The 72,089-nt window shown below is 40.2% G+C and overlaps 3 protein-coding genes and 1 long non-coding RNA gene across 4 annotated transcripts; 1 reads left to right on the plus strand and 3 right to left on the minus strand.

Moving 5' to 3' along the window:
- Positions 1-2,474: 2,474 nt before the first annotated feature.
- Positions 2,475-18,098, plus strand: LOC124805320 (RNA transcription, translation and transport factor protein). The gene is made up of 5 exons (XM_047265843.1): positions 2,475-2,666; positions 9,925-10,149; positions 17,398-17,493; positions 17,573-17,733; positions 17,818-18,098. The coding sequence occupies exons 1-5, from the start codon at positions 2,606-2,608 to the stop codon at positions 18,019-18,021; spliced, it is 747 nt and encodes a 248-aa protein (XP_047121799.1). The 5' UTR covers positions 2,475-2,605; the 3' UTR covers positions 18,022-18,098.
- Positions 18,002-44,748, minus strand: LOC124805330. The gene is made up of 2 exons (XR_007017441.1): positions 44,477-44,748; positions 18,002-18,262 (listed from the first exon to the last, which is right to left on the minus strand). It is a non-coding gene; the product is annotated as an uncharacterized LOC124805330 (long non-coding RNA).
- Positions 44,749-66,420: 21,672 nt separating this feature from the next.
- LOC124786782 lies at positions 66,421-69,642 on the minus strand. The gene is given in 6 exon segments (XM_047254289.1): positions 66,421-66,858; positions 66,860-66,904; positions 66,906-67,490; positions 67,995-68,060; position 69,272; positions 69,563-69,642. Coding segments are annotated over 6 exon segments (1,215 nt in total).
- Positions 69,643-69,996: 354 nt separating this feature from the next.
- LOC124721316 (zinc finger MYM-type protein 5-like) lies at positions 69,997-70,497 on the minus strand. The gene has a single exon (XM_047246265.1). It carries the CDS (start codon positions 70,495-70,497, stop codon positions 69,997-69,999), a length of 501 nt encoding a protein of 166 aa, XP_047102221.1.
- Positions 70,498-72,089: the final 1,592 nt, after the last annotated feature.

Genomic DNA, 72,089 nt, shown 5'->3' on the forward strand with positions numbered 1-72,089 from the left:
TTCTAACCACTTCATCGTCAAAGCGGGCCTGTGTTGACGATTCAGATGAATCTGGCGCTGAAATATGGAGAGTTGAAATGGCTGCTTCTGTGCTATGGAACTGTATTACAGCTTTAGACGAATTTTCGAACCTTTGTGGCAGTTTTTTCCTTCATCTTCAGTTGAGGTGGCTTATCTGGGATGTCAAACAGTGTGGGCACTGCATTCCAAACGAGTTTGTTGTTGTCTGCAATTATGAACTGTTTTTGTTCGAAATATAGCGAACTAAACTTAACATTATTATAAAGGGAAAAAGGATCTTTTTTCATAAGATCCTCTCGTCTGGTATTCACTACCCGTATTCTGCTCCTAAAATGAAATATTAATCATTAATGCACGTGTAGTTTGTAAGCGAATCCTGATGATACAGTTTAGTAACATTATGGTCGATACCTGTCAGGGTCCTCAGGAAACATAGAAAAGAGACAGATGTGTTTCTTCTTCTTGTTGTTGCTGCATTTATTGCGTTACAGACGCTCCCGTCTGTAAAAACCATTGTACAAAGCAAAATAAAGAACTACTATTCACTTTCGCTTTCACGATCGCGCCGAACTCAACAGTTTTACCACAGTCTAACATAACAGTCGGTACACTCGCTGCCGTAAAAGTTGTAATAATTTGACAGCTGGCGCAACACTAGCGCTCCAAGCGCATGTCAGATGCATCGCAAGCATAGTGTTTGTTTTGCATCCCTCTCCTGCGTGATTTACGATTTTTTTTTCCTCCGAGAGCTTGCGTAATGTTATAAGACATAGATGTTTCTAAAATGAATCTAAAATAAGCGCAAGTTGGGATAAAACTCATGAATCCAGTGGCAAGTTACAACACATTGGTCAAGAAACACTTGTGACATTGGACAGAACTGCAGCTTACCACATTGATATCTACGGAATACAAACACATAGATTCACACATATGAAGCATAGACATGTACTACTACATGCAAAAGAGATCGACGCTCCATTTATCGTTCCATGGGCCTAGTTTGTTTTAGTCATTGTTGCTTGTTGCCACAAGTAAGATCTTCATCTTTATATTATTCTAAGTGGGACAGACAACCGTCAAATAGCGGGAGAAATATAATGTGAGTGTAAACCCCAACTCCTCAAACCCAATAACACTGTCAGAAGTGCTGTCATACGTATATTTACCATTAGAGACCTTTCATCCAATGAAATATGCACTAGTTTATCAATATCAGAGAAGTTCTGTACCTTTTGATTTAAAAGGTGGAACATATTGTCACTTATCCCACATTTTATTTGTATGCCTTCCACATCCTCCGTAATGTACACACTGATGGAAACATAAAACATTCTCACAAAATCTTTATGCCTGAGTGCTGTAATATAATAAATTTAGAGCAAACAGCTTAGTTTTGCCTCTCTGTCTTGCAGATGGCATGCTAATCTGGTTAAACAACAAGCCAAGGGCATCATTTTTTTAAATATTGGCATCCTATAGTCTTCAAAATTTGTTTGTCCTTCTTCACTTGATCCTTCTCATACAGTTTCTGTTTCTACCTGTACTTAGAATGACAGGTTACTTTACTTGTCCCATAACAGTTTTCCGCGAATCCTAGCGATTTGCACATTCTGATACTCTACACGCTTTTTCTAAACACTAATAACTGCACTTAATTTTACCACTGCATCGTCAAAGCATGGCACTGATATATGGAAAGAGGAACTGGCTGCTTTTGTGCCATAGAAGTGTTTTACAGCTTTAGACGGATTGTCGAACCTTTCTAGCTGTCTCCTCTTCATCATCAGTAGAGGTGGCGTATTTGGAATGTCAGACAATGTGGTTAACTGCACTCCACACGAGTTTATTATTGTCTGTAGTGTAGTCATGAACTGGTTTTGTTCGACATGTAGTGGATAAAACTTAACATTACTATGAAGGTTAGCAGGGTCTTTTTTCATAAGATCTTCTCCTCTGCTATTCACTAGCCATTTTCTACTCCTAAAACGAAAGAGTTATCATCAATACAAATGTAATTTGCAAGCGAATCCTATCGATTCAGTTTAGTAACATGATGGTATACACCTCTGAGAATCCCTAGGAAACCTAAAAAAAGACAGATGTGGTATCTTCTTCTTGTTGTTGCTACATTTCATTCCCCTACGCTATACTCCCGTTCGTAAAAACCATTGTACAAACCAAAATAAACAACTGCAATGTTCGCTTTCACGATCGCCCCGAACCTATCAGTTTAACTTACTGGCCGGTTGGTGCGTTGCTGGCAGCAAGATCGAGGTAAAGTGTCGCGACTGTTACGTTAGACTGTGGTTTTACTTACTGGCCCTTTGGCACGCTGCTAGCGCAAGAGGCAACAAAATCGAGGCGAAGTGTTGTTACTCTTATGTTAACTGTGGAGATCACTGGTTGTACGAATTTGCCAATGATCTTTGGTGATTGGTGTTCATTGTCATTGCTATGATCTTTGCACAGGAATTGTAAATGTTGTTGCATTGACGGCGAGTGGTGTGTGAATGTTGAATTTTGAAGTGTGTTATTATAAACTGTTTATTGATAGCCTTAGCCTTAGGAGATCACCTTCGGCATGATGTTTAAGAGAAAGCTTGCAGCTCTTGAGTATCCAGTCAAGGATTTTAACGTCAATGGTTAGTAAGTAGTGCTATAACGCATTTTTGCTGTTTTGCAAAGTGTCATCATCAGTCATGTTTCAGTTATGATTTAATATCCTGACATCTTGTAATTCGCAATAGCCGCAGCCATGGAAAGTAGCGCGAACGTATTGCAAGCGTCAACTTTAGCCGACATTGTTAAGAATTTTACACAAAACAGCTTTTCATAAGCCTGTGTTTTATGATTTGTGATAACAACATAAAAAAGTTCTTAATGTGTACAGATTTTACTTCAGTAAAAACTTTTTCCAATTTACTATCTACGTTCCTTTCGTTAATTTCCATTGTTAATTAAATGGAGTGCGTACACCAAACATTCGGGAGGGCGACGACTCAATCCCGCGTCCGGCCGTCCTGATTTAGGTTTTCCGTGATCTCCCTAAATCGCGCCAGGTAAATGCCGGGATGGTTCCTTTGAAAGGACACGGCCGACTTCCTTCCCAGTCCTTCCCTAATCCAATGAGACCGATGACCTCGCTGTCTGGTCTCCTTCCCCAAACAACCCAACCCAACCCGTACATCAAAACACAGAACATATTTGTGATTATAAAAGGTTCTTCATTTAATCGAAAGTAGGTTAGAATGCTGCCTATTTTCATGGTAGCATAAGAGACCATTTAATTTTAATGCGCAGTAGTTGTTTAAGAATTTATCATTGCAATGAATATAATAGTATGAATTGTATGTGTATGCCAAGCCTTCGTAAATGATGTCCTGCTTATGTTTCCTCACATTATATCTGCAGCTATACTTAGCAAGCTACGCGATGGTGTGTGGTGTTGTGTACTTCTGGTACCGCTATCTATTATTCCCCTCGTTCTATATTCCATTCACAAATGGGCCATGGAGATAATGATTGCTCCTATATCTCTGTAGTAACTCGAATTTTCTCATTGTGGTCATTTTGAAACATGTATATGGGAGGAGGTAATACCTTGCCTAACTCTTCCCAGAATTTCGAAAGTAACATAACTTAAATGTGGTAAGGATCCAAGACTGAAGATCCATTGAACAAGTATTTTGGAAACCACTTCCATAGATGAATTAAATTTTTTAAAGGTGCTTCTTATGAATCTGAGCCTGGCATCCTTTTCATACTATTTATTTTATGGCTAGGTCATTCCACTTCATGTCACTCCAGATCATTGTTTTCCAACCCGAGGGCAATTACCCCCTGGGGGGTAACAACCAGAAGTTGAATTGAATTTCTTGCAAGAAACTATTTTTTTTTTTAAAAAGATTGTTACTATTATCACTATTTTGTGAGACTTTAATACTGATTATAAAAATTACCAGAAACAACTAGCATTAACATGTTACACAATGTGGTGGGAATTACATTTTATGAAACAAATGTGCGAACATCTTCCTCACATAGTCCACCCTTACTCATATGTAGTACATGTTCATGGCAGTAAAATCAAGGGAGGGGGGGGTGTTATATGCTTAAATATTTAATGAAAATGACTTTGCCAAGTTCCCACAATAGACCGGAAATTGTTTCATTATTAACTTTACATCAATAAATGAACTAATTAACAGCACAACACAACAGCAACTGTGTAATGGTGACCACACTGCTGAGGGCCAACATTGTATAATTATTATTATTATTAGTGGCAGTAATGAAATGCAATGCATTGACAGCCCAAAGTCTTCCCATTTTTGTCAGTTCAGAGGTAAGAAGACTGCAGCTAAGTGATTTACAAGTAGTAAACATAAGTACTGTCACATATTTTTACTTATCTGATTTTTAAATAGGGATGCAGGGTGTGTCTAAAGAAAATGTCATGAGAGATAAGAGTGCTACAGGGGAAGCAAGCTTTTTAACAAGTATCAACCCTCAATCTGGATAGTTACCATTCTTTTCTGTGAAGGAGTTACAGGTAGCACTCATAGTGGATGGAGAATTCATAATTCTATAAAGCAAGTCATTAGATTTAAGCAGTACCAATTGTCTAATTGACTCATTAGTTTGAGATTTAACACAGCATCTATATAAACTAAATTTTGTGTCTCTTCCATCATTTTAAAAATGTACCTGGTTGAGGATTCCTCCCCCTCCTCTTCCAAAGTTTACTTTGTTGCTAATGTTGATGTTGGAGGAAAGGGGTTATAAACTAACGTCTGATTACACTCAGGAATAATGGTGTCAGTTGGGAACCACTGTTGTAGAATGGTTTCTTGTAGGCATGTTATGGTATTTACTGCTCTCAGTGATTTAACACCAATAGTGTAATTGTACAGCAGCGGACTTCTTCATCTATTTATATGCAGCATGTTACATTTATTTACATTCAGGGTCATCAGCCAATTCTTGCAGCTGTCGTCAGTCCCTTGCAGGTCTTCCTGTAGTTTGTCACAGACTTAAGCCATTGCTAACTTCTTATAGGCAATTGCATTATTTGTGAACAGTGTCATGGATCCTATGACATTATTCACTAGGCCATTATGTATATTGTAAATGGTACCAGTCCTGTCACATTGCTTTGGGTTACTCTTGAAATAATCTTTACATCTGTCAATTTCGTACCATTAAGAATATCATGTTGTTGACTTCTTTTCTGCAAGGAAATCCTGATTCCAGTCACATGTCTTCTTTATTTCCCAGCAAGAGAGAGTGCAGAGCTGTATTAAATGTCTTCCTGAAGTAAAGGCACACTTTGTCAATGAGGGTGCTGATTTCTACAGTGGTCTGGACTTCATGGATGAATGGAGCAAGCTGAGTTTTGAAAAGCTTGTGTTTGCAGAATTTATGGTGGTTTTTATAGAGGAAATTTTCATTCTACAAAGACTCAATAATACGTGAGCATAAAGCATGTTACATAATTCTACAGCAGATTGACATTAGTGATATAGGCCTATATATGCATCTGATCTACTGTCCCCCTGGGAAACTGGGATGACCTGCACTTTTTTCGTTCTCTAGGTACCTGTTGTTGCTCCAGCGACAATCAGTTAACTGCTGTTAGAGGGGGAGCAAGTTCTTTCCCGGACCAGTAGTCTCTGTGGAATCTTACACCTATCTCAACCATTCTAGATTACTTTCGCTATGAAGCAGTTGCAGTTTTTTTTTTTTTTTTTCTATTCCATGACTTATCTCAGTATCTGCTATTTTAGCATTTGTGCGTTGAATTAAAGGAGAAACCAAATTGCGACCTCCTGCAGTGAAATGGCATTGGAAGACTGAATTCCATATTTCATCCTTGTCTCTGTAATCTTCCATCTCTGCCAGTATGGTCACTGAACAGTTCGACATAGATTTCAATCTGCGTGCTGACTTTACATAACATTAAACCTTTGTAGGGTTTTTAATCAGTTCAGTTGTTATTTTCTAATTCATTCAACATAACTCTCATTGCTTTCCTTACACTCATTTTTACTTTGTTCAGCTTTTATTTACCAGCTAGATTTTTTTCACTTAAATTTGAGATGCTCTCATTGGTTTTGTATGAACTGTCTAACACAGCTATTAAACCACTGTGTGTCCTTCCCATTTGTAAAAACATTGTCTGTCACATACTTATCTTAGGTGTTTTTCAATTTTATCCATTTTTGCTCCACATCTTTATCCATACAAATTAAAATAAACTGAGTACCAGATCCAGAATGAAATTTTCACTCTGCAGCGGAGTGTGCGCTGATATGAAACTTCCTGGTGGATTAAAACTGTGTGCCGGACTGAGACTCGAACTCGGGACCTTTGCCTTTCACGGGCGGGCAAGTGCTCTACCAACTGAGCTACCCAAGCACGACTCACGCCCCATCCTCACAACTTCAATTCCGCCAGTACCTCATCTCCTACATTCCAAATACTGGATGTTGACTACACAGACACTCTGTAATTTGTAGTCTGTTTCTCTTGCTAATCAAAAATATTGTCCTATTTTTACTACATTCCTAGTAGTACCACTATCACTCACTCATCCTATTACAAATTATGATCACTGATGCACTCCTGTGTGTTAATTGATTTCAGAAGTTCAGATGTGTTTCTTGAAGTAATTCCCAGAAAAGACATTCACAATAACATCACAAAACCCCCTGTTTCCAGTACCAGTTTTGATTGTGTCTCTTTCCAATAAACAGCCAGGAAATTGAAGTCCCCATCCCCCATTACAATAAGATAATCAGGAAGCTTATTCACAATACTCTGCAAGTTCTCTCTGAAGCCCTCTGCCACTACAGCTTCCAATGCAGGTGATGTTTAATAGCTTCCAATTAACATATTTGGCCCAGCTTCCAGCTTTGATGTTTAACTTCACCCAGATTATTTTACATTAAGAATCCATAACAACCCCACAAGGTGGTAGAAAATTAATTCCTTACTTCAGTAAATACGCTGTCACCATTGGCGTCTAACCTGTCCTTGTGATATATATTTGAATTTGAATTTAGGAGTTAGTTGCTGTTAACTTCTGGGTTCAATCAACTCTCTTCTTAGGAATATCTTGGCATTGTTACTTTCAATACTTTACTGTGGGTGCACCTGCAGAATACTTATTTCGTACTAAACTTTTCCCCTAGTAGCGCTTCCTATATTGTTGCAGAATTGACTGAGCATTCGGTTTAGACCTTTGACTTGGCTTCAAACCAGAGGACCACATTCAATAGACACTAGCTGGGCATCCTCCCCATCCCGAGTGGGACCTCACAGTGTACTTATCAAGTCCACACTGGCCTTCTTTTCTGGTCTGCCTGCTATTTCCCTGAGGGGCTGCAGTACCCACCTAATGTTGGAGCTCTATTGACTGGAATATCTGGTTTTGCATTTGTCCAAACTTACCAGCAAAATCACCCACTGGCCCAACAGTTGAGGCATCTTATGGTGGGCCAGATGTGTTATCAACACTGGGTAGTGCTTTGTACCTATTGCTGACTAGTAGAGGGGCAGCTGTGTGGCCAGTTCTCACATCCACACTCCACCCAGAGATACATGAACCCACCACTGTCCACCATGCACCTTTCAGTGAAGACACCATGGTTAGATGTGCACTGGAAAATGTTGTGACAACGGGGTTTCCAGAGGATACCAACAGCACTAAACGATTATGGCTTCCTGCGTGTATATGTGCAAAGCAATAGCGTGAAGTCTGTTGACCCCAGCCAATGCAGCTTCCAGCTGTTTACAGGCAGGGACCAATTCTCCTAATGTCTGTACACAGCAAGCACAGTCCCTATCCGTTTTGTACTGTGTAAAAACAGTTTATAATAATTTAAAAATCAAAGCAGTGTGGACTAATTGAGAAAGAGCAAATAGGCCTCTACAAGAATTTTATTGCCTGACTGTGAAGTTGTGATGGGCACAAAATATAAACAAGAAAAATAAAATGAAGGTAACCTACCCATTACTTCATTAATGATTTTAAGCTTGTGTTGAGATGTATATTCCCGTAGTTGTTCTCTATATTTATGAATGATAGAGCGCGTACGAGTTAATGATTCTGTAATGTATTTCCCACAATTTCATTAAAATAAAGTCTAGTATTCTGTCATTGCCTATGGAGTATTTATTTATTTATTTATTTATTTTATTTTATGACTGTAGCCACTTTAATGCGTAAAGCTTCATGGAGAAATATTGATGCTTTTATTACTTTCATATAATACTGATAAGAACTTCTAGCTCTATTGCTCTTGTTGTTTTATTAGGTCCTCAGTTATTTTAGTGAAAAAGCCATTGTAGGATTTAATATGTTTTATGGATGTAATGTCACTTCATTTTTGTAAACAGTATATTGCTTGTTATCAATTTAAGTTCAAAATGCCTTTCACATAATTATTAGATTCCTCCATTAATTGATTATTATGTATTAGGGTGCCCTAAAAAGTAATGTCTCTGAATTTTTTATGAGAAAACTCTTTAACTTTTTTAACATTCTATATCTTTATTCTTCATGTTTATGTATTTGCAGCCCTCGCAACTAGTGGGCTCCGAATGTAGCACATAACATGGCATTGTGTAACGTAATTATATGTGTGCAACAGAAACAGCGTGCTGTAATTGAGTTTCAAATTCAAGGAGTTCATCCACACAATGAGCACCTTCTCCATTGAGAAGACAATGTCAGTCCACACACAAGTGCTGCAATATCTGAAACAATCCATCGTCTTGATTTCATTGTCCTTATCATCCTATGTACATTCCCAACTTTGCCTCATTCAATTTTCACCTGTTTCCAAAACACAAAGAACACCTTTGGGGACTTCTCTTTGTTAGTGATGAAGCAGTGCAAGCAGAAGGTTAGGTTGTGGCTCTGCCAACAGCATCAAAAATTCTGCAGTGATGACATCAACAAACTGGTCTTTCGTTGGGAGAAATGTGTACATTCCGAGGGTGACTGTGTTGAGAAATAAGTATGTAGATATGAGGAACAAAGATTTAAAATGTTAATAATAATTGTTTTATTTAAAAAGCTGTTATAGTTTTCATATAAAAAATTGGAAGCCATTATTTTCCTTCACACCCTCGTAAAATCTACTCTCATACGATCTATAATGCTTTGCTTGTTGTATTACTTTTCTATACATTGCACAGCATTACTTGTTATGTATTTTAAAATTGTCAACTTCATGATGTTTTGTGTAGTTATTTAGGTAGCACTATTTTGATTGTGTTCAACTTCAGATCAAACCCAGCAGTACTGGGTATTGATGGTATGGCGTTGTTGCACCCTAAAAGTGCTAAAAGAAAGAAAACAGAACACTGACAATGTTCTTTTTGCATCAGTGTTGTTCTACATTAGGTTGGAAGGTGACAGGTGTGTGGTGAATTGGTGAAGCAGTTTCAAACACTTCGGTTAATCTGATTTTTATCCCTTTTTCTATGTGCATCCATTTTGGCAAGTGATTAGTAGACGTAAGTAGTAGAAAGGGAGCCAAATAATTCAAGAAAACAAAATGTGGTTATAAAAAGCTTGACTACAAATTTTAGGAATATATGGTGTAAAGCACATTGTATGAAAACCCTACTGCTTTATATAGACAGATTTTCTTCTTCTAAAGGACTCTTCTGATGGCACAGTAAGATATCTTGGAGAGCGATGTGGTGATTGAGACTGGCATCCGTTTCACAGTTTAGTGTTGTATTTTGTGACCTAATATAGAAGCACTAGTGTGTCCTTTTTAATGTATTTTGTGACCCAATATAGAAGCACTAGTGTGTCTTTTTTAATGTGTGATCCATTTTAAATATTTGTTGCAAAGACCCTTAACTCTATGTTTCTCTTTTAAGATGAAAGAGAGTGTCGGAGCCTGATCCTGTGGCTGGAGGATCAGAAAATAAGACATTACAAAATAGAAGATAGAAAGGGACTGAGAGATGTGGACTCTCCAGAGTGGAACAATTCCTTCTGTCAATACTTGCATGATTTAGCATGTCCAGTTCAGAGTGAAAAAATGACAGAACAACTTGAATGGCTGCTGAGCTTCTCTGTTAGAGTTGAATATGCTGACAATGGTATGTATTAATAGCTTTACAGGTTAGGTCCATATTTGCACACAGTCTGCCGGGTTTTTCTTTTCTTTTAAGTAGAAATGTTGCCACACCTATCTATTGCCCTTTCTTGTATTATCGTGTCTTCCAAGCACATAAAATACTGCTTTAATGAAATTGAGCTTAATACCTTTCATTGAATACATATACAGTGCTAATTATTTGCATGATATTTTAAAAGACTGTTTTGCATTTTGTCAGTTTATAATGTTTATAGTTGCCAATGGTTTTCACAAACATATGTGTATTATCCTTTTAGTCACTATTGTGCAGAATGTTAGGTTGGTACATCAGAAATAAAGTGGAAAGCAGGCAGCTGTGCTTGTACAAAAAGTTCCCGAAAGGAAATGGTTGGTTGATAGACTGTGCAACAGATTAATTGCTGTACTGTTAATTGTCTTTGCTTGAACACTAAGATAATGATCGAAAGTGAATGTATTTTTTCTGAAATTTATTCACCCCACTGCATCTAAATGCTGTCACCTCATCCTGTTGTGAGGGGAAAGTTGCATTTAAATTGCATTTGCAGTAGGAGAGAGATTAACAGGTATTTCCACCAATGGTGTGGGAGCTCTGTTTATGGGTACCGAATCCTGTATTGTTTAGAGGTCATCACACTGCCTATGGCTATACCACATTGGACATCTGCTGCAATTCAGTGAACTAAATGTCTGGTTCCTGCTTGAACGTCAAGTTGAAATTTTGCGGATCAGTGGGGACTGACTGTTTACGAGATAAGGTTTGCTCATTGCCCCAAAGTAAGCTGTTCAAAATTATTTGGAAAGTTTACTGTAGTTGAGTCAGCATGAGAAGATTCCTCACAGCTAGCAGTGTTGCTGCCAGCTTTCAGCTATGTAGAATTAATGACTGCAGGGAAAAGTAGTAGTTGTCTGTGTAACTGTGACAGCACTGAGGCATTGACAGTTAGAAATGTACAAAATTGCATTATGTGATTGGTTGAGTCAGGCACACAAAGCTGTCACACCAAGGCGACATGGAGTTCCATACACCAACTCGACTACAGTACTCATCCATATTATTCTCCAGTGCAATGAGTAGCTCATGTCATTACAAACTCCTACTTAGGAATGTGGCCAAAAGCTATCAAAGCTATACAGATGTGTCAGTATAGGTGCGGATGGATGTGTGTGTGTGTGTGTGTGTGTGTGTGTGTGTGTGTGTGTGTGTGTGTGTGTGTGTGTGTGTGTGTGTGTGTGTGTGTGTACACCTGTCCCTTTTTCCCCCTAAGGTAAATCTGTCCGCTCCCGGGATTGGAATTACTCCTTACCCTCTCCCTTAAAACCCACATCCTTTCGTCTTTCCTTCTCCTTCCCTCTTTCCTGATGAAGCAACCGTGGGTTGCGAAAGCTTGACTTTTGTGTGTGTGTTTGTGTTTGTTAGTGTCGCTGTCAACATACCAATGCTTTCGTTTGGTAAGTTACATCATCTTTGTTTTTTTTTTATATATATATCATTTGCACTGTAAATACAGAATTGTTAGGCGCTTCAGCAATTCTGGGGAATTTATTTTCAAGTTGTAATCCCATGTAACACTCTCAACCTCTTCGATCTGCATGTCTTCATATGTTACAGACATGCTGGAAGGAAACCTCGTACAGGATGTGAACTGCATATAGTGGGTCTTTTCAAAGTTTAATGACAGTGAATTAGCTTAAAACTGCTTATTAATGTTTGTGAAAATTTGATTAGCAGCAATTTCCAAATCTGCACTTGACTTGCTATTTATTGCAATGTTTGTATCATCTGCAAACAAAACAAACTTGGCATGGAACGAGCATGTAGGGATGTGAAGGTGAATGGTCTACTTTGGTTTATTGGGAGAATTTTAGGGAAGTGTGGTTCATCTGTAAAGGAGACCCCATATAGAACACCAGTGCAACCCATTATTGAGTACTGCTCGATGTTTGGGATCCGCACCAGATCATATTGAAAGAAGATACTGAAGCAATTCAGTGGAGGGCCGCAAGTATTGCAGAGATGCATCAGGAGATCAAATGTGAATCCTGGAGGAAAGGCGACATTCTTTCTAAGGACTACTGTTTAGAAAATGTAGAAGCTGACTACAGAACAATTCTACTGCCACCAGCATACATTTAATGTAAGGACCCATAAGAGAAATTCGGGTTGATGTTGAGGAATATAGACAATAATTTTTCTTTCATTCTATTTGTGAGTGGAACAGGAAAGGAAATGCTAGTAGTAGTAGTAGTAGTAGTAGTAGTAGTAGTAGTACAGGTACCCTCCAACACCACCATACTGTGTCTTGTGGAGGATGTATGTGGATGTAGATGTAGAGACTGAAATGTTATTTTTGCTTTTAAAATCTCACTACCTAAGATATTGATGACACTACAGTCGCATTTCTTTTGATGTAGCCCCCATTGGTTTATTCATTGTTTGTCTGCCATTCAGTGCACTTTGCTGTGCATGAAGACTTAATAAAAACTCCTAATTTGTATTCCTGTATCAGAATTTTAATACTGTAAACCTTAATAGGTTGTGGGCCCAGTTTAATTGCAGAATTTCAGACAGAAATTTATGACAACTTTTTTTTAATTTTTTATTTTTTTTTTTTTATACGTGTTTGAGCCACCTCGTGCATCGTTTATTGTGCCATGTTGGATGAAGGTATCTCGAAGGATAGTGAAATCCAAAGGATCAAATTTGCAACTATGGAAATTTCAAATTCTGGCTTTGTTCGACAACTACATCATTTGAGATGTGGTGGATGGCCAGAGAGCAAAATCTGAGGATTTTGACAATGTCTGCTTGGAATACTGTGGCTAAAAGAGAGTGCATTTCAACCATGGTGGAGTATTTGCAACTTGAATTTTTTATAACATGCTCTACTGCTCATGAAATGTGGGAGAAATTGTTCATGATTCACCGAAAACCATTCAATGCGAACAAACTGTCTCTCATGTAAAACTTTCATGAGTACCAAATGAAGGCTAGTACTCTAGTGTCACTCACGGCATATCACACAAATCATGAACATTGACTGTCAACTCAAGGACATGGGTGTAACCGTATCAGACATAGCAATCATGGCCAAGATCCTCGTAAATGTTCTGAGACATGACCTGGGACAGTGTGTCCAGGGATCAGCAGATGATTCTGAAACTGCCTGAGTGGCTCATCTCCAAAGGAAAGCAATTGAACAACATGGTGTCAATGTTTTAGTGAAATTCACAAATGTCAGAACATTGAAATTTCACTTGGAGATTACAGTAAATGTGACAGAAGCGAATCAGATCAATTAAAAAGAAGAAGAAGTTGTACATGGGCATTGGGAATGTGGACGAATTGATGATGTGCGGTATGACACAGAAATAGGAAAAATTTTTCTGTTGATATTTGTGTGGCAAAAGGTTTTAAGGTGAGCTTTGTAGATAAGCTTGTAAACATTTATCGCAGTGAAAGTGTTGTTGTCCAAAAAAGAAAACGGGACGTGTAAAACATTGTTTGTACCAAACACACAATGTGATGTGAATTTTTGACCACAAATAACCTCAAATGTAGCATGAAATATTGGGTCATATAAATGTCACATTGATAGCAAATTCAATAAAAACAAGTCATATCAAGGGAATAAGCATGTCTGTTGTGACGTCATTCTTTGTGAAGTGCGTCAGTATGGAAGGTCTCACCGTTTATCTTTTAGCAAGAAATTCAGAAATAGGCATTTTTATACACAGTGATGTATGCGGACCAATACAGTTTGAATCACTTGTTGGTGCAAAGTATTTTGTAATGCTGATGGACAACGTATCTGGAGAATCTTGTATTTAAAGACTTTTTGGTGCACAAAACAAGAACATTGTTGCATCTTGTGGCATGAATTCACTGAAGGAATCATGACCATCCGTAAACCCATTTCAAAGCAGGATTGTGCTGATTTACATCATTTGTTCTCAATTTTGCACCCCAACACTGAGGAAACTGATGGCGAAGATGGAGAACATAATGTTGAGCCACAAGCTGAAGATGACAGAAAAGTAGGAGGAGAGTAAGATCGAGATTCCGGACACCCTCTTGAAGATCAGCAACAGTCTTATGGACTATGTGGTAGGAGCCAGAAGTGAAGTGCAAACTATTTAAATTGTCTTGAGCCAAATGCTTTTAAAGAGCCAATCTTGGATTCAGACAAAGAAAAATGGAAATGTGCAATTGAAGGGTAAATCGAAGTGCTTCAAATGAATGACACTTGGCTCACCGTGTCAAAACATACCCACAGATGATGAATCCAAAGTAGATTTCCAAAATTCAAGCACGAAAAACCAAAACTGGCTCCTGATGTATATCTCAACTCCTTGCTGGAGGCTTTACTCAATGCTCTGGACTAGACTATAACAAAACTTTATCGTCGGTAGTGACATATGACTCGCTATGCACTTTGCTCATGATTTCAACTGCATAAGATTTTGAAATGTTGCAATTTGATTTAAAGACCACTTTACTATATAGGAAACTAACCGAGGAAATTTATATGTAGGTGCCACAATATGTGATGCTGGATGAGAATGAATATCTATGCGAGCTTAAAAAAATCAATGTACAGTTTAAAGCAGACTTCTCATTGTTGGAATCAAACATTTTGTAAATTCTTGAAGATTTCAGAAAGAGTGATGCAGGTATGCATATTTTCATTGGGAAATGTGGAAATGATCTGATCATCTTGGCTTTGTATGTAGACAATGGGATGTGGATTGAAAAAGCAAAGAATCCCTAGTGGTCATTGCAGAATTACTGTCACTTTACTCGCTGAATCCTGCACTGTTACTGTTATCTTAAGCAACCCATTGAATCAAAATTTTTGATTGTAGAAAAACAGACTTAGTGAGGCAGTTACCTCATACGAAATGCAATGTATTGAGGATAACTTGTTTTTCAAGGCTCATCTTTTTTTCAGTATGTACAAAATTCAGTCTCTACCCAAGATTAATGATAACTGAAAACTACTATGTGATGTACCTAGTGATTTGGGCCAGGCAAATGCCCAGTGGGCAGGACATTTACAAATGGGAATTTGCTCAAAGCAGTTTTAAATACCCAAAATTGGCGCATTTATGTAAAAAAGTACTTTTTATAGTTTTTACTGCTAGAATGGATAATTTACCAATTAAAATAAGGGATGGGATGATACTCCTAATATTAGAAGTTAGTAAATGTTTAAATTTAAACATGAGGGTTGGAACTTTAATAGTGGCAACTGTTTATTCACAATCGATACAAAAGAGTTACATGTTTGCGCCTGTTACTGTCCTTCAAAGTAATCACCAGTATTGTGTAGAACCTGTTACCAGCGATGTGGAAGGCGTAGTATACCATTAGCAGGGCCTTTTCTGTGGATGGCGTGAATGGAGCAGTCTACTGCCTGTTGAATGTCTGGAACAGTTCTGAAGCGAATGTCACAAAGTGGTTCCTTCATCTCCAGAATAAAATCAGTCAAGGCTTAAGTCCGGGGAGTATGGTGGATGGTACAGTACAGAGCAGCCACAGATTGCGCAGAATATGCCCACGCATTGTCGTGCAAAATGATGGCTGGATTGTGCAGAAAGTGTCGCGGCTTCTTTCACAAAGCTGGTCGCAGGTGATGCTCCAAAAATGAACAGTAATACGACTTAAGTCCTTATGACTTTGATTTGATTCTGAAGATGAAGGAACCACTTAGTGGCATTCGCTTCAGAACTGTTCCAGAGATTTATAGGCATTAGACCACTCCATTCACACCATCAACAGATCAGGCTCTGCTAACTGCATACTACGTCTTCCACATCGCTGGCAATGGGTTCTACTCAACGCTGGTGACTACTTTGAAGGACAATAAGAGGTGCAAACATGTAACTCTTTTGTATCGGTTATGACTAATTAGTTGCCACTATTTAAGTTTCAACCCTCGTAGGTATGTCTTTCATTGCCTTTACTACTAAGAACAAAGGGAAAGAAGAGAGAACCATTTTTTCTTCCTAGCATTCCAACTTGCTGTAACAAGGAATAGTGTGTGTTTTTGACAGCCACTTGTCATTTATAATGTCCTTTTTATTTTTACCAGTTCTCTTCTCTCCCTCTCCCCCATGTATGTGCCTCCCACCCCCACCCACCCACCCACCCACACACACACACACACACACACACTGTTGAATGGTTGTGTAGTGATAAGCCAGTATAAAACATATTGTCTTTACATCATCGATCATCGCTTTGTAATGTAACACCCTATAATCGGTATCAAATTCCTGAATACTGCTGATGAATGATTAATGATAGCAAAATTATTACTGAATGGCATGTGTTTCTTGATAATAAATGTATTCTCAAATATTAAACTGTTTTCAATGAAAAAAATGCTTTATTGTCGGATGTAGTAACTTTTGAAATGGACTATAGTTTTCTGCGGTGCTCCTTTCTTTACCTACTTTCATATGGCTGCACTGCCATGAAGGTAAAATGAGAACACTAATGTAAAGATGATTTAATAACAAAGAATTGATGCCGAAGACACTGGAATCGTTTAATTCCAATGCTAGTCAATTACTAGAGAATTAGCGATACTTGGTCTCCTGGAATAGTAATTGAGACATGACTCATCCCTAATTAAAATCATTATGGATAGACTTTTTTTGCTCTAATAATTTTGCAGTAGTACAGCATAAGTAAAAATACAACCTACAGGCTACTTACTTAGTATAAACTATTTCAAGTATTACTTTTAAACGAGTTTTTTTGTTTTCTTTTTTTTTTATTATATGTTGCCACAAGACTTGACCTCATTAAAAATCTATACTTATGTTTTCTGTCCAATTTATAAGTGCCATTTATCAGTTAATCTTTAAAATGCATAAATGCCCAGGTGTTTATACTGCACATTTGCTCCACCTTATAAATGCCCAGGCACTAGGCGCACCAGCTAATCAGCACATTAACTTCAGTATCAAAACCTTGCTGTACTATGTTCATGATCAACTGACAGACTTCCATAACATGTTAACATCCTAGAGAAATATCAGTCAGGCCTTCAGAAACATCACAGCAAATATATTAATTGAAGTGACACTCCCTCAGACAAGATGCAAGTTGATCATTTTAACACTTCTTGGTGTCAGTAATATGTGTAACTGTTGATTTTTATGTCTTAGTTTTGCAGACCTGCCTCTACAATTTGTTACATATTTAATTTTAATATTTCAGTTGACAAGTACAAGAATCAAACTGCAGAAAAGGTTAAAAAGCCAGAACTCAGTGCTCCAAAAGTAATATCTTCAAATCCCCTGGATAACTTGGATTGTGAGTATGTGAAATAACTTGTATGTAGCCACTTACTGTAATTGAAATTTATATTTTACTGCACTAATTTGGTTCACAGTTGAAAGTCCGGACTTTAAAAAGGGTGTGAATGCCTTAGCCCAATTGCTGAATGTTACTGCTCACCCGGACCACCTTATAACACTAAAAGCTATCAGTAAAGTTGTTTGTCAGCGACTGTCTGCAGATGCATTGGAAAATCCACAGAGTGTAATAGTAAAGGTTAGTTTTACACACAGTTTCATGAATCATATGCATTCTCTTTCATAGTAAGTACTGACTGAAAGCAACTTTTGTTTCCTGCAGGGAAAGCCATTCCCATTTCAAGAAGCTGATCTTGGTTTTGACTTAGGAGATTACGTACTGAACCAGGCTGCAAAAATTTTGAGATTACTATACATACATGATGTAAGAGATCTTCAGACCAAAATTAATGAATGTATTGTTGCTGTACAGAGTATTACTGCTAATCCAAAGACTGACACCAAACTTGGAAAAGTTGGAAAATAATGTAATTAAATTCTTTTGTTTACATTGTGTTTATTCTTTGATATTAGATAAAATAAATGTTACAGCATAGTTCCGCATGTTTGTTGTTCTTCACATTGTCTCAGAAACACTTCTTTTTATGAGTGATAAATGAGACTTGTGCAGTTTTCAAGTGTCCCATGAAGACTGCACATCTATTCTGGTGATGATTTGTTGAAGGGCGGTAAATTAAAAAGTCTTGCTGTACCCAGCACTGCAGCCACTGCAAAATACACACACTTTTTAGTTTGTAAGTGGTGGTGGTGATAAATTATTACAAGCAGCAGAACAATAAATTTCCAATGTTACTGAAGCAGCTGGAAAATGGGTTAGCTTGTTTGATTCATGAATAAGCTCTTTGCAAATATATATATATATATATATATATATATATATATATATATATATAATGGAAGGAAACATTCCACGTGGGAAAAATTATGTCTGCTTGTGTCTGTATGTGTGGATGGATATGTGCGTGTGTGCGAGTGTATACCTGTCCTTTTTTCCCCCTAAGGTAAGTCTTTCCGCTCCCGGGATTGGAATGACTCCTTACCCTCTCCTTTAAAACCCACTTCCTTTCGTCTTCCCCTCTCCTTCCCTCTTTCCTGATGAGGCAACAATTTGTTGCGAAAGCTTGAATTTTGTGTGTATGTTTGTGTTTGTTTGTGTGTCTATCGACCTGCCAGCGTTTTTGTTCGGTAAGTCACCTCATTTATATATATATATATATATATATATATATATATATATATATATATAAAGCTCACACACTAATGCACCTACAAGATGCCAGGTGGATGATGTGTTGTTGGGGATAGTCTCAGATGAGATCAGGGAGAGGATTTGCTGGAAGGGGTGGCAGGTTCTTTCTTTTGTGCGTGTATCAATAAGTCAACATTTGTGCATTTTGATGAGTAGTCTCTTTAATTAAAAATTATTTGTATTCTACCAGAACTTTCTACAGAAATAGTCACACAGTAACATTATCATAATGGTTCCTGAAAATGCACTTAATGCATATATCTTTATTAGGTATCCACACACGTTAGTTCCACTGTGAGGAGCACAACAAGAACTTAAATGGAAGAACGTAATATATGAAGTGAGGTTAGAAGAAAATTATTTACAATTGTGTTTACTGCTCACTACAATGCGAACTGGACTATTGATTACTGGCTAGACTTGTGATATGAACAATAATTACAGATCCTGAAGAAACAGATTGCTAATATTCCACATTCTGGCAGAAACTGTGCCTTCTGAATGAAAAATATGGTATTGGTGCAACATGAAATCAGGGAGAAGGTGTATGACCATAAAGTAAACTTTAATATCTATTCACTGCTGAAGAGGTCACTAAAATAATTTTTCACTCTGCTGTTCTGAAGTGATTTATTGGACCAATTTTGGGCTCTGCCCATCATCAGAATATCTATCAAGCAAGAATGCAAAGTCATAACCACAAATGTAATTAACAATATCTCACTTAGAGCAAATTTTACAAAAGTTTCTACATAAAATACAGTAGTAGACAAAAAAAAGAGGTTCTTTGTAAAGAATATGGAATTGTGTGTATCACCCTTCAGAATCTGTACTGATACCAGTACAGTGTTACAAAGCTTAATTGATACCACTTGCCACAGGTGGTATGCATGTGTAGGTCCGTGGCGCCCTTTTGTACCCAGAGAAATAGTTGAACAACCTTAGATTTTTTTCTTTATTATTTATATTGTCAATACAAGTATAAAGCTAAAAATATAAGAGTACACACAACAGTGTGTACATTATACAGGATAAAATAAGCTGCTATACAAGAAAACGTTGTTCTCACACATGTCAACTGTGCCTGCAGATCCTAATACCACAACATGGGGCATAACACTGTATTTTGTGCATTCTTTCCTATTTTTATGGTTTTTTTTTTTAAATTATATGTCATAAGGCCTTAGCTATGCACTTCTGTGTCATTAGCTGATGGTTTTCCTTAAGAATGTTTTAATGATAATAGCCCTTGGTCAACTTTTTTGTCATTGCAATGATATATCACAACAATTATAAAAATGCACACATATTTCTGAGCCAATGATTACTACAAAACTGCTCATGTGCTTAATATTTAATTGAAGGGGCACCTCCCACTCAATAAAGACACCTCTCCCCATTCTAAACGTGCCTATTCGCTGCCATGCTTTGTGGTTATATGCAATGTCTCTCAGGTTAACTATTTTACCATATATTTTCATTTTTGTATGTACGAGGATTATTCGGAAAGTAAAGAATGATCGGTCAAACCACAGTGAAAATCCAATGAATTTTTGCACAGATGTGTTGGGAAGCCCATATGCACAGTTGGATATACTCTTGTCTTATTATTTTTAAGGATTGTACTTATCTTAAAAAATATAAATAATGAAAGAAGAAATCTAAAGTTGTTCAACTATTTCAATGGGCACAATACTGCATCACTGTCCTATACGCACATGCCACTTGGCGGCAAGTGGTACCAATTAAATTTTGTAAAGTTGTCGTGCTATCAGTTATGCTCCGATACTGATGGGTGGTATGTGTCACCATATTTTGTGTGAAGATCTTATTTTATTTTTGATACATCTACTCCTGTATTTTATGTAACATCTTTTGTAAAATTTACTCTAAGTGATGTATTTTAATTACATTTGTGGTTATTCCTTGAAATAAGACATTTTGGTTGCAAACTGTTTTATCTATTTATTGGCTAATGATTAGTTTCATTCTTATGGGTCATCTTCAGATTAATGTAAGAAGTAATGTTGTTAGTGACATCTGTCCTTCAATGCCAGCATATGGCGTTAGGACAATGTTTTCTTATAATTTTCATCTTACCATCAATAGGCAAATAATATGGAGCCAACCATGTATTATGTTCCTTCTACTTTTTATTTGCCTAATGACAATAGGATGATTATTTCTTATAATTTTTATCTTAATGCCATATTCTGGCATTAAAAGGACAAATGTAGACTCACCACATTACTTCTTTTGTTAATCTGAAGGTGCCCCCACAAGGACGAAACAATTTTCAACCAAGACTGTCTTACGTCAAGAAATTCCTTACTGGTTGCTGTAACAGGCACCGAGCGTGAAATGGAAACCATTTGTGGTTATAACTTTGCATTCTACATTGGCAAATATTTCAGATGATGGTCAATGACTTGCTTCTGAACAGTGAGCATGAACAGTTACTTAAAGATTCAAAAATAGTATACTTGAGTTGAATTAATTTACGCAGAACATTTCACACTAATTCTTACAGTAGTGATATAAATAAGAGCTGTTTGTTAGGTGTAAGGCATCTCAAACAACAAATCCACACTAATATACTTCACAATTGAATGCTACTTTCTTAGTTCCAAAAAGCTAATTTTTTTATACAAAACGTAAGTACAGTTGATACATGACAAAAGAACTGTGTTATGTCCTCATGCTATGAACTGTTGTTACAAAAGAACTGTGTTATGTCCTCATGCTATGAACTGTTGTTACAAGTAGTAAACTAGGACCGTATCTGGTTGGAACATCCCAAAATAGGGAAGGTGCTTGGCTTGATAACTCACATCTAAAACTGACAGCAGCTGATTTACTTTTATGAACTGATGATGATGATAATAATAATAATAATAATTATTATTATTATTATTAATAGTAGTAGTAGTAAAACTGTGGTTCCTCAGTACACCAATTTCAGAGATTTGAGAAATGTGCAAACATTAAAATAACTAATGATAAGGCAATCGGCTGTGATGAACGGTTGTATAATTCTTTTCTGTGCTTGTATAGCCACATAAATACCACTAACTGAAATGGATGTCTTCTTTATTGCTTACATTAATGATATTGCTTAACTTGTCTCATCAGAAATGATGGAAGATCTATTGATCTTCTGTCAATCAATAATCACTTTATCATAGGAGGAAACTGAAATACTATCAGAACGGATGTATTATTGGAAGGAATAATCTGTACACAAGCTTGTACCAATATAATACCAGTTAGTAGGTCAATATCCAGTTGCTACCGGATTTCCTATAAATGATGAAAATTTCATAAAATTTACTTTATTTAACTCACAAGTAAAACAACCTTGTCTTAGAATTGAAACACTATTTATTATTTCTTTTATGAAAAAAAGTAAATTAGTACCTACTCATACTGAACTACAAGGAAATTCTGGTGAATGGACACCAGTTTCTCTGCATTAAGAGAAAACAAGACCAGCTTCAAAGAAAAGTCACACTATATCTTGCAGCTGCGTATAAATTCTGGCAAACATTGTCAATTTCAGGTAGGTACTTTACTGCATTAGCTGACGGCCAAATACAAGGGTTATGGTTGTGATCGATTTGAACTTTCTTCAAATAATAAACAATCTAACTTGCAGTCACGTATGTTAGTTGACTGTCACACCAAAGTATTGTTTTCATTTTCCACCGGTTAAAGCAATCCCAAAATGTGTCATGAGCTTGACGAGTCACAGGTGATTTAGTTTTGTCTCCTGTACTTCTTTTAACAGGCATTGGAGACCAACTGCTGCCAGTAGAAAATTCTACTCAAAATTCTAACAGGATTTTCTGTCAAGCTTTTTCAGTTTCAATAACTCAATAACCGCCCCCCCCCCCCCCCCCCCCCCCCCCCCCCCTTAATCTTGGGTCAATACAGATTGCAATAAAATAATTTGGATCTTCATTTAAGCAGCTGGAATGAATAATCTAACTTTCGTGTGTGGCAACTGGGGGTACTTTGTGCTGTCTCATACTTCCATAAATACTTATTTAATGCCACAACTTGTGTATGGTATTACTTCCGATAAGCAGGAGAGACCAGAACGTATTTTTAAAAGAGGGCTTCCAAATCTTAATGTGCTGCTCCATCAAACACCAGTGATGATCCTTCAAATTACTAAGCGTATCATTATCAGCCACATACAATGGCAGAGCTAGTTTATGTTCCAGCAGGTAGAATCCCACAATATGTTGATATATTGCACCAACTGATGACCTTGTAAGTTTAGCTCCTTTGGAAGTGGCAACAGTTCTTGAGCCAAGCTCAAGTGCTGGAAGTGTGTTACAGTGCAATCATTTGAGCTACTTCTGGCTGGGTATTAGTTAAATTCCTCTAGAGTGAATGAATCGTATGCAGCCACTCAAACACCTTTTATCATGTTACTGCGGCTGTCACAAATGAGTAAATGTATTTTGCTTTGGATGATATGCCAGAGATCCTATACTACATTTTCTCCAATGTGAGAACCTAGGTAATACTTCATAGTAAGAATGTTCCAGCAAGAATTCAGGAGATCAGGGAAACTCGGAAAGCTGACATTGTTAAACAGGTCCAATGATCAGAAGTTACAGAAACCGTGAGAGTAGTTAAAATGTTTCTTCTATTTTTTTTCATAAATTCTGTCATAGCTGTAAGGAACGATTTATTGGGGAATGTTTGTATGGATTGGCATTTTACAGCAGGAATTACTTTTCTGCTGCTGTTGATGAACTTGTACCACAGATAGCTAAAGACTATGTGGACATGAAAGTGGCTGTACCTTTATTAATTGTTTGGAATTCATCTGGACGTTTTGTTTGCAGATGCATTTTCACATCCAATGCACCTGTTAGAAAATCAAAATATTTCATTGTATTTAAGGTAGGTTAGGTATTTATTATCAGTTTAAATGGTGTTTATTTAAAACTACATCTAACAAAAGCCTCTATGCATCCAAATCAAGTTTTTAAGCTGAGCATTCAGTAAATAGTTACCTACTTAATGATATTAATCATCTATGGACAAATACTTTGTTGATCAATGTAATAAAAACAAAAGAATAAAAGGCAAGCTAAGGCTTTAGTACATATCTGCTTTTCTTTTCTTCCTTCTCTGCTCTGAGAAATTTGAATTCAGCACGACAGATGTGGCAAACTTATTATCATCACTGTTTATAAGAAAATATTTCAAAATGTTATTTTTTGTAATTTATCTTGTAATTAACAAATTCTTTTCAATAGTCACCTCAAATAATAACAATTAAAAGCAATCTCAATTAGCAACATCAAATATTTGAGCCTTTCAGTCAATATGTGATTTGTTTGCTTCACTCATAACGATGATGCCCATATTTATCTGTATATCTCAAATCTCATGCATCTGATGTCTGCAGCTTTGCCCTGACCTACACTTTTGTGATGGCTGCCGGATATCCAGCTTATACTATAACTGGTATATGGCCAAACAGCTATATGTTTGACCTTTATTTATTTCTCTTTTCGAGCTCTTTAACGTCTCTGTGTACAACAGTATTATCCTCAAACAGCCACATAGGACTTAAAATGTTATTCTTCATGTCATTTTTATGTACCCTGCTGGCCCAAATATAAGCTTCATGCTTAATTTTATGGGACAGAAACAAAGAGAACCTCAGTGAAGAAAAATTCTCACATTACCCATTTACATTCATCACAGGTTTATCACCTTCACTATTGCAGCTATTTCTGAGCTCAGTGCAAGTGCAAACTTTGTGTGTTTTACAGAGAATATATGTGATGTCCAGTACCTCCTCCCAAATGTGGCACAGAAATAGGAGGCTTCACGAGTACCAGCACTTTGTGGTTTATAGCCTCCTTGTTCCAATAGGTGCAGAGATAGTCTGCTTTACTGAAAGGTTGAGATGGATAGAGAAAGGGAAGAGTGGGAGATGCATCAGGCAGGTGGAATATACATACAAGTAGTGGGCAGTTGGAAAAGGAAGAGGAGGAGGTGCAGATGGAAAGAGGGGAGGAGGTTGTGGATAGAGGGAGGAGGAGGAAGATATGGTCAAGAGAGCGAGTGAAGCTGTATGGAAAAGGCTAGTTACTCAATATCTTTGAGCAATTTGTTCGACTGAAAGTTGCTGCTCTTCTTAGATAGATAAATCAGTATGAGCTTGCAACACCTAGGTCAATATTGTTACCAGATGCCTGAAGCAGTGTTCGTCAGTTACACTTTTGCTGTCGCTTTAAAACTTTTCCACCCATGTGTAAAAAGTAACATGGTTCCTGCAAATAGTAATATATTGTTTGTTGTTCCAAGAGAATATGTTCACAAGATTGCCAACTAACACTTATAAAAGTTTCAGTTCCCTGCATTGGGCATGCCTTCTTATAGATATTCTGAATGAACTCGCATTAATGCCCAGCACACTCATGATAGGTTCAAGATGGCGGCGTGTGTAGATATCCGCGATTTTACTCCAAAAATAAGTTACAGTGAAGCCGTTAAAAATTCGTGTGTAAGTTGCAAAAGTGAATTATTAAAGTATAATGAGCGTATTGCTAGTTTACAATGTGTAATCAGCAGTCTAAGAATAGAAATCGACAGCCTGAAGTCCGAAAATATGGAACTGAAGTCGAAGCGAAACATGGATCCATTGCTTCAAGACAGACAGAAGGACAAAAACTTTCGCGAGAACATGGCTACATTGGTGCAAAATGACGCTGATAAATCATCAGAATGGAAGGTAGTACACAACAAGCGTCAAACAATCGGCACTAAAAATTCGTGTACAGCAAATGTTTCGAGGCTCGAGAATATAAACAATTTTGATGTACTTTGTTCTAGTAATAGTCTCACTGAAAGTGAAAACAATCGTAAGAAGAGTGTGCCGATAAACTATCGGAAAAAGGTTAGGTTTGATCTTCCAAAGCCACAACGTTCAGTTAACAGCAATGAAAGTGGCAGTGGTGTGATCCAGTCTGCTGTGAGTGAAACATCAACAAATCGTTTTCACATTTTCGCTGATAGTCATGGTAGAGGCATGGCTGATATAGTGAAAAGCAGTTTTAATGCTGCCGATGTTTGTGGAATTGTGAAGCCAGGTGCTAAAGTTCAAGAAGTTGTAGCGGGGTGTGATCCTGAAAAAGTAAAAAACGAGTGTGTGATCTTAATAGGTGGCTCAAACAACGTTGCCTGCAACGAAGGGAATGATGCCATACAGTCGCTCAGGAAGAAAATATCGGCGCTTCATCAGTCTAAGGTATTTGTTGTGAACATTCCAAAGAGACATGACTTAATTCCACAGTCCTGTGTAAATGAAGCTGTCTCACAAACGAACTCTAAGTTAGCAAAGTTGTGTAAGCATTTTAAAAATACTTGTGTTGTAGATGTAAGCAGTTTTGGACGAGATTTATTTACAAGACACGGTATGCACCTGAACAGATCAGGAAAAAAAGCATTAGGTACCCTCTTAAAAACAAAAATATTGGAAGAAGTCCACAAATGTACCCCAAAGTTGGAACCAATCGCACTTGAATGGCTCCAACCATCAAGTCAGACTCGGTTTCAAACTCAAATGTTTCAGGAAATTGTTAGTAATGAATGTACTGTGTCTGTAGCTACCGATAATTTTTTAGGCAAAAGTTTAGATCTGTCTCTAATTCCAAAGAAATGACGATTTTTCGCCAGAATGTGGGAGGACTTGGTAATAAAGTAAATGACATTACTGTTCTGTTAGAGGAACCACAAGGAATAAAAGATACTGATGTATTATGTTTTAGTGAACATCATGTGAAGGATATTGAAAGGTTGCAACTAAGTGGTTACTGTCAGGCAACGCATTACTCTAGAGCCATCATGGAAAAAGGTGGAGTGGTAATTTATGTAAAAAACAACATATCTTACAATGCATTAGATTTAAAGAGCCATTGTATAGAGCAACAAATTGAAGTATGTGGTGTTGAGATTACTGTAAATGACTTCACGGCTGTAGTGTTAGCACTGTATAGATCTCCCTCAGGGAATTTGAATGTATTTCTTAAGCACTTAGATTCTTTATTATCCATTCTGTACTCAAAGTCCAAGAACTTGATAATTACTGGTGACTTTAATGTTGATTTCCTAAATGAGAGCAATAGTAAAGCTGATTTAGTACATTTAATGGAGTCTTATAATCTGATGGCAATAGTAGATTTCCCAACTAGGATTACTGTTAACAGTAAAAGTCTGATAGATAATATATTTATAGATAAGTCTACATGGAATGAGATCACTGTACATCCAATCACTGGCCTTTCTGATCATGGTGGTCAATTGCTTAGGCTCAATTACATCAGTGTGTGCAACAGTTCCGAGCATTCTTGGAAATCTTTTAGAATAATAAATGAACAGGGCCTTAAAAAATTCAATGATAGCCTAAAAGAGATAGACTGGAGCCGAGTTTATAGGGAAACAGATGTAAACAAAAAGTACAATTCATTTTTAAATGAATTCATGTCTGTATTTGAGTCCATCTTTCCCAAAAAAGTAGTTAGAAATAGTCATATAGGCAATGCCAAGAAGTCTTGGATCACTACAGGGATAATAACATCTTGTAGAACAAAGAGGATGTTATACAGTTCTCTCAGGACTTGTAATGATCCAAAGAAACGACAACACTACAAACTTTACTGTAGCATTCTCAAGAAGGTTATAAATAAATCTAAAAGTATGTGCATAAAATCAGAAATTGAAAGCTCAGAAAATAAAATTAAAACTATATGGAATGTAATAAAGAGGGAAACTGGCAGGACAACAGGGAACATGTCTCAGGTAGAGATTAATACAGGGGACAGTATCATAAAGAAACCTGAGTTGGTTGCAGAAATATTTAATAACCACTTTTTGAGAGCAGCAGAGAAGACAGGCTGTAATGGTTCTATGGAAGAATCATTGTCCCTCTTACAGAAAGCTATTAGCAACAGAATCCCACAGTTATCCTTACCTCCAGTTACTGTAAGCAAAGTCATAAGAGTAATTAGATCATTAAAAAATAAAAATTCTGCTGGTGTGGACAATATTTCTAGTAAAATACTGAAACACTGTTATAAATTTGTTAGTTCCGTCTTATGCAACATATTCAATGCATCCCTACAAGATGGGATTGTCCCTGACAGACTTAAGTTGGCTGTAGTGATTCCTCTCTTTAAAAAAGGGGATAAAAGCATTGTTACAAACTATCGCCCAATATCCCTATTAACTACCTTCTCGAAAATTCTAGAAAAACTCATGCACAGGAGGATTGTAGACCATCTCAACATCCACAGTATCTTAAGCAAAAATCAGTTTGGGTTTCGTGCCGGTCTTTGTACTGAACAGGCAATATTCTCTTTCAGCAACCAAGTTTTGGAAGCCATTAACAAAAAAATGTCTCCAGTGGGTATTTTTTGTGATCTTACGAAAGCCTTTGACTGTGTAAACCACCAGATTCTTTGGAAAAAGGCAGAATACTATGGTTTAGGTGGTACTGTTGGCTTGTGGCTACAATCATATCTACAGGATCGGAAGCAGACTGTAATGCTAAATGGCTCTTCTGGAGAACCTGCCTCGTCTGAATGGGGCACGATAACGTGTGGTGTGCCTCAAGGCTCCGTTTTGGGCCCACTGCTTTTCCTCATCTTTATTAATGATCTTCCTCTTTGTTCTGAGACAAACAGCAAATTTACCCTGTTTGCCGATGATACCACAATTCTAATTGACGATTTGATTGATCATGATCTTGAAAAAACTACAAATACTGTTTTTAATGACATCTTAAATTGGTTCTCCTCAAATGGTCTCTCGCTCAATGCAGATAAAACTCATTATATGAGGTTCCATACATCACAAAGTAATCCCGATGAAATTAACATAAAATGTAGAGATCAACCAATACAGAAAGTTGAAGACACAAAATTCCTGGGTGCTTACATAGACAGTAAATGTAATTGGTCGGTTCACATTCTTCATCTATGTAAAAAACTTAGCTCGGCAACATTTGCATTACGGGTAATTTCTTCAGTGGCTGAAGTTGACACTATTAAGGTTGCCTACTTTGGCTACTTCCACTCATTGATGTCATATGCTATCATATTCTGGGGGAACCAACCACTTGCAAAAAAAGTTTTCACCATCCAAAAAAAAGCAATCAGAATAATGTGTGGGGTCCATCAAAGACACTCTTGCAGGCACTTGTTTCGGAAGATAGGTATCCTAACAACTGCCTCACAGTATATTTTTTCCTTGCTGACCTTTGTGTGCAAAAATTATTCCATCTATCAAGACAACAGTAAATTCCATGGTTATAATACCAGAAACAAAAACAATCTACATTTAGAAATGAAACGTCTCACTCTGGTACAAAAAGGAGTTTACTATGCCAGCATTAAGCTGTTCAATGCTCTACCACTACATATCAAATGTGTTCATACAGAACTGCCAAAATTTAAACAAGTTCTCAAAGATTACCTGACAGAGAAATCTTATTATACTGTGGATGAATACCTGAAAGAAAATGTATACCATCACTAAACTTATTGTGTCTAGAAGTAGTTCAATTGATTTTATTGTGCATTTGGGCATTAGCGCACTTTTTGTAACAACAGATTGGCTGTACATGTATTTACTCTTGTAGGTCTAATATCTGATTTAACTTTGTGCTCTTATCTTTAACCTTTATTTGAAACTCCTTTTTCTGTCAAATGGTAGTTATGTTATCTAGCTGACATTGTATCTGTTACTTTATTTATAGTATGTCTTACTTAAACTATGTACAATTTTCCATTGAATTGCCCTTGTATTTATTGTAAGTTTAAATTGAAACCTGTACAATTTGACACGTTCCATATCCTTGTGATTGACTCACTAACTGGATCTACGGAACAAGAAATAAAAAAATAAATAAATAAAATCTGAAAGGCGAGCTGTTTCCATGAAGACAGACCTTGCTGCTCACAAACAATAATTGTAATTATTGCTGAACGGTCGTTGATTTGGTGGGTGAGTGACAGAATGATATGCATGCATATGGGGGTATGCAAAAGAAATATTTTAGACCTCCTGGCTACAAATAAACCCAGTCTTTTTGTTAGCAAAGAGGGGATTTAGTAATGATGCTTACATGATTTATTGTCATGAAGGGCAAAATGATCATCAAAAAAGCAAAGCAAGTATTTTTGCATGGCTGATCTTGTAGACAGTCAGTAACAGCCTGCTTAAAAAGTGAACTGGGAACAAACAGTTCATATCCACAAAAACACAACAATTGTGGTCAAAACTCAAACACACTATAACCCACAGTCTAAGTAAGTACATACATGGTAAAGTAATAAAAGACAGCAAAGAACCACCTTGGTTAGCGGTACCTTTTCAAGATTGTTGCAAAAGTAGAGTGCTACACTTTCACAACAATAGATACTACAGGGAAACTTGTAGAGGAAACAATGACAACTTTTGCATCCAATAGGGACTATTTGTGAAACTACAGTCACTTCTACTGTCAGATAATCCTACAAAGTTCTAGTCCCACGTAAGTCACTGCACAAATCCGAAACTTCAATTCTGTCTCTCATGGATCAGTCTAATGTTGAAACAATTGTTCCCAGACGCTTTCTAAAAAAAATGCACATCTGTTAACTCACATCATGTCTTTGGTTCAATGTAAGTTGTAAATACATACTAGTTTCTCTGATAATCATGTGCATTATTAACAAAAATACAATCTTTTTAAATTTTTTACGGTTTTCATGAAATTTTGGTTCAGAATGTTTTATTACAATTGCTGTGGTGGCCTTGATAAGCCCAATAATGGTCTTTTTCAATTAAAAAAAGGGTGTGGTGGAGATGAGGAAGAGTATACCACTCTTGAATGTTATTAAGCCTCCCATTACCAAGTGGGGTATTCTGACTACCCCATGTTGATTTTTTCCCTATAATAATGTTATCTGAAGGGCCACATGCCTGTGGTTTGATGACTTTGTACTAAAACGATTGACGTTGAATTCACACTCACGACTGTCTAATTTTTTTGGCTTTATAATTGTTATTCAAGTCATTTATTGGTGGGATTGTGAGACTACCCCACTTGGTATGAAACGTCTTATTTGTAGAAAAAGACGATTTTGGGAAATATATCAGTCATTCATCTTCTTTGTTGAGTTTTGCCATAGATCCAATGTTTGTTATTGTTGCTGGTTACTACTGTTGAGTTGAATTTGACGTTCACTGTTGAGCTGACATTACATGAGTCAGTATTTCATCTGCAAGAGATCATGGAAATTCTATACAATTCTGATGTCAGCGACGATGAAAATGAATGGGTCACTGATAATGAACTGAATGAATATATGGCACCTCTTGACAAAGACTATATCATAGCATCAGATGAAGCTGATGATGAAATATCAGAAGACGCTACACATTCATGTGAAGAAGAAGAAGACGACACTGGAGATTGTTTGTTTCTAGAAGTGGTCTACAATTTTCTAGTGAACCACCAAAAGGTGGTGGCGTCAACGTCGCAACATTTTGAACGTAACACCTGGCCCAGTGAATGATGGAAAAACAATCAAAACAATAACAGAGTCATTTTTATTATTTATCTCACCGGAAATCGTGAGCATCATTGTAGAAGAAACGAACAGGGAAGCCAAACGAATAATTTCTTCGAACAAAACGACATGGAGAGATATAAATGCAACTGAAGTGTACGCTGTATTAGCAATTCTAATAGGAGCTGGTTGAACACATGGATGTCGCACAAGTGCTTCCGATCTGTGGGGAGGTAATGTTGCCTTTCGGCAACTATTTTTCTGCTGCCATGTCAAGAAACCGATTTTTGTCTATACTGACAACAGGGACACAAGAGCACAGAGAACTGGAGTAACCAAGGACAAGCTAGAAGCCATCAGGGCAGTGTTCGACAAATTTCAATCCAACTCGTGCAAGAACTTCTATCCTTATGCATACGTGACTATTGATGAATGATTAGCAACGTACCGAGGAAACTGCCCTTTTAGGGTTTATATGAAGAGCAAGCCTGGCAAGTATGGCATTAAAATTTGGGTTTGTGCTGATTTGAAGACATCTTACTTATTATGGATCCAAATTTACACAGGAATGGTGGACAATACTCGGGAAGTGAGTCAAGGACAGAGAGTTGTTTTGGATCTGATGGAACCATTTCTGAATAACCATCATGGTGTAACAACTGATAATTTTTTCACCTGTTTTCCACCGGCTGCTGAACTACTAAAACGAAAAACGGCATTGGTTGGTACCTTGCATTCCAATAAGAAAGAGATTCCGAAGGAATTCTTGCCAAACAGAAAGAGAAGTTCACTCTTCAATGTTTGGTTTCACAAATGACTTTACCTTAGTTTCCTATATTCCAAAGAAGGGAAAGGCAGTAATACTACTCTGTACTCAGCATAATTCAAGCGAGTGCTGAAGAAAGTGAACACAATCCCGAAATCGTACTGCACTACAACAAAACCAAAGGTACTGTAGATAATGGGGACAAAATGACAAGAGAATACAGTTGTGTTAGAGGAACGAGGCGGTGGCCACTAAAAATCTTCATGGAAATGATAGATATTGCAGCATGGAATGCATATATTCTGTACACTCCTGAATGGCAGAAGAATAACCGAAGCCGACGTAAACTCTTCACGACTGAACTGGCATTTGGACTCAGCAAAGGCAACATGGAAGAAAGAGCCAAAAATATCAACGGTCTTCATAAGGATGAACAAGATGCACTGAAAGCTTGTGGTATTGCAATTCCTACAGCAGTGATCCACACCCAGTGTTCCAAGTTACCAACGCCACAACGATGTCAAGATTGCAAGAGAAACGAAGATCGGAAAACAAGATTCTGTTGTGTAACATGCAAGAAACCTGTTTGTAATATACACAGAAGAAACTGTTACTGTGAAGTGCATGCAGTGCAAAAATGTACTTGACTGAAAAGCTGAAAAAAGTCGTGTGTTATTTTACTGCAGTGACTGTTGAGGTACTTAGATTATTAATTTTCTGTTTGTTGAGTGCTGAATTTAGTGAAAGATATAAAAATTGTTTTGTGCTTTGTATCTGTGATCTGATTAAATACTTCTAATAACCTGAAAAGCTGTTTTTCAGTACTAAATAAACCCATTCAATGGAAATAATGAAATCTGAGAACAAATATTACAATTAAACACAAAAATTTTCTGGGGTAGTCCAAATACATCGCTTGGTAAAATAAAGGTGTGAAAAAGCTTGGTAACGGGAGGGTTAATGAACGTGTGTACTACTATCCAACTTCAAGGCTTTTGGGGATCACTTAGCCATTGCCTGATTGAGCATAAATTTTAGATGGATAATACTGGTTTTGACTGGAAAAGGGTTTGGGTGGGAGTCACATGGTTACACCTTATGGAAATTTGGCTACAACTACGGTCACCCTAATGCACAATGTAGTTCAATATATCAAATCCTTTGAGAGATTCAGTTTTAAGGGTACCTACAGTTCAGTAACCACATAAGATTGTGGCTGCAAATTGAATCTTCAAAATTTTTGGGTTGTGGCTGTCATTGTATGTTCTGGAAGGTTAAAACATGACAGGAACTCAGGGTTGCCACAATTTTTCCCAAGTGAAATTCCCTCATTTCCAGACAAGTTATAGCATCTTTCTCTGACAAATTTTGAGGTCTCAAGGGTGAATAATGATTTAAGTTGACAAAAATAAATGTAGGGACTTCCGTATTTCTATATTTGTGAGCAAAAATCTTAAGTACCAACATCTTTTGTAATAAACTGTTTTTAGAAGGGGAAAGCAAGCCAAATGGTATATGTCTTTCATTAAGACCACTGGTGTTATTTTATTTCAATGAAACAAAAGACATTTGGTGACAAAAATATGCGTTTCCTTGGAATCACAAGACAGATTTAAAATACCTTCACTGGTTTCAGAAATAACCCCAGAAAAAGTAGGCCTCTTGAAAGAAGTGTACAAGGTGGGGAAGAGTTGTGTAAACTAACACTATAGATGACCACCAATAAAATGTTGGTTTTACTATGTTATTGTATGTTATTATTCACTGTGTTATGTCTATTATTTTAGAGATATTGTGTGTCCACCTGCGTAGATGAGTGGTAATGTGTTTGCCTGCCATGCAGCAGACATGGGTTCGATTCCCAGATGGGTTGGAGATTTTCTCTGCCTGTGGACTGGATGTTGCGTTGTCCTCATCATCATTTCATGATCACAGACATACAAGTTGCCCAATACGGTGTCACCTGTATGAGGACTTACAAACCGGCGACCGAACTTCCCTGGATGGGGCTTCCCAGCCATCAATGCCACATGATCATTTCATTTTACAGGTATTGTGTGATTTTTTGTTCGAGAAATATATGAGTACATAGCATACAAGCCTCCAGTGACTGCCACAATTTACTACTTCTTATTGTCCATACTTTCTAATATATTAATTACTTACAAAGTGCCAAAATGTAATAGAATAAATAAAATGTCTATAAAATGCGGTATTGTACAAAGTAATCGCAGTGAGCCAATCGTAATTCGTGAAATCCATCGCCTGTAGCCTGTGGCCTGCCAAGGAGCACCGCAGTCCTGGGTCCATGGATACACCATGAAAATCCGCTGCAGAATGCCACACAAAAACAGGCGTGGCCTGCGGGCAGGTCGGTGAGACTAGATCCAACAGGCAGGGCGTGCACATTAGTGGAAAATGATAGGCTTCAAATTTACAGGCCTGATCCGTTACAAGATACACGCAGAAATGGTCTGCAGTTTCGGCCCGTCACGAAAGTCTGCTTGTGTGGCCGGCTGTTCACGAGTCACAGACACCTTGTTGATGAAATGAGACTAAGGTTATCAATCCATGCCACAGGTGACTTGCACAAATACTCCGAGAATCAATACTAATGAGGATAGGTAACAACTCAACATGTAGATGTTCACTGAGCTGCAACACCCTCTCACAACCAAATTTTTGGCCATAGCCTTTGTCAGAAAACAAGAGCACACATACTTACATATAATTACTCAAGACACAACTCACGCATACATGACTACCATCTCCAGCTGCTATGTCAACAGTCTCTGAGAATCAGATCCAAACAAACCATTCCTCATGATTCCCTGCCTCTCACTGGCAGCTGCTAGGCTGACAACAAGAAGTGGTGGCAGCACTGATTGCAAGCTGAGGGGAATGGTAGGAAGGGGAGACACAGTAAGAATGAGAGAGTAGGGAAGCAGTGCACGTACTCAGCTGCACCCAGTCAGCGACAATGCATGACATCTCAGTAAACATACCAGACAAAAAACGAGATTTTTCCAGGTTTTTTCCCCCCTAACACGTCTGAAATTCCCTGATATTCCCTGATTTCCAGAACTTGTGGCGACCCTGGGAACTGTAGAAAAGCAGATTTTTCTCTCGAAGACTTACAACTAGCAAGAATTCACATATAAATATACAGCTCTGAATAGGTCCGTTCTGTGGACACACACATTTTAAATAGGAACTGCAAACATCATTATACTTGAAACACTACCTTGAGGGACATCATTCTGTTGTATTGGATGATCTGGTAGGATTTCTCTGACTCAGGATGTGGGGAGGAGATGGATTGTAAAATAACAGGAAGATATTCCATGAAGGCTCCATGTGTGGTGAAGCTGTCAAAAAATATGACGACTCTAAGTAGTACCACTGGCTTTCTCAAAGTCAAAGAAAATATTTATAGCTGCCCCCAATACGGTCAAGTTATCAAAGGTAGAATGATATCCCCTGAACCAACACTGAAGGTAATAAGATCGCTGTCTGGATCCTTGCCTTACACCTCAATCAGAATAACAGTGTTGACTGACAGTAGATCATGGGCGGGGGAGATGATGTCAGTTTACGTTTGCACATACAATATGGCTACACCACCAACAACTGAGCATTTTTCATCCAGATTCCCATATGCAGTATTGAATTAGCTTAGTTGGGTGTAATAGCCCTATCACTTTTATATGCACTTTCAAAACTAGTTTAGAACATTTGGTGTGTGAAATAAACAAGCCACACAGAAAAACAATACAAACAACAAAAACAAATCATGATAGGTAAGTTACTTGCTGCAAGCATGATCTGCAACTGACTGTGCCAACTGGCACCTGAGGTAGCAGAGCGATATTACTATTGAGAACAGAGTGGAAAGTGTGACTAAGTTCATTCTCTGATTGACTGTTGCAATGGTAGTAGTAACAAAAACATGGGAAGCTAATGGCAGATAAACCATCTCTTGAGAGAAGTTGTACACTTCTGGGCTTGAATGGGAGACAGATTAAAGTCATGGTAGGTCTAATGGGCGGCCACAGGAAATACCAGCACACAATGGGTACAGAGATAGAAACTCCCAAGTGTAAGCTATGCAAGATGAAATCGCACCACATTTAATTTTCCAATGTGAAGCGCCAGGACCAAAAGACATAAAATATTTCTTCTTTTTGTTGTGCTTGGGGTGTTTCATGTTAAGATCATCTACAACACTCAAAAATTTGCATACTAACATAGTTAAAATAATCAGAATTTGTGCCTTATAAATTACAAAATTAAGAACACACACACACACACACACACCAAAAATAATTTGTTATTGTTCATAATATATTCTAAAGAACAGATGATACCACATGGAGACTAAAAGTAAATTCTGAATATTCAGACTATGTGTCTGGCCCCTGAGGCCAGATACAGTGGTCGTGTGTGTGTGTGTGTGTGTGTGTGTGTGTGTGTGTGTGTGTGTGTGTGTGTGTGTGTGTTTTATATTTTAGAAGTATAACAGTTTATAATGAGAGGGAACCTCCATAGCATACAATCAATGTAAAGAAGCAAGAGATTACTGCACAATACATGTAAAACAAAACATAGGGCTATAGACAAGAGATATGCCGAATGAAACACATTTAGCTGTCAAGAGAAGAATGCATGATGCCTTCAATGACTTCTGTAGCAGAATCCTGTCAAATGACATTTCATAAAATCCAAAGGAATTCTGGTCAGATGTAAAGGCTGTTAATGGTACCAAAATCCCTGTCAGATTCTATACTGAATTTGCAGCTGAGTTAGCCCCTCTTCTAACTATAATCCATCATAGATTCCTTAGACATCTTAGAACATATTCTGAGCTCAAACATAATGAGGTACCTTGAACAGAATGACCTCCTCAATGCTAACCAATGTGGATTTTGAAAACATCGATCATGTGAAACACAACCCGCACTTTTCTCACAGAAAGCTTTGGATCAAGGTAACCAGGTAGATGCAGTATTTCTTGATTTTGGAAAAGCATTTTACTCAGTACCGCACCAATACTTATAGTCAAAAGTACAATCATATAAGGTATCAAGAGAAATTTGTGACTGGATCAAGGACTTTTTGGTAGGAAGGACACAGCATGTTATTTTGGACAGAGAATCATAGTCACATGTAAAAGTAACTTCGGATGTGTGCCAGTGAAGTGTGTGGGGACCCTTGCTGTTCATGTTGTATATAAATGACCTTGCAGACAATATAAATAATAAAATCAGGCTTTTTGCAGATGATACGGTTATCTATAATGCAGTACTACCCTAGAAAAGCTCCATAAATATTCAGTCAGATCTCGACAAGATTTCAACGTGGTGCTGAGATTGGCAACTTGCTCTAAATATTCAGAAATGTAAAATTTTGCAATTCACAAAATGAAAAAATGTAGTATCCTAGACTATAATATAAATGAGTCACTGTTGGAGGCTGCCCACTCATACAAATACCTGGGTGTAACACTTTGTAGGAATGTGAAGTGAAATGATCACATAGGCTCCATTGTGAGTCAATCAGACTTAAATTTATTGCTAGAATACCGTGGAAGTGCCATCAGTCTACAAAAGAGATTGCTTACAAATCATTTGTGCAACCCATCCAAAATCAAGTGTTTGTTTTGTTTTGCTTTAGGGCACAAAAAAAAGAATAGGAGACAGCTAAAAACAGGGGGGAGGGGAAATACATTAATGGGGGTCCAAAACTAAAAATTAAATGGCCTTTGCCATATTGCTGCAGTGAATAAAAAGTAAAATGCTGCTGACAGGCCATGCGTCATTCACTAAAACGGCTAATAAATGAGGCAGCAAACCCAAGCTGGAACGTAAATGGTTAAAAAAAAAGGGCATTCCAGCAGGAAGTCGTGGACAGTTAAAATTTGTGTGCAATGTGGTCAAAGTGGTGGGGTTGTGCCACTGAGCAAATGATGACGGCTAAAAACGCAGTGCCCAATACGCAGCCGAGTTAAAATAATCTCCTCCCGGTGGGAGACAATGCCTAAGGGACACCACCTCCTGACACAAAAACCGATGGGTCTCCACCACAGCAAGAGGTTCACCGCCAAGATAAGGCCGTGGCTCAGGGTGAACAGTGCATCGCCGGCAGAAATACATAACGCAGGTCTTGGCCACCGAAAAGTGGAAGCCATGCGCTACAGCCCAAGACTACGCCTTTCAGATAGCACCCTGCAGCTGTCGTTCAGCAGCTGCAATGCCAGTGGAGCTATAGTACCGGCAGAAGTTGTCAGCATACAAGGAAGATGAGACAGATGTTCCCACCGCTACAGCGAGCCCATTAATTGCAATCAAAAAGAGGCACACACTTAAGACAGACCCTTGTGTGCCCCATTCTCCTGAACTCGGGAGGAACTATGGGAGGCTGCAACTTGCACAAGGAAGGAATGCAGAGAGAGAAAATATTGTATGAAAATCGGGAGCGGACCCCAAAGACCCCAACCATGAAACGTAAAGAGGATGTGATGTCGCCATGTCACATTGTATGCCTTCCGCATGTCAAAGAAGACGGCGACCAGATGCTGACAGCGGGCAAAGGCCGTACGGATGGCAGAGTCCAGGCACACCAGATTATCAGCGGCACTTACGGAACCTACCCTGAGACTGAGCCAGAAGGCCTCTAGACTCAAGCAGCCAACTCAACCTCTGGCTGAACTTGCGTTCGAGCAACTTGTAAAGAACGTTGGTGAGGCGGGGTAGTAGTTGTCCACCTCCAGTGGATTCTTGCCAGGTTTCAACACGGGGATTATGACGGGAACTCACCCTCAACCCAGATACAGTTGAAAAGGTCTAGGAGGTGTCGCTGGTAGTCCACCGAGAGGTGTTTGAGCATCTGACAGAGGATGTGCTGGCCCAGGAGCTGTATTAGGGCAAGAGGCTAGGGCACTTTGCAATTCCCACCCTTGAACAGAGCATTGTACGATTCAGGATGGCGCATGTGAAATGAAAGGCCCCAACGTTCTAACCGTTCTTTCAGGGAGCAGAAGGCCAGTGGGTAATTTGCAGAAGCGGAACTCTGAGCAAAATGCTCCGCTAAGTGGTTTGCAATTTTGTTGGAGTCAGTACAGACTGCTCCATACAGTGAAAGCGCGCAGGTACGCTGACAGGGGTCTGATAGCTATAGAGTCGCCTACTCTTAGCCCAAACCTGCAATGGAAAGGTACAGAGGCCAATGGTGGAGATATACCTTTCCCAGCACTCCCGCATTGGCGAATGAGGCGGCGGGCTCGCATACGGAGCCATTTAAAGGCGACTAGGTGTTCCAATGAGGGACGCCGCTTGTGATGCTCGAGTGCCCGCCTTCGATCTTTAATCGCCTCAGCGATCTCAGGCAACCACCAAGGCACAGTCCTCCACTGCGGGGAACCAGAAGAACAGGGAATGGCAGATTCTCCAGCAGTAACAGTGCCTGTGGTGACTGAGTGAACCACTGCATCAGTGGCGTCATTGGAAAGAGGCTCAATAGTGGCAATGGAGGTGAACAAGTCACAGTCAGCCTTATTCATAGCTCATCTGCAGGGGTACCCAGAAGAGTGACGCTGTGGCAGTAACAGAAAGATCAGAAAGTGGTCATGCACACTCCATTGGACAGATGATAATAGGCTAGGGCTGCAGATCGAAAGGTCTGCCCAGTAACAGAAAAGGTGGCAGCAATTGGGCTATCAGCGCAGCCAGGGCATGCTACGGGACATCACCATCTGGTGGAAAATAGAGACTGCAGACAGTAAAAGCCTGAGGCATCCACACCCAAACAGCAACGGCCTCTAAAGGTGTTTGTAGAGGGACAGACTTGCTGTAAAGGGAGTGAAGGACATAGATACAGACGCCACCACATACCCTCTCATAAGCTGCCCGGTTCCTATAACAACCCCGATAGCCACAGTGTGGGGGGGATTCACATCACCAGAAAACAAGTTTCCTGACGAACAGTGCAGAGGAAAGGGTGAAGGCTGAGAAGTTGTCGGAGCTCAGAAAGACGGTGGAAAAAACCGCTGCAGTTCCACTGGAGGATGACATTGTCCATGGCCAAGAAAGGCATGAAGGGACCGAGGAGGCAGATTACGCCACTAGGTCACCTGCTGCCACCGATTGAGTACCTGTGCAAGTACATCAATTGTGTCTTGAGAGTCCGGCAAGATCTAGGTCCTCAGCAGATGCCAAAATCTCTACCTTGCCCTTAGACGCAATCTCGACATGGAGGAACTTCCATATGGAGGAATTTCCAGCACTTAAAGCACCGCATCAGGGGAGGGATACAGGGCTTGACATCGCAGTGGTAGACCATCACCTTGACCTTCTCCAGTAATGTACCACCCTCAAAGGCCAAGATGAAGGCACCGGTAGCAATCTGATTATACTTCGGACCCCGATGAATGCACCAGATGAAATGAACACCTCAACACTCTAAACTGGCGTAAAGCTCGTCATCAGACTGCAAAAGAAGGTCCCTATGGAAAATAATACCCTGGACCGTATTTAAACTCTAGTTCGGTGTGATGGTAACTGAAACATCCCCCAACTTGTCACAAGCAAGTAACCTTAGTGATTAGGCAGAGGGTGCCGTTTTTATCAATACTGACCCAGAGCACATTTTGGACAAGCCCTCCACCTCCCCAAACTTGTTCTCTAAATGTTCTACGAAGAATTGAGGATTTGTTGACGTGAAAGATTCCCCATCAGCTCTCGTACAAACTAGGAACCGGGGCAAATAAGTGTCACTGCCATCCTGAGCCTTACGCTCCTCCCACGGTGTGGCCAGGGAGGGGAATGATTTGGGATCATATTTCTGAGCGTTGAATTGAGCCCGAGAATGCTTAGAGACTGCTGGTGGCTGGCCACCAGCAATAGATGATGTACCAAGGTTCATTGCGGGTCATCTGCCCTGATGCCAACCACTCCGATCAAGGACCCTCCCCAAGGGCACCACCCAGCCTCAGCAAGGGCCACCTGGCAGGATGGCCATTGCCAGGAGTCACAATGCCCCAGGGAGATAGGCATCTACTCCTTGGCATACGTGGAGAGTTAACGGCGCAGGCATCAGCAGAGCGATCCCTGTGTTGTCAGGGGGCTACAATCAACAGGGTACATGGCAGCCCCACAACAGACTGGCTACCGTGCTGGATATTAGGTGCATGGAAGTCCATGGTCATCTCCGCAAAAGTTTCTACTGATTGTCATCGTGCTTGCAAAACCCTACCTTGGCCAATTTAGAATGTTTAGAGCATTATGAGCAGAGCCCTCCAACCATCTTGAGATTTTGATGATCTGATGCACCAACTGGAAATAATTTGGCACAATATTCCTCAGGGGGACATACAAAACTATATTAATCAATGCCAAGCACAATAACATGCATAAGGGGCACAGATGAACCAATATGGTACTGACTTGCTCAATTTGTGAAGATCTTCCTCTTGAATGAATCATCCAATTTTTCTGGAATTGTAATAATTTTTTTGCCCATAGGTTTATATCACATCTATTGATTTCGCATACATTTGGATAATTCCTTTGTGGCGTGTCTTTTCTTTTAATGTCTCAAGAGTGTACGTGTTAAATAACCGCTGCATCATAGCCTCTGAAACACTAAAATGTGAAACACTGGCTATATATTTGTTGCTAAATCTCATCCTATATATTTGTTGCTAAATCTCATCAATCACGATGGCCATATTTCACGCTTTATTATGGCTGTGTGAACTCACTGAAACCTTTGTGTTATGAAAATCCAACAGACTGCAAAGCGTCACGCTTAAAGCAGTGGAAAAATTAATTGGCTTTGCCTCAATATAAAAGACATCTCACTGCAGATAATCATCAATCACTGACACATTAATATCAGATAAAACAAAATATAAGTGCATTTTAGCCTCCATTCCGCATTAATATGGCCAATAAGTAATTGGCTGAAAAATCATTAACAACAGTATCTAGCTTTTCTGAAAGTTCACCGAGATTCAACATTCCGGGAAGCTTCCTCTTAGAAACTTGTACAGAGTCAACATCACCAACAATGTAGGCCCCAGCAATTAGCCAGTGGGTCAGGAATCACTCTGCAACATTTTTCTAAATGGTGCTGTAAAGACAAGGCAAAAGTGCATAGACTAAATAGCTCTGGAAAGTCACTGAATCTATGAACACCAGATGTCAGTATCATGCTGTGTAATGATGATACAGCATGTGACACCATACACGTGCCTACAATGTGAATACAAAATCTTAGTTGTGATGATATACTGATCTGAACTGTAGCCTAGGTAGGTTGTGGTGGACTTGTGAAGGCTTGGGGTAATCTTCTGGAAACATTGTAGTAGATGTTTAGATGACAGTAAAATACAGCTTAAGGTGGAAAGGGAGAGGGGGGGAGGGGGTGGGGGACGGTTCAACCCTTTTTATCTGAAACGACGTCATCAGTTAGCATGTCAGTTACACTACTTTTTTCATTACACAGCTTCTCATTTGGCCTCACAAGGCTCAGGGGACTCAACCAGGCACTGGTGATATCTTCTGCAGTTAATATCCGAGTTGTGATGTGTTGTAGCCACATTTCAATAAGTTTTGCACTTGTAATCCTCAGGTGATCACTGAAATGTTGCTACACCACAATACCATGACTCAGCACATAGTCCTACAAGATTTCCTCAATTAAATTTGCTGAGAAAGCCTGCATTTTCATTGGACACTTATCCACCACAGAAAAATCTGAAGGGGTCACAGGGAATTGATCATGAAATACTACTCAGAAATACAGTAATATGCAGTCAACAGTATCACATTTTGTTTCACTGCTTAACTGACTCACAGGAAGACTTTAGCCACAACTACAATTATATAGTTCACGAAATATGTTCTGTCTATATAGCGCACAAATATTTATTTAACTGTATTGCAACTGTAGATAAAAAGCACTGATATTGGAGTGTTATTCTGTGATACTTGATTTACAAACTGTGAAGCTAATCTGTAAACTTGCTTGTTTCATGGCAGTTCCTGGTATTTGTGTGTGTTAATTACATTATTTTGAAAATTAAATTTTGGACAAATTTGGGAGACTGCTGATTCACAGTAACATAAAAAATTATCAGACATCTAGGGCAGAATGTATGTTTAAGGGACAGTTATGTTGTATTGAAAAGAGAAAATGTACTGCTCACAAAAGTCCTAAAGCCCATCTTCTATCATGTTGCCTATCTGTTAATCTGTTTAAAAAAAAAAAAAAGTGCTTATTGAGGCAAGAAATTCTTCAGCTGGTTCGTGACTGCATGAATCCCATTTCAGACAATCACCTTAGAACAACAGGAAGCAGCCACTGCAACTCCAGACAGTAACACAAACCATTGGAAGGTTAACATGAGCTCAACCTTTTCCTGTCTACCTCTTGAGAAAAACAAGCACATGAAATAATATTACAAGTGCTCTAGGTACAAAAGAAACATGGTTATTATACGGAAATAGAAAGACTACTTCTACTGTTCTCTGAAATGGGAATTTCACATGCTGAGCTGTGCTCATGAGTTACAGAAAATCTGCAATGATCTTGCTGATAAATTAATAACCAGATTTTCAGTCAGTATCCCACTACGACAGTAAACAGGAATGACACGGAATCAAATTAAGGAGAAGTTCAAAAATTTAAAAAGTCGAAAAGTGCCCATCCTCAGATATCACTAGTTTGTAAGTTATGCTATAACGGCAAAGTCTACTTTCATTTGCCCTCCCTGTAACACCAAATATATTCCCTATGCCAAGTTCACTGATGACATCTCTGCTTTCTTACTCCATCACAATAAACTGTGAAAATCATTTTTCCTTTCATTACACATCCGTAGTTGCAAACAAAAAGTGGAAAAGGTAAGAAACCATCTACTGAATCTTTCCTATTTTCCTTAATGTGCGAAGATGGAATCTCAAGGCTTATAATAAAATATCCTGACCAAAAATCTCTTGGAGCTTCTTTAAAGTAAGGCTTGCATGGTTCTCTGAGAAGCCAAAATAATCATCCCTAATAATAACCACTTTTCATTTAAAAAGGCATGATGTTCTTTTAAGTGTGCAAACCAAATGTAAGGAGAATGGGCACTTCAGCAACTAATAGCTATGAAATACTGTCGTGGTGTTGTCAACACATGAAAAAATTTACTTCCACTCTGAACAACGCTATTAGAAAATATCCGTTACCAAGAGGTAACACAAGGGTACAATATTTCTTCATACTATCAGTATGCTTCCGCGTAATTACAACAGTTAAAGTCATCAAAATGGAAGCTTACCACTGGCAACAAAAAACATGCTAGATTTGTTTTTCTTCATTGCCCTTGCTTGATACGTCACATACAGTGAAATTCCAAGTAGTCCACAGCCACTTACAATACGGCAGGCTAAGCAATCTCTAGGGCGGTTGGCAATTACCTGCACCATAATAATGCTGTAAAAAATTGTCTTTAAGTACTGTACACGATCAACTCCTCATTTGTTTACATTGCACGAGAGTGTCATAAACACAACCCTATGGCTTGGGCAAGGCAAAGACCTCAGACGTTGCAGTCATTCCGCTCTAGGAAACCAACGATAACATTGTAGACAACACACAGAGAGAAGTCTGAATTGTGAATAGTGATCTCCACAGGCATGAATTACTTACACGTGCATTCCCCTACCACCACTTGCATAAGTCAATTTGCACGGGACACACCGTACATGCACACTGTTATGCCAACTTACTCATAAAACCGCGTACGCACTGAGCTTGAAATGTGTTTCACTTGTGGAGACCGTTTAGAAACATATATATCTACTCCGGTACCCTGCAGTAGTGACATGTGGTAGCTGGAGTGAAAGACTGTTCCCTTCGATTACTACAGACACTGCTACGAATAGCTGTTTCCGTGTTTCGAAACATGTTTCTAAACGGCGTTCGCTAGTAAAACTTAATTTAGGTTCAGCGTGTACTCGGCTTTATGCATAATTTGCAGTGGCAGTGTGCAAGTAGGGTGTTTCCGAAAAAAAAACATGGAATAGACGAGGCAGCAGAGTATCGAGCTTGCTGTTCCAAGCTGAAGACTGTTTGTGATTACACAAAGCAAGCAGCAGAAGAACATCAATAAAAAATAAGACAATCTCCAGAGAACTGGTGCTACATTTGATACAGACAAAGCATGTATAGAAAAAAGTAGGTCACTTGTCGTCGCTTACTGTCGTGGAAAGAGGAAAATGGTGAAACCCAAAACATCAGGCAATTGTGCGGACGCTTTCTACAAACCAACATGGTTCAGCTATTTGCTCCTACAATTCCTTGATGGTGTTAACGAGGTGAAGGGAACTAGAGAGAATGTGGGCAAAGAGGTACAAAAATTATGCTTGCCTGTCTTTATTTGTATTTTTTACTGTACAGGAACAGCCATACATAGTTTTCCACAGTACTCTTCTATGTGCTCATAGAAGAATTATTTGCAAACTCTTCTCGAAAAGACAGGATTGGCAGTATTCAAAAGAATATCCCGTTAATTCCCAGTGGCCGGCCGGGGTGGTCGAGCGGTTCTAGGCGCTACAGTCTGGAAACGCGCGACCGCTACAGTCGCAGGTTCGAATCCTGCCTCAGGCTTGGATGTGTGTGTCGTCTTTAGCGTTAGTTAGGTTTAAGTAGTTCTAAGTTCTAGGGGACTGATGACCTCAGAAGTTAAGTCCCACAGTGCTCAGAGCCATTTGAACCAATGGCCAGTGTGTGGCATATGCGCTACGAAAACTGCCATGGTACGAAGAACAAGAGTAATGGCAAAGCTCAGTGCTGTTTTAATCGAAGAAGAACTCAACCATTCTGAGAGTTTGGAGTTGTCAGTGATAGTGAATGTGTCAGGGGCATCAATAAACAGTATTGATTCTTCTATCACATTCATAAGCAACCAGAAAAACTATTGACGAAGTAATTTTCGGTGATTTGTGTGTAATCATACCAAATGAATAAAAAATCAATAATATGCATATTTAACTATGTTTTTCATTTACTTACCTTTATATAACCCTTCAGGACTTCCACCAATGCTCCACAAACTTCAGGTACCATTTGAAATACACTCCTGGAAATGGAAAAAAGAACACATTGACACCGGTGTGTCAGACCCACCATACTTGCTCCGCACACTGCGAGAGGGCTGTACAAGCAATGATCACACGCACGGCACAGCGGACACACCAGGAACCGCGGTGTTGGCCGTCGAATGGCGCTAGCTGCACAGCATTTGTGCACCGCCGCCGTCAGTGTCAGCCAGTTTGCCGTGGCATACGGAGCTCCATCGCAGTCTTTAACACTGGTAGCATGCCGCGACAGCGTGGACGTGAACCGTATGTGCAGTTGACGGACTTTGAGCGAGGGCGTATAGTGGGCATGCGGGAGGCCGGGTGGACGTACCGCCGAATTGCTCAACTCGTGGGGCGTGAGGTCTCCACAGTACATCGATGTTGTCGCCAGTGGTCGGCGGAAGGTGCACGTGCCCGTCGACCTGGGACCGGACCGCAGCGACGCACGGATGCACGCCAAGACTGTAGGATCCTACGCAGTGCCGTAGGGGACCGCACCGCCACTTCCCAGCAAATTAGGGACACTGTTGCTCCTGGGGTATCGGCGAGGACCATTCGCAACCGTCTCCATGAAGCTGGGCTACGGCCCCGCACACCATTAGGCCGTCTTCCGCTCACGCCCCAACATCGTGCAGCCCGCCTCCAGTGGTGTCGCGACAGGCGTGAATGGAGGGACGAATGGAGACGTGTCGTCTTCAGCGATGAGAGTCGCTTCTGCCTTGGTGCCAATGATGGTCGTATGCGTGTTTGGCGCCGTGCAGGTGAGCGCCACAATCAGGACTGCATACGACCGAGGCACACAGGGCCAACACCTGGCATCATGGTGTGGGGAGCGATCTCGTACACTGGCCGTACACCACTGGTGATCGTCAAGGGGACACTGAATAGTGCACGGTACATCCAAACCGTCATCGAACCCATCGTTCTACCATTCCTAGACCGGCAAGGGAACTTGCTGCTCCAACAGGACAATGCACGTCCGCATGTATCCCGTGCCACCCAACGTGCTCTAGAAGGTGTAAGTCAACTACCCTGGCCAGCAAGATCTCCGGATCTGTCCCCCATTGAGCATGTTTGGGACTGGATGAAGCGTCGTCTCACGTGGTCTGCACGTCCAGCACGAACGCTGGTCCAACTGAGGCGCCAGGTGGAAATGGCATGGCAAGCCGTTCCACAGGACTACATCCAGCATCTCTACGATCGTCTCCATGGGAGAATAGCAGGCTGCATTGCTGCGAAAGGTGGATATACACTGTACTAGTGCCGACATTGTGCATGCTCTGTTGCCTGTGTCTATGTGCCTGTGGTTCTGTCAGTGTGATCATGTGATGTATCTGACCCCAGGAATGTGTCAATAAAGTTTCCCCTTCCTGGGACAATGAATTCACGGTGTTCTTATTTCAATTTCCAGGAGTGTATATCCTTCTTCAAATTGTGAAATAAATTTGTAAGGCTCCGAAATGAATCTCCTGTTGCCAAAAGAGGAGATTAACAACAAGTCTTTGGTTGACTATAATTGCTTTCCTGAAAGTTGGGTCTTTTTTTTAAAAACAAATGGTGTTATTATATTGCCAGAAACTCTAAATTGATGGATAATAGCCGAACGAAGTTACAGAAACCAGGGCCATCTTCCATATTCAGCTCGCATTGCAAGTTATTCCCACTAGTTCTTCTCTAGTATGTTTTCGTCCACCAACGACGATGATGACATATATTTTTTTGCTTGAACCTAATGTTAATTATACAGCACCACGTATCATTACAGTTTTCTTGGCTCTAGACATAATGTAGCAGACGATGCGAAAACATTATGGCCGCGTGGTTTGAGGCGCCATGTCACGGATTGCGCGGACCACTCCCGCCGGAAGTTCGAGTCCTCCCTCGGGCATGGGTGTGTGTGTTGTTCTTAGCATAAGTTAATTTAGGTAGTGTGTAAGTCTAGGGACCGATTATCTCAGCAGTTTGGTCCCTTAGGGTTTCACACACATTTGAACATTTGAAAACATTATGACAAATAGAGTAGCAGGTGATGCGAATACATTACAGGAAATGTTTGTGGCCAGTGTGGGCTGAGACAGAGACAACAAACACAACAAACAAAGTTGGAAACATGGTGTGAAACACTGCAGGAAACATATTTCCAACAGAGGCATGTCTCCAGTCCCAATGTGCATGCGGCTTAAACTGCATACTCACTGAGCTTGAAACATGTTTTTGCAACATTTCTGACTGGTTGACGTGGACACCATCTGGAAATATGTTTTGGAACCTGAAGCATCTGCCTGTAGCAGTGTTGATACAGATCAAAGAAAATTGTGGTGTGCGTACTGTAAGACCTTCAGTACACACATCATCAGATTATTTGACGTGTCGCCCTAACGAAGTAGGCGAGTGTCAGCAATATGTCTCGTGGTCTTATCGTGGTGTGTTTATCTTCTGCTGTTAGGTCAGACGATATAAATGCCACTTGCACGCTTAGAGTAGCAGATTGATGGTGACCAATTTTAAACAGAACTTGATTAATTTTCACACACATTTATTAAAATAATAACAAGCATAAAAATTACTTAACTTGGTTCTGGATGCTATTTATAATTGATAATCTGAAGTTCCTTTGGTACTGGTACGTTAATCTTATTCTCACATATATCTCTGATACTTGACACTTATCTTCATGGCTACGTACAGGAATATGGTAATCTTATTAGGCGCAAACTGAAACTTGACTATAGACTGGTACAGACAAATGTAGAACTCGTACAGACTGGTACAGACTAATGCAGACTGGTACAGACTGGTGCAGACAAATGCAGACTCACTAATCGGAGGCCTGTACACTTGTTATAATACCTCGCATGTTCATGTATCACTGCGTGAGTGTGATCCACGAGGAGAAAAGGTTCTACATTAGCAGCAATCTCATTGGCTGCGTTACATATTAATATGCGGATCGGCGGAAGCAGAATTTGGTCCGTCTCTATGGGAGCGCCATCTCGTAGTGCGGAGACGAATGAGCGCTGCGCCTGCGCTGTTGTGCTTAGCGGGCCGCGCTCTAGTGGGAAAGTTGTGTACCCGCTGACTACGTGGAACTATGTACACGACAAAAATAATGTTTAAGACCAGCTGCACCACGCTAGTGTTTGTTTATATGTCGCATAGTGCCATTTGTTACTTACAGTTGTATAGTATTGTTTTCTGCTGTGTTTAAGATTGATTTTTCTGAAAAAATGTGGATTGGATGAGGCAGCAGGCTATCGAGTTGCTAGCACTGTACTAGGCTGAAGACTGCTTATGGAAAATATGAAGCAGTCAGTTCAAGAACATTAATAAGGGACTTGATACTTTCCAGAGAATTGCTGCTACATTTGGCAGAAACAAAAAAGAGGAGGGAAGAAATACGGTTTCTTGTCATCGTGTATCGACAGGAAAAAGAGGATAGTGTCAATCAAATTATCAGGTAGTGGTCCAGGCATAGTGTATTAACCTACATGGTTTGGATTTCCATTCCCGAAGTTTCTTGATTATGTTCATAGGCCACAAGAAACTACAGACACTGTGGATAAATAGGTACAAAAATTATGTTTGCATGTCTTTATTTGTGTTTTATACTGTATAGTAACATTCCGCCATAGTTATTTTGGCACATTACACTTCATTGTGGGCTTAAAAAAATGCAAATTCGTCTCGAATTTGTTTGCTTGTGTTAGAACGTTTCCAAGGTATATTCTGAGGTACAGTAAAAATTGATACAGTGTCATCTCGTCTCCCTGTGCCTGGTTTCATCTCACCTGCCCGTTCGTCATAGGAATCAAAAAGCTTCCTTGTAGGGTATGTACGTTCCTCGCTTCACAATTCTGCCTTAAAAACTGTGGACTCACATGACTGTAATGGGGCCTTCTCTGGTTGCTGCAACATAGGTTTTCAAAAGACGCGAAATATCAAAGCTGTAATGCCGAATGTGTTCTCCATTAACCCCTAGAGCCCAAGGCAAATTAAAAATTATTTCTTTTGAATCTTGAACATGCCTACATGTGTCTGGTTTCGCAATGTTTTCTCATAATGGAAAAGCGTCTTCTACCACTAAAACATATAGTAGGGCTTTCATCCCTCCAAGTAACCATTCAGCTCGTGGCAAGTTCCGTTTATTTTTGTGAATCCGTTCATTTGTGGCGTTCTTGAATACATTACCATCTAAAATTCTTTCTATACAGCCAGACCTGTGAACAAAATGTTGCAGTTGACGTCAGCTACAACATGGAGCACAGTGCTAAATGACCCTTTGTAATTATAAAATTCGCTCCTGTTAGCAACAGGAAACTGTGGGATTATTTGCCTCCCATGCATTCCTTCGCCACATTTGGAGAACTGAATTATTTGTGACAACACACATGCTATTTCCCGTTAGCACTTTTCAATCCCAGACAACTAAAGAAACAAATTTGATTTAAGGTTTTGGAAGATTTGCCTGAGCGAGTAAACCATGATGAAGAGGATTCTGCCAGCTCTTTTACATCGACTCGTCCACCGACAAAATTAAGACGAGTGGATGGGAAGCATGATAGCGGGGCCTAGAATGTTGTTTCCTTGTCTGTCATTAAATAAACTTCTAGAAAGAGAGGGAGAAGATTTTAATGACGAAAGCAATACCTACGGCCAATATGTTGCATATATGCCAAAATCTGCCATAGACATGTAGAACAAAAGCTATGACAAAGCCCAGAGATATTGTGCTAAAAAGGACAATACACTATTTTGAGAGCTTGGAGTTGTCAGCGGGTGTGGATGTTTCAGGGGCATCAACAAGTAGTGTTGTTCCTGTGTCAAATTCATCAGTGACACTGATGACACTGTAGAAGAAGTGTTTTTTGATGATTTCAGTCATATCACACAAAACAAATAAAAATTTGTTATTATGCATATTTAACAATGATATTCATTTAGTTAGCTTTAGGTAATCCTACAGTACTTCTAACACTGCTCGACAAACTTCAGGCGCTGTTTGAGATATAACTTGCTTTAAAACATCAAATAAATACGCATTGCTCTGTAGTTAATCTCCTGTTGCCAAACAAACGAAAAGTAACAGCAAGTCTTTGATTCATTGTAACAACTGCTTTCCTGAAACTTCTGCCTCTGTTTGAAACAAATGGTGCTAGCATGTTTGCCAGAAATTCCAAATCAGCAGATGATAGATGACTAAAATAATGGAAACCACAGTCGTTTCCATATTCAGATTCTGTAGCAAGTTACTGCCACCAGTTCTTTTCTATTATGTTTTCGCCCACCAAGGACGACAACATTCTTTTATACTGTTTATGCGAACATTCCTGCATTAATAGAATAGCACCACATATTAGTATAATTTTCTCAATGCCCAACATAACGCAGAAGACATTTCTGTGCCGAGATTGCAAGGCATTATTTTCCTTGCACACACATCAATAAAAGTTTTACATCACCTCGGTTCCGAGAGTTCCAGAACCTGTACAGAAAATTGAAATAGAGATCAAGATAAACATCGTATCTGCCCTTTTTACTGCTTATGAAAACCACACATTGAATGTTGTAGCACCATACAGCGACACCTTCAGAGGTGGTGATTCACATCGCTGTACCCACCGGTACCTCTAATATCCAGTAGCACGTCCTGTCGCATTATTGCATACCTCTATTAGTTGTGGCATACTATGCACAAGGCACTGTTGATCCAAATTGTCCCACTCCTCAATGGCGATTCGGTTTAGATCCCTCAGAGTGGTTGGTGGGTCACGTGGTTCATAAACAGCCCTTTTCAGTCTATCCCAGGCATGTTCGATAGCGTTTATGTCTGGAGAACATGTTGGCCACTCTAGTTGCGCGATGTTGCTATCCTGAAGGAAGTCATTCACAAGATGTACATGATGGGGGCCGCGCGAATTGTTGTCCATGAAGACGAATGTCTCGCCAATATAGTTGCACTATCGGTCGTAAGATGACATTCATGTATCATACGGTCGTTATGGCGCCTTCCATGACCACTAGCGGCGTACGTCGTCCACACTTTATGCCACCCCAAAACAGCAGGGTACCTCCACCTTGCTGCACTCGTTGGACAATGTGTCTAAAGCATTCAGCCTGACCGCATTGCCTTCAAACACATCTCCGACGATTGTCTGGTTGAAAGCATATGTGACACTCATTGGTGAAGAGAACGTGATGCCAATCCTGAGCAGTCCATTCGCCATGTTCTTGGGCCCATCTCTATCGCGCTGCATGGTGTTGTGGTTGCAAAGATGGACCTTGTCATGGACGTCGGGAGTGAAGCTGCGCATCATGCAGCCTATTGCGCACAGTTTGAGTCGTCACACGAAGTCCTGTGGCTGCTCGAAAAGCATTATTCAACATGTTGGTGATGCTGTCAGGGTTCCTCTGAGACATAATGCATAGGTACCGGTCATCCACTGCAGTAGTACCCTTGGGCGGCCTGAGTGAGGCATGTCATCGACAGTTCCTGTCTCTCTGTATCTCCTCCATGTCTGAACAACATCGCTTTGGTTCACTCCGAGGCGCCTGGGCACTTCCCTTGTTGAGAGCCCTTCCTGGCACAAAGTAACGATGCGGACGCGATCTAACCGCGGTATTGACCGTCTAGGCGTGGCCCAACAACATGGCAAATGGACTGCTCAGGATTGGCATCACGTTCTCTTCACCAATGAGTGTCACATATGCCTTCAACCAGACAATCGTCGGAGACGTGTTTGGAGGCAATGCAGTCAGGCTGAATGCCTTAGACACATTGTCCAACGAGTGCAGCAAGGTGGAGGTTCATTGATGTTTTGGGGTGGCATAATGTTGGGATGACGTACGCCGCTGGTGGTCATGGAAGGCGCCATAAGGGCTGTACGATACATGAATGCCAACCTCCGACCGATAGTGCAACCATATCGGCAGCATATTGGCGAGGCATTCGCCTTCGTGGACGACAATTCGCGCGACCCTCATCGTGCACAACTTGTGAATAACTTCCTTCAGGATAGCGACATCGCTCGAATAGAGTGGCCAACATGTTTTCCAGATATGAACCCTATCGAACATACCTGGGATAGACTGAAAACGGCTGTTTGTGGACAACGTTTATGTTGATCTCTATTCCAATTTTCTGTACAGGTTCTGATACTCTCAGAACCGAGGCGATGCAAAACTTTTTTTGATATATGTATGTGGAAGTATATGCAGGTAACGTTGGTAGGCTGCATCTGACAGCGATTAGAAAGCTTGTGTACCCAGTGAATTCACAGTTAAGCAAGAAATTACAAATATCCTGTCAATAGGACGGAACAGAATCAAAAGTGAACTTCACTCTCTCATAACAGCTAACTTACTGGTAGAGTCCCCATTATTTTCTGCTCACCTACTGGACGCCTATATACCACATCACATCATTATGTCCCAGGGTATAATGAGAAATGCTGACAGCAGCTTAAATGAGGAAGTACTCTTGCATGCAATAGTTTCACCCTATACCATCTTGCATGTTAGGCTCATGTCAAAAATGATGATGAAGAATGCAATTACCACTACCACATCATTTAGCATGGTGCGGTTCAGTTTGCCTTGCAAGCACTACCAGATTTTGTTGCAATTTATGGGATGCATTGCCCAGTGCGTATGTATATATGCAGCAAAGTTTTAACTGGCTCGGGGTCAGTTATGTAAGGAGCCAGTGCCACTTTGCCCTAAGATGCGGCAGTTGTGGTGAAAATGATGTTCGAGCCAACTATTCCTACTCTCAGGTGCAGTGTGTACATTACAACTAAGTTCACAAGACACTAAATCGGTAGTGCCCCGAGTAAGCACGCCAGAGGTGCGTTAAGGAAATCGCTTTTAGACAAGGCATCACTTTGTGGAAGTCCAAAGGCTATCTCTCATAGGCTATATGCTGAAGCAATACTGTCACCTCCACCCCTGCGTGATGAACGAGCCTTCCCAGCTCAGCGCGCAGATATACAGTCACAAAGCAGTGACGCAAGGCTTCCTGCCTGGAGCCCACACCCAGATGAACGCCACCTCGACCTCTGCACCCTAACAGCTTACCAATGAGACTGATCTGCCACAACCCATACCCAACGCAACGCCACACATCCTTGTCATTGAACACTCTTGTAATAGAAGTTCCACCCCAGAAATGGAAACAAGAAGACCGTCTGCTCTGGGGCCACTCACACTGCAAGACATGCAGATCATTTACGGAATCCAAATGGCGACACAGGGACCAGTCAGTTTCACAGTGATATACCAGATGTTACTAAAACCTGTGATTCAGCAAAATTGCGATTAAAATTCCACAATGGAACGCCAGGTCGGTCATGCTGCTATCTCAGAAACTTAGTTTAAATCACATTCTTTATTCTTGCTCCCAGGCTTCCACATTTTTCAGAAAGACAGACACGATGGGAAAGATGGAGTTGCACTATTCGTTAGATCCTCAGTTCCCGCACCTACTAGATACATTGACCACACACACATAAGGGGCTTCGGGCTTTAGATCTCGGCGTTATAGTGCCCTCCAAGAACCAAAATCGAAATTGATGAATGGTATACATTGGTTAAACAGCTCGAACCCTCCCCTCTTTCCTGTCTTTTGGACACTTCAACGAACACCATATGACCTGGGGATGTGAGATGGACGGCAGATATGCAGCAGCTGTTTTGGACACCACAGATGAATTCATTTTATTTATTCTGAACAATGATTGCCTAACTCCTATCCCAGTTCATTGAAGACGCTCGTTTGCAACCTACATCACTTTTTGATCTTCAATTAGCTCCCAAGAATTTAAGTGAGAAGTCTGGCGCTACCAGCTGGAGTCTGATCGTTTTGCAATTCGAATAACTACGATAGATGAGAGTGATCTAGGTCCACACATGCCGTCTGCGAAATGGAACATGCCGAAAGCAGAATGGTAGGCCTAAAAATATTTATCAAGGAACACCGTTATGCAGGTTTATTGCAAGGGCCCACAGACAAACGTTATAATCTGTTCATTTCCGTAATGAATGAGGTGGCCATATTTTCCAAATGCCAAGTCAAACCGATCCAGAGGCCGAAAGGTCTTTCAGTTTCATGGTAGAATGAAGAGTGGTGAAGACAAGTTGCTAAACGAAAGCTAACAGACAGTATCTATAAAAGAGAACGCACTTGGGCGATTTTTCTCAAATACAAAAAAAGTGGCCGGCGCCATCAAACTTTTTTTGAGGCTCCAGAAGAAACAGTCTTGGAAACAGTTTCATGAGATGCTTACCAGAGAAACTCCGTTGTCATATGTTGGGTCCACGATACACAGATTCAGAGACAAGTCCAAACTGAGTAAAGGTTTACGAGGCTGGTTGGAAGAATTCGCACAAATCGTCGCTCCCCCGTCAGTCATCCCTGAATCACTGCAAACCTCAGGTACTGCTTGTTCTTCACCCCTGAGATCGACACAATCCTTACTGACTCTGCTTCAATTCTCAGAACTGAGAAACATCTTAAAAGATACCGATACCGCTCCAGGATGTGACGACATCGACTGCAAAATACTGGCCAATTTGTCGGTCGAAACCTTTTATATATTACTCGACATATGCATCCATTTATGGGAACTAGCAACTTCCCAGACGACTAGTGCATTTATATAATTGATCACGTATCAAGCCTGGCAAAGACCTAGATTTGGGCAGTTCATACCGTCCCATCGCTCGTTCTTCTTGTGTGTTTAAAACTTTAGAAAGAATCATAAAATGCTGTTTGGAATAATGGTTTGGAAAGAACTCCATTCTGCCCGCTCTCCATACAGGTTTTGAAAAGGAAGAGGCACCACTGTTTTTCAGTGTTTCTGGCATGTATGACAGTGTGGATGTGAACATTCTGATAAAGAAGCTCCAGTCAATGGGTGTACCAGACCTCATTACCCACAACCTGTCCTCTCTCCTATAGCTAAAAATTATCTATGTCAGAGAACAACACAATTCATTGCATGGACAGCGTCTGGTCTACAGTGGACTGCTGCAAGACTCCATCTAAAGTCCTATTCTTTATGCACTGTACTCGTCAGACCTTGGCACAGTCTTTGGTCCTTCAGTAAAAATAATGAGTTACGCCGATGACATCTGCATATACATATTTCCTCTCAGTTTGAGGATGACGCTAAGGTCGCTGGATTGAGCAGCATACATGCTGTACTCTTGGATGCGCAGAACTAGACTGAATCTGGCAGATATCAAATCTTCAGGGCTTGTCTTCACATGACAGAGATGGATGTTAATAAAGCCTGAGAAACGATTAGGGTCTTTTACCATTCCAGTAAGGAGCTCAGTCATATAGCTTAAACTTTTTGTCGACAGTTGTTTGATGTGGGAAAACGATGTAGTATATTTGATTTCCACGACAGCTCGATCACTCAATATCCTACAGTCAGTGTTTCATGAATAGTGGGGAGCTGATGATACAGTCCTACTCAATCTTTACTCTAGCATGATCCGATCTATACTGGATTATACTTGGTTCAGAATTTCGTTCTTAGTAGAGGAGCGCAAATAGTTAATCCTCTTCTCCAAAATGTTAACTGCTCCCTTCAGGACAATGGGTATATCGATAGGATTCTCCTAGTCCAGGCAGTAAAGATACAGGGTTGGATCGAACTTTCACTATTTTTACTGACGTTTCGCACCCGATTGCATCACCGCTGCCCTCACCAGTCAAAATATTCACTGACAGCTCCAAAGAAAAGAGGGGACCGTCTTTGCTTGCTTCTGCAGAGATTCACCGCCTTGAGCTACACTACTGACCATTAAAATTGCTACACCAAGAAGAAATGCAGATGATAAACGGGTATTCATTAGGCAAATATATTATAGTAGAACTGACATGTGATTACATTTTCACGCAATTTGGGTGCATAGATCCTGAGAAATCAGTACCCAGAACAACCACCTCTGGCCGTAGTAACGGCCTTGATACACTTGGGCATTGAGTCAAACGGAGCTTGGATGGCGTGTACAGGTACAGCTGCCCATGCAGCTTCAACATGATACCACAGTTCATCAAGAGTAGTGACTGGCGTATTGTGACGAGCCAGCTGCTCGGCCACCATTGACCAGACGTTTTCAATTGGTGAGAGATCTGGAGAAATTGCTGTCCAGGGCAGAAGTCGAACATTTTCTGTATCCAGAAAGGCCCATAGGGACCTGCAACATGCGGTCGTGCATTATCCTGCTGAAATGTAGGTTTTCGCAGGGATCGAATGAAGGGTAGAGCCACGGGTCGTAAAACATCTGAAATGTAACGTCCACTGTTCAAAGTGCCAAAGTGCCGTCAAAGCGAACAAGAGGTGACCGAGACGTGTAACCAATGGCACCCCATACCATCACGCCGGGTGGTACACCATTCGCACGCGCTCCTGTCTATGATGCAGCGTCAAGGGTAACCGTAGCCATGGTCTCTGAGCTGATAGTCCATGCTGCTGCAAACGTCGTCGAACTGTTCGTGCAGATGGTTGTTGTCTTGCAAACGTCACCATCTGTTGACTCAGGGATCGAGAGGTGGCTGCACGATCCATTACAGCCAGGCGGATAAGATGCCCGTCATCTCGACTGCTAGTGATACGAGGCTGTTGGGATCCAGCACGGCGTTCCGTATTACCCTACTGAAACCACCGATTCCATATTCTGCTAAGAGTCATTGCATCTCGACCAACGCGATTAGTGATGTAGCGATACGATAAGCCGCAATCACGATAGGCTACAATCCGACATTTATCAAAGTCGGAAACGTGATGGTAAGTATTTCTCCTCCTTACACGAGGCATCACAACAACGTTTCACCAGGCAACGCCGGTCAACTGCTGTTTGTGTATGAGAAATCGGTTGGAAACTTTCCTCATGTCAGCACGTTGTGGGTGTCGCCACTGGCGCCAACCTTGTGTGAATGCTCTGAAAAGCTAATGTTTTGCATATCACAGCATCTTCTTCCTGTCGGTTAAATTTCACATCTGTAGCACGTCATCTTCGTGGTGTAGCAATTTTAATGGCCAGTAGCGTATGTTCAAGCTACCGACAGAAGCCAGCATCTTCACTGCCAAAGTTCATGCAATGAAGAAAGGTCTACAATATGCAGCAAATCAGTTCAATGACATCCTTATTGTCTCGGCTTCGAGGAGTGCACTGGAAAACCTGGAAAAATCAGGAGTGGGGTTCCAACACTGTCATGTACTAGATATAATTAAGTTAATTTATCAGTGTGAAAGTCAACATAAACTTGTCCAGTTATTATGGATCAAGGGACACTCTAATCTCATGTAACGAGATGGCAGAGCACCTGACCGAACAAAGTGATTGATAGGCAGCCTTATTACACTTGCCTTCCACATACAGATTTTGTCGTTGGCGTAAAGAAAAAGGTCCGTCAAGAATGGTCACAGGCGTGGGAGAGTTCATAACAGTCCAAAGGAAAACATTATGTCACTGTACAGCCGAGTATCCAGCAAAAACCTGGTTTTCCGAAATCAGCATATCCAGACATCGTACCACTGCTATAACGCTCATCCAGCTAGGTCATGGCTGTTATCCCTCACATCTTTACAGGATGGAAGTTCAGCCATCTCCACACTGCGAAGTCCACCCATGTGGGATTGCAGACATAAAAAATGTGATACTAGGGTGTTCATGCTAAGACAGACAAAGTTGCAAGTTCCTTAAGGCCTTGACCAGAGCAGTTATTCCCCAACCTATATCTGTGACATACCTGCTTCGGCAGCTGACCGCAACGGACTATGTCAGTATTGCCCGGTTTGGTGTAGCAACTTTAATGGTCAGCAGTGTAGCTCAAGGTGGTGAATCTCTGCAGAAGCAAGCAAAGATGGTCCCCTGTTTTCTTTGGAGCTGTCAGTGAATATTTTGACTGGTGAGGGCAGCGGTGATGCAATCCAGTTATAGGTCAGACACACAGGTTCCAGCGTAAGAAGTTGTGATATATTTACTGTATTCTGTGTGTGAATGTACAAAGTGTACCCTGAAGTTAATATAATTTCTAATGCCTATGCTGTGTATTTCATATTGTATACTAAATCTGTAGATACTCACTTCTCTGGCTAAAAGGTTAATGCCAAAGGCCAATAAATTAAAAAAAAACGCAGCAGACAGTATGAAAAATGACAAATAGCGTTGCAGACAATGTGAGTACACTAGAAGAAATGTTTGCGGCCAATGTGGATAATACTGTAACAGAGACAAAAAACAAAGTCGGAAGTAACTGCGAAACTCTGCAGGAAACTATGTTTCCAACAGACCAACAGACACATGTTCCTAGTGGCAGTGTGTATGCAGCTTTAAGTTAGAAAAGTGAAATGATGTTCATTTTTCTTGAATGATTTTGCTTCGCCCAATATCGTTTAAGGTCTTCAGTAACTGCCACTATACTCTTTTCTCTCTGGCCAGGCAGCTCAAAGTCATTCGTCCCTCACATCGCATGATCACTCCCCCCACAATGGCTTTTCCCCTCTCCCAGTGTAATATCCACCCCTTCTGTTGTTTGTCTTGTTTAAAGGCTATAATGAGGTTTCCATTGTCCCTAGCCAATTGTTTCGGGATTATGGAAAATATTTGGCTTAGATAAAATACATCACCACCCACATGACGACCGAAACAGAAGTATTTGGACTTGGGTTTCCACAGCAACATCGTCAAATATGAAGACAGTGTTTGCCTTTGCTTTTGCAGGCGGGGGATGGAGGGGGGGGGGGGCACATCACCACTTTCACTGAATTTCGTCTATGTAACACCATCTACACCGACCAATATGTCTTGTAATAGCTGATACTTGGGCTGAAACAGTGTTTTTGAGAATAGACAAACATGTTCAAATCAGACTCCATCTACATGTGTTAGCAGCTTCATGAGGACATTAGTCTTGCCACAGTTGGATGGATAATTGCTCGTATGTTATCAGGAAGGAGAATTCCGTTCTTCTTCTTTCTTAGGTGTTGTTTTGCGTCTTCACAGAACCAGTCACCAGTAACAAAGTCCTTGTGATGAGGAGATTTCACCCACCTTGCCATGATACTAACTATGCCAGGTACTGACAAGTAGTTGGCATATATAGAAAGATACACTTGAAGGGACAGTAATAGTATGTGAAGCCACTATAGCTCCATCACTTAACCGACTGAGCTATATTGGCTACACAGAGAAATTACCCATGAAGAATAACTTTATCATTCATTTTGTCAATAACTGGTGAGGCGATGTTTGGGATAATTGTCTGCTGCTGCATCATTTAGGTGTAGCACTGAAAATAATGATATTAATAAGTGTAATACTTTGACTATAATGAGAGAGGTATGAAATAAAACACAAACACAGTTTGAGATTATATATACATAAATTCGTATTTATTTAAATATCATACAAAGGATGCAATATTTTTAAAAAGTCATCAGACTCTTTCTTTATCTTCTTCTTCGCATCTGTGCAGTATTTCCCAAACAAAGCTTTTGATGTGCAATAAATTCAACAAGTATCTCCCTCAAGCCAATGGATACCTCACAATACATGCACATTTAATCTGTTTCTCTTTTGGTTCAGTGTTCATGTGCAAACAAATGTACTGCTCCAAATCATCACCATGTACACTATGCACACATAGGAAGTTTACAACATCATTGTTTGCAGAGTCTATTCTCAGCAACCAACGATTCAATGTCTCCAATGAAAGACTTGGCACAGTATCCAGAACATATAAGTTCGTAATTGAGGCGTGCCTTAGTTAAACACACTCGTCACCCAATTTCACACATAGTGCAGAGTAATCATACGCTGTTGTAATAGATAATGTCACACCATGAAGGCGAATATCTGGGGGAGAACGAGTTGGATAATACTCTATAGTCATCTGCTGATTAATGTAGCGCTCTGCACGACATATTTCGTTCCAGTCGAACTCAGAAATTGGCATTTTAACACCCTTGGATGCATTTTCAATTTCTATTCTCGCATGCAAGCCCCAGACATGATGTGCTTCTATACAAACATTTACACGTTCCATTCCACTGGGAGTTAAATTGTAAGTAGAACTGAAAAGCATGGGTACACTTGATGACTTCTTATCCACGGCATCTGCACCCTGCGCCTGCACTGGCACAGGGATGTTCTGCTGGGATGGGTCGTATGTTGGCGACAAGTACTGTCCTCCATCTTGCTGTTGTTTAGGACCACCAGTAGCATCCAATGTGTTGGGAGCAGACCGCATGTCCTCATCACACAAATCGACATGTGTGATGGACAATAACAGCTCCTTATCCTGCTCCAGCAAGTGGGCTATGTGCGCTACAGGATCCCACGTGGTTGCTACAGGTTAAGACATGCCGTAGGTTGTTGCTGATGCAGGTCCAGAGGTCAGTGTAGGTCTCAACAAGATGGCAGCTGAGGTTCCTACAGGTCCAGAAGCAGCAGAGGGCAGAGGTCAGTATAGTGGCACTCGACCCTGCAGGCTTGGACGTGTCAAGGGCTATGGACCAAGATACGAAAATAACCAATAATAATAATAATGCTAACCACAGACAAAGACGTGATATAGGATACTTACTTTTCTGCTTCTTCCCGTTCTGCAGGGCTGTGCTGGATTGCGAGTGCTATTGACACTTCATGATTCTTCTTCTTCTTATGCTATTGCTGCTGCTGCTGCTGGCTGACTGAGCAAGACTGAGGTCCCAGTGCTGCTGAGCCCACCCTATACCCCATCCAATGACATTACTGGATACCGCCATCCTACTGGCTGAAGTCTAACATGTGACTGGATTGAGCGTTCCTATTGGTTCCCACCATTTTTCCCCAGACCGCCATCTTGAATTACATCGTGGGAGAGATGACAGTGCCCTCTGGTGGCAGTGCTATGTACTAGGTCAGTTGGACTCTTGACCTCATGGTGAACACACTGGATGGAGCTACTGCCTCAAACTATTTAAATAAAGACTGTTTAAATAAAGACTTACGTCTATCCTATCCAGCAGCCCAGCACAGGCTGAGTCCTTTTCGTGCCAATTCCAAGGAAGAGGTGGCGTTTGGATGACTTAGGTTAGTGGAAGTAGCCCAAGTAACCTTTTTTCCCTGCCATTTTCTCAGGTTAGTGGAGGAAGCCCAATTGACATTTTTCCTCCCAAAATTTGAACTTCCCACAATGTCATTGCAATGTTGCCACATCTATCTCTGCCATTTTGGATCCAACATCTTGAATAAATTTGGCAACAATGCAGAGTGGGGTGATACATAGGCTGTCCTACTACTCACGAAATGCATCAAGACAGGTCATTGATGGCTGCTTGGAAAGCCCACCAGGACAGAGTTCCTACACGTTTCGGAGCCAGTTGAGCATCAAAGTTTCAGTCATCCATCCCATCTCCTGATTCCAAACAATGACATCATCAGGAAATAGCTTTTCATTCTTTGAAGTGCAGGGGCTTGTTTTTCGTTTGAAGATTAAAAAAGGGGAAGTTTGTTCCTATCTGCTGTGATTGCCAGTATTAGTCTTACTCGCTGTTTTTCACACCCAGATGTTTTGATCATAACTTCTTTTGTACCCTTCTCGTTAGTCGTGTAATTATATGCCACATGAAACCAAATCGGAGACTCATCAGCGCTGCCTGTTTGGCCCATCGAAAAATTATTCTATCCAAAATGTGATAACATATCACTGAAATTTCTGAAGTTTCTTCTCAAAATCCTGTGGATGCTTTTGGCATATTGTTGTATGGCGTGGCAGAGATAAGCGTGCTCGTTTCATAAAGCGATCAACCCATCCCCAGCTAGCCTTAAACTCTTGCTTTGGAATATTAAGAGCTGCAGCCACCTGTTTTTCTTTTGTTATGATGGTGTCACTGGTCACAGGTAGCCCATTTTTCCTCTTTCTTGGACGAATTCCAAAACATTTATTTCAATGATAGGATGCCTTTCTTTGTTAGGCCAGTGAATTTCTTTGTAGTAGCGGTAGTTACAAATAATCCCAATCTTTGTTTCTTCCATAAGCGAGCGTTACTCTCAGTTACATCAAACTCTCTTCCTGCCCTTCTGTTACCATATTCTTCAGTATAAAGAATTACTTTACGCTTGAAAGTAGCTTCATACTATATTCTTCTCTGCTTTCCTTCCATTTCATGCCTACCTAATGCAAATACAATGCAAAGTACTGTAGTAGGCCAACAACAATGAAAGGTGGGTGAGAAGTACAGCAATGCATTGTAATGTACAGGACAGTACCTACAATTCAAATAAAAAAAGACATATTCTATTTGAACCAACTACTAAAGAAAATTTGCTCTCTTGGCAGTAACGGATTTTGTACTGACACCTGCGAACAGAATTCAGAACTGGAAATATATACCAGCTCTCTTAACTCGATAACCTCTTATTCGATTTACATCTTCCTTTCTTTAATTCACAGATACCATACCTATATTCTCTTGCTAGAGTTTAATAAATGTTTTGCTACTTCAGATCACATAGGGTAAGAAACATCGGTGAACGATTCAAGTTTGTACTCGAATCTAATGCGCCGTCGAATCTTATACGCACCCCAATTTTTAGTATTTCGTATGGTAGAAAAAAGTGCATGCTAGATTCAAGTAAATATAGTATATAAGAAATGTTAAATTATTACAGAAAACTCTTCGTTTGTATCTTTAGAAATTACTTTTTGCGTAGTTGTGTACTATTACGTCACAAGAATACACATTACAAGGTTGGACTCTGTTGCTTGCTACAAAGGTGGGGAAACTGAACAAAGTATAGTGTCGTGATGGGATTGCACTTACAAGCATAAAATTCAACAGTACTCTTGCCCCCACCTTGAAAGTTATGTTATTCACGATTCCTTGCAATTTGTAATTTTGTAATTTCCATGATATTTGGATGGTTTAATTGTTTCTTGTTCCCAGTATTATTGTCATTCTTCCTCAAATACTATAAACATTCCAACAAATATTATAAGTACTATTTGATCTCCAATAACGTATTCTAATTTTTGTTGTTCTTAGACATAAAATTTTTGGAGATTGCTGTCATTGTTCAGTCGCCATTTGTAGGGTATTATGTGTGAAAAAAGGATTTGGATAGAACCAGGGACATATCATTTAAAAGCGGTAAATGATTTTTTAAGATTATTCTAGAATACATTTTCCAATAAGGAAAGGGTTTCGACTATCCAAACAGTCAGTCACCATAGTTAATTAAGAAAAGATTGAACATTTCGTTAAGAATAAATGTTGTTATGCCACTTCTTGAAATAATTTTTCTTTTATACATCTTCAACGTTGCAGTAACACGTTGGAGTTTTCCTCCATTACTATTGGTATCCTTGCAGGCCCTCACGATCGTCCAAAATTGTTACGGTGGGTTTTGGAGGACTGATAAATAAATATTCAAATAATTTTTTTATAACTGTCCGGAATATATTTGCACACACAACCTTTATGTGAAACTTTCACAATGTTACTGATAGTTGGCAGGCGTGCACTTGCATCGAGTCTCTTTCCGATCCCAACACGGATAGACAGACAGTTACTAATTAATTAGTGCACATTGCACTGCTCATTAATAATCCTCTCTGGTCTCGCTATCTATCATAGTTGTGACAGATGGTATCCCTATCTAGCGGTCAGAGAGCGCGTCTTTTATTCGACTTAAAAATGACCGCCACAAGTTTCATCTAAATTTACAGGTTTTGAACACGTTCAACTATTTACATAAATGATTTGTCTGTACATGAAGGATCCAAAATTTGTCTACTCTTGTAAACAAAAATTGATTGATGAGGTCACTACATTTTTTGGTCTGTGTTATACAGTTTTCGTTTGGAAGTCTAGTTACTGAGAAAAGTTTTGTACAGAGTAATAAAATGACATTCTTGTTTTTTAATGAAGGCTGCAGCACTGTTCTATGGTGGCATGTGACTGAAGTGGGCGTCCAAGGTTGTCACGCGGCGACAGGTCAGTGACTCTGTTGACAACTGAGGTGAAGATACAAAATCAGGAGCCACCACATCGAGGGACAGACAGATGATGAACGCTCCTCAGGTTGGACGGAGTGATGTGCTTCAACCAGTTCATCAAGGAATTCATTAAACGCTCAAATGGGCAGTATCAGTGTTACATTAAGGCATGATATGCTTTGCTACCCTGTCATAAAATTGGTGGAGTACAATTATTTCATACACAAGTTTTAATTTACATGTATGTACACTTGTACAACCTGAATCTGTGGGGACTTGTGTCTTTTACCAGTTATAAGTTGATAACCATGTTTGCTGACTTACATGCATAACATATTTACACACTTAAATGTCCTCGTCAACTCATACCACAGACTGTACTTATTAGAACCAGGGCCAGCCTTAGCTATCCAGGTGCCCCGGGCGAGTCGTCCAGTTGGCGCCCTTTATTGTATAAATAGCGAACCTGGCAGTGTTTTGCAACACGGTATTTGACTGTTTTCTAGAAATCGTCTTAAGTGGTTAATGGCGTCATCTTATGATCATAACATGGTTTTTTCCATCATAAATTTGAGTATTTTATTTTTTTAAATGGAAATGAAATCCAAATAATCTGAAAGCCCGCTAAGACGCTCAATGTGAGTCTTGTGTAGCCTGTGACGTCAGTCCAGCATGCTGCTGTCGCTGCCATAACAGTCAGTATAGCAGTGATATATTGTTTGGGCATTCACGTTTTGAGAAATTGTCTAAAAATATTGCGTAGTACTGCACTGTACATCTACAACAACTCCAGAAAATTGTTTTTGCGTGTTCCAAACAAAGAAAAGATGCGTAAAATGTGGTTGAAACAGGCTCGTATATCCCAAATATTTCTTTTCTTTTCTGAAGCACCCCTATACTAAAGCGAACAAAACAAAACAAAAATTATTCAAATTGATCAAGCCATTTCTTTGTTTTGGTGAGACTAACACACAACAATTGATTTTTATACATAGGAGGTAATATGTATAACGAAAAAACACTAATTTTGAATTGGTTACCATATTTTTATTGAATTTAATATAACTGTAAGCCATAAACCTATATTTTCTGTCAGTCATCTGAACACAAAACATATTACGCCTAATGAAAAACAATTATAAACGACTAAAATTTTACTTTTCTCGCTTTTCTGTCGGCAAAGTCTCTGATCAGATTAGCAAAGTCCAGGTTTTCTGCAACTTCATTTTCAATGGACAGTGAGGCCAAACTGGTTAGTCTTGTTTGAGACATTGTAGACCGCAAGTACGTTTTTATCAACTTCAGTTTGGAAAAACTGCGTTCGCCGCTTGCGACAGTCACTGGTATTGTTAGCAAAATACGTAACGTTATCCAGATGTTGGGATATAACTCTTGAAGATTATGCTTTTTTATGAAGTTTAAGGCTTCAATAGGCGTTGCCTGGCTGTCTTCGAGATAGTGTTGCAGGCCTAAAATTTCGTCGCACAGCAAATTTCCATCAATATCTGACTTCATGTTGACAGTTAACTTTTCTTGTAATTTAGAACAGCATTGTATTAGTTCTTCTTTATTTTGATTTTTTTTTAATGTCAAACAAGAAACTCCACGTTGCAGAAAATTCTTGCATCTTTTTCAAATCTTTCTTTCATGGATATGTGCACAGTGTCCAACAGTGCATTGAAAAACTCTACTCTAAACTTCTTTTTTGGGTCAGTTATTTGATCATCAACAGCCTCTTCACCCGGCCTGCGTTTAATACGTCTTAATCGCATTTGTGGTTTAAATAATGGCTGCGTATCAAGATCCGAAGCCAGTTCAGTTGCTGTTACAATAGCTTGTTCGAAACCTGTTTGTCTATATGTTTCCAAATAAGAGCAACGTTTGTCAAGGATTCCCATAAACTCGACAAAGTTGATTGTGGGTGACTGACTTGCTTTACTCACAACATTAATTTGAAACAGAACATCATACCATGTCACGAGAGAAACAATGAAGCTGAAGTCTTTTAATTGTCCTCCTAGTGTTGTCGCTTCGTGTGACACTGCAGCATCGCTTTGTTCAGTAGCATCGACCAAGGAAACCAAAGCGTCATGCATTTCGCATAATTGATAACGAACCACTTTGACGCTATCAATTCGAGCTTCCCAGCGTGTGTCACTTACATTTTTCAGGGTGTGTATCTTCAAATGGTCGGTCAAAATTTTCCATCTATTTACCGATCCAGCAAATAGATTAAACATTTTTTGTAACATTTCGAACAGTGTCACGGATTTTACTGATGATTTTGCAGCATCACACAATACCAAATTATAACTATGGGATCCACATGGCACAAAAAAAGCTAGTGGATTTAACTTCTTAATTCTGTTCTGGACGCCTTTATTTTTCCCCTTCATGTTCGCGCCGTTATCGTAGCCCTGTCCTCTGCAGTCATTAATGTTAAGGTCAAGATCACTCAATGTTTTTAAAATGATTTCTGTGAGGCCTTCACTGGTTGTATCATCTATTTGCAGAAATGAGATGAAATGTTCTTTTACACTTACGCCATCCTCTGTTATGTTGGCGCATCTTAAAGTTATCGAAAGTTGTTCTTTGTGGCTTATATCTGGAGTACAGTCAGCTATAATTGCATAATACTTTGAACCCTTTATGCGGGATACGACTGTAGACATAACGTGTGATGCCATGAGTTCTATTAATTCATTTTGTATATTTTTGCCGCAATAATGGTCAGCCAAATCACCATTCAATGCCAGTCTGACGTGATCTTCCATGATTGGATCAAACTGTAAAGGATGAGCCAGACAATAAGGGATTTTACTTTATTATATGAGCCTCCAACCGGTAACTTCATTTCTCCATTACGGCCAAGCCACGGCCGGCAGTGTTAGCTGCCTGTAAACTCTTTCGTCCCACGGTCTAGTAACAGGAAGTCAGCCCACGCTAGTCAGCCACGTGAGCCGGACGCCGCCGCGCTGCCCGCTGCCTGAGTTCGAGGGGCCTGCGCTGCGCTGCGCGACCGGCCGGGCCGCCGTCATCCGCCGCCGTCATCCGCCACGCCGCCGCCGCCCGCCGCTGTCACCGACGCGCCAGGGGCTGCCGCCATCGCCGACCGGCCGAGCCAGCGCCGTCCGCCGCCAACACATCTGCCGCCGCCCGAGGGTCCGGACACCGCCGCCGCCGCCGGCTGCCGCCCGCCGACCACCGACCACCGCCGCCGCAGTCACTGCACCACGCCGTCGCCGCCACCAATGCGTCGCACCGCCGCCATCACCATGTAAGTCGCCGCGATGCTTACAACTATAGCTTCGACGATCTTCCGCCGCTGGATTGAGAATCTTTGTGCCCGTTCTTTTTTTGTAACAATCATTACTTTTTTCTGGTCACTAGCGTCCCATAATATTGTGAACATGCCGATGGGAACACGAGCGACGGAACGGGATACCCCCGTAGAGGCACCTGCCTCGCAAGACCCACTGGGGGCCATAAATGCACAAATGCGCCAGTTATTCGCACAAAATCAGGAGCTACTTGAGCAAAACCGCGTCTTGAAACAGACGCTGGAAGCTAGTGCGCGATCTTCCATACCTGTGGCTAGCTCCACCCCTGTAACAAATGCTCAAACAGTCGCAAATTAAACCAAACAAAAAAGAAATTGTACAGGATGGCGGGTATGGGCAGGCGGTGGGCGTTATGGAATAATAGAGTAATTTTTAGAGAAAGGCCATTTATTGGCTAAAGCATGATGAAAAGGGGCTACAAAGGCCTAGGGAGGTGAGGGTGAGCCAGAGCTTACAATTTGGCGAACATTGTTCGCGAAGCTACCGAAAGTGGTTGTCTGCCAAAACTAAGTCCACAGTGCCGCAGCACCGGGAGAAGCGGGAGATGTTCGATGCTACAGGGCGCGCATCCGACTCGCGGGAGAGCAAGAATACAAGAGAGGGGGCCCGGCGACGGGCGGCCGGGTATATTCGACGCACCACGCGGCTTACTCCACCCTGATTGGTCAGGACCGAGCAAACCGTGCGGGCGGCATGGAACTTTCCAGAGCGTTGCCTGCTAAGCGACGCCTGGGACGGCGTTACCTCGTCAGCACACGAGAGAGGCGCGTGAACAAGGTGCCCTTTCTCGGTGCTGACTTCCTGTTACTAGACCGTGGGACGAAAGAGTTTACAGGCAGCTAACACTGCCGGCCGTGGCTTGGCCATAATGGAGAAATGAAGTTACCGGTTGGAGGCTCATATAATAAAGTAAAATCCCTTATTGTCTGGCTCATCCTTTACAAAACTTTGCCAATAACTGTACAAGACCTAAGAATTTTCCATTATTTGGGGTAAATAATTTATCTGATAACCCTCTGAATGCCATATTATTTTCAGCCAAATACAAAGTAATGTGCATCAATCTTTGAAGCACATTGCTCCATCGTAAACTTTCTTTAGAAATTAGCTTTTGTTCTTCCTTGTCAATAGTTAATCCAGCTTTAAACTTGATTTCAGCTTCAGTCCATTGAGTAAATGCTTTTTTGTGGTTAGGACTATTTTCATGCAGTTTCAGAGCTTCACTTAAATGTTTCCAATTTCTGAAACCCACAGTGGTAGTCAAATTAGTAGTTGACTTTAAATCAAACAGTCGACAACAAAAGCAAAAGACACTGTCGTTTGATACAGAATAAACTAGCCACCGTCGTCTGATAGTTTCTTCGTTTGATAGTTTTCTTGTCTAATGAGTTGAAGAGAAATGACGCCCATTTTCATCTTTTGGAAAGTTATTTAGACATACTTGTGAGGGTCCACATATTATAATGCGATCTATATCTCTAGCATTACGTACTTTTGGCCACGTACCTACATCCGAAACATTGTATTCTTTTATTGCAAGAACGTTGATACTTTCATCGACCACAGATGTCATGTGTTGATTTTGACTTGGAGAAATATCAGAGGATTCATGCAAAGATGTACTGCGCTGGTCAATTTGATCACCTTCAATAGGTGATTGTATATTTTTTGTGTATAATTGTTCACAGTCTGAAGAAATATTTGCTGATACATGGACTTTTGATTCAATATCTGAAGTATTTGCCTTAGAATTTCCTTTAAGGTACTTATAAATATTCATGTGCTTTTTAGTTTCTTCAAGAACTTTTTCTTTTTCAGCTTTTCTTTTCCGATTTTCTGAACCAGAAAGCTTTTTTTTAATCATTTCCTTCTCTTCTGGCATGATTTAATAATTTGACAAATTATTGCTTGGACACTGCTCTATTTCGCGACCACAATATTCGATCTATAACAAATAAAGAAATTCACCTATCAGTAGACGTAACTAGAAAAAAACCTGAACTGAAAGATAAAAATGTTTTTCGCACCTACCAGAAAATTAAAATGTTGACACAGTCACGACACTCGTTTCACTCACAATTATTCAGCCACGAAAACATGACCGCTGCCTCCGACTCTTACTGACAATTACTGACATGCGGGTGCAAATCGTAGCGCTGCCAACATATGCAGTCTAACAAACATTGTGTGGCGCTGTATTATTTCAGTAAGTTAGGGGAGAATTCTCTATGAATGCAGTGCACGCATTGCATGATCTATTAATTAATGTACATGAGTCATTAAGTCACAAATATTCGATATAAATACATTCGTATTAATTAAATCATAATGTAATGTATATTTCACAGTCTGTATTTTGTTTTATTTGGAGCGACCGGTAGTTTCTGTTGTAAACAAGAGATGGTGCGGCTGCATGGGCTCTTCCTTGTTGCAGTTCTTGAAACAAATAAGAGAGGCGCTTTGGCAGAACCCGTGCTATCCCGCGTCAAACATGGATGGTTGCAGACAATACGAAGATTGCATTCAGCATGATTTCTCTTCTGCTACCCCGAATTCATCGCGCATTCGTGAGATTAGCGACGTATGTTGAATGAGACTGAATATATTTTAGTTTCGCGAAATGGGTGATTGTAAATTGTAATTTTTTTTTACATGTGTTTCGTACGTGGCGCCCCCTTGGCCCCGGCGCCCTGGGCGACCGCCCGAGTCGCCCCACCCTAAAGCCGGCGCTGATTAGAACCAATTGTCTAAATAGAATTGCTTGATGTTTGACGTCTGTCAGTTGCTGCTACAGTGTTGCCACATCGGCTGCTGGCTACCTCTCGGTTATAGGTGACACATAAACATGGAAGGTCACTTCACAAATACTGTTAATGTGTAACACGGAAATGGCAGCCGCAAGGTACACTGGAAATCTGAGATGCTCGGTCGACAGTTGATTTTAAGTAACCAATGACTAAAATGCGGCAGACGACGCGCCTTGTAGCTCTGAATTTAAACTCATCTCCTAAGCTAACCAAAATCTCGTGATGTGCAACGTATTCGAGTAAACAGAGGTCAGGAATTTGCAACAGAACTAAAATCAGGGTCGCTTTGTCCATGGCGATTCAAGGTGATCTCCACGAGCAATCTCAAGACAGAAAAAATTCAGCTTCCGTACTAAAAGCAAATTGTAATTTTTCGCTATTATTTGTTACCTGAAACCTAACACTGGCTACATAAGATGAAACGTTAAAATCTGATGAGGAGTCGCCGTTGGCACTTGGTTGTAGATTACAGGCGACACAGGCAGATTTCGAATGAAAAAAGAATGATAGGAACAAAAATAAAAACAAACAAAAAATGCAATACAGTGATCAAAATGACCTGACAGAATACTGGAAATAAAAAATTACATTTAAACCAATTACTGAATAAAAATAATAATCAAGCTCTTTTGATTGGATTTAGAAAGACAAAAAATCGCAACAATTG

The sequence above is a fragment of the Schistocerca piceifrons genome, chromosome 1, assembly GCF_021461385.2.
Source record: "Schistocerca piceifrons isolate TAMUIC-IGC-003096 chromosome 1, iqSchPice1.1, whole genome shotgun sequence".
Taxonomy (NCBI): Eukaryota; Metazoa; Arthropoda; class Insecta; order Orthoptera; family Acrididae; genus Schistocerca; species Schistocerca piceifrons.

What these genes read in the sequence shown, in the direction of transcription:
- LOC124805320 (XM_047265843.1), top strand. Translation starts at nt 2,606, where the DNA reads ATGATGTTTAAGAGAAAGCTTGCAGCTCTTGAGTATCCAGTCAAGGAT. An exon ending in CAAGGATTTTAACGTCAATG is followed by an intron (nt 2,667 to 9,924) that starts GTTAGTAAGTAG and finishes TTCTCTTTTAAG; the next exon opens with ATGAAAGAGAGTGTCGGAGC. An exon ending in CACAGAGTGTAATAGTAAAG is followed by an intron (nt 17,734 to 17,817) that starts GTTAGTTTTACA and finishes TGTTTCCTGCAG; the next exon opens with GGAAAGCCATTCCCATTTCA.
- LOC124721316 (XM_047246265.1), bottom strand. Translation starts at nt 70,497, where the DNA reads ATGCCAGAAGAGAAGGAAATGATTAAAAAAAAGCTTTCTGGTTCAGAA.